The following is a 72089-nucleotide window of genomic DNA, read 5'->3' as shown; positions in this document are numbered from 1 at the left end:
TCTCAAGTGAAACTGTAAACAATCTTCATCAGTAAGTTCCGCCTGGTGGGCGGGGCCTACTCAGAGAAGAATAAATAGCTGCATTCTCAGACAAATCCGCAGATTGAGAATAACTGTTGGATGAGTCGAAACATCTTATTTTTATTTAAAAAACAAAAAACTGTCCAGATGACGAGCTCATTTATCGTAAAACATGAACATTAGCAGGTGTTTCACATGAAAACGCATGCATCTGAAAAAGCTAAGGCTTTTCAACAGTGTGGACTCTCATGTGTCTTATTAGGGTGTTTGAGTGGGAAAATGCCTTCTCACAAACATCACAGCTGTAAGGTTTCTCTCCAGTGTGGATTCTGGTGTGTCTTTTGAGATCACAAGCTTGAGAAAAACTGTTTCCACACTGATCACACTCGTATGGTTTTCCTCCAGTGTGGACTCTCATGTGTCTTATTAAGTTGTTTGACTCGGAAAATACCTTCTTACAAACATCACAGGTGTAAGGTTTCTCTCCAGTGTGGACTCTCATGTGTGATATTAAGGTGCTTGACATGGAAAATGCCTTCTCACAAACATCACAGCTGTAAGGCTTTTCTCCAGTGTGGATTCTGGTGTGGGTCTTGAGAGAACTTGATTTAGAAAAACTGTTTCCACACTGGTCACACTTGTGTGGTTTCTCTCCAGTGTGGATTTTGGTGTGGGTCTTGAGAGTACTTGTCATGGAATGAGACACATTTCTCATTGGTCAGCTTCACATCAAAGCACTTGTCTTTTACAACAGCTTGTATTTTCCGTAGAGATAAAGCCTGGTGAATGTTTTTCTAACTCCCCTGGGCTGTTGCACCCCCTCATTGGGGCAAACATTCACCTGCCCATCTTTACGAAACCTTCACAAATACTGTGTCACATGCTATTTTTCTCTTAGACTAATGAAGCCTGCGTAAATTCACCTGGAAGACCTGACTAAAATCGGCGTCGGCCACCATGGAAGGACCCCTCTCCCCAGCGCCATCATCGCACTCAAGCGGGGTCCGCCTGTCCGTCTGTGAGAGTTAGATCCCTCACTTCACCATGGACTCTTCCAGGTTTCTGCGCTTATCCCAAGAGGTTATGCAGTTTTTCCCGGCCAAGAAGGAGGGTGAAAGGACAGGGGGAGTCGCATCATGGCCCTCGCACCTGCTCCTCATCCCCAATCAACGCTCTCAAGTGACTCCTCCCCGCTCCAATCAGTGCCCAGGCGGTCGCATTTAAGCCCTCAGGCAGATGGCTCGGCTACTCACACCGTACTGCGACTGATATTATGTCAGATTTCAAATCAGATGACCCTCCGTTTTCCTCTCACGGGGGCTCCGGCTCCTCCCGCGGTCCTCCAGCTTCGAAAGAGCGCATCCACCTGACCCGGTGATGAGCTGAGCAGCTCGCCGCGCGTTCTCTCATTACGAGAACTCCTCACTTTCGCTCAAAATGCTTCCATCCACCAGCCGCGTGCCCCGCGGCAGGAACCAGGAAATCATCAGCCGCTCCAGCGCACGCCGCTCCTGCGCATGCCGCTCGCCGCTCCAGCCGCTCCAGCGCACGCCGCGGCACCGCCTCTCCTCCGCATCGAGCGTCGGGACGTCTCCTTTGCGTGGCTCCTCCCGCGCCGCGGCGTCTCTCCGCCGGATCGCGCTGATGCCCGGGTCCGGCTGCGTCGCTCGGCGGCTCCGGGGCACGTTCCTCTCCGCGTCAGGCTCCAACACGCCGTCACCGCTCTCATCCTCTACTCCATGAGGATGGCCCCAGGTTTCGCTGCCAGCCATGCGGGCCCCCAAGCCGGACGCCCGGTGACGCCCCCTGTCGAAATTAAGTATTCTTAAATGTTTTTCTGAGTATATTGCACAAACCACAATCGTGGTTATATTTTCGAGTCTCAACCACGTCGTTTCCCCAATACACGAACAGAGTCGTAGAGTCGTGTAAAGGTTTGAACCGTGTTTTCACGTTTGCGGTGCACGTTCTCCTTCCTCCCCTCACGAGCACGGAGCGCACACCTGACGGAGCGCACACCTGACGGAGCGCACACCTGACGGAGCGCACACGAGCACGGAGCGCACACGAGCACGGAGCGCACACCTGACGGAGCGCACACCTGACGGAGCGCACACCTGACGGAGCGCACACCTGACGGAGCGCACACCTGACGGAGCGCACACCTGACGGAGCGCACACGAGCACGGAGCGCACACGAGCACGGAGCGCACACCTGACGGAGCGCACACGAGCACGGAGCGCACACCTGACGGAGCGCACACGAGCACGGAGCGCACACCTGACGGAGCGCACACCTGACAGAGCGCACACGCGCACGGACCGCACACCTGACGGAGCGCACACAAGCACGGAGCGCACACCTGACGGAGCGCACACCTGACGGAGCGCACACGAGCACGGAGCGCACACCTGACAGAGCGCACACGCGCACGGACCGCACACCTGACGGAGCGCACACAAGCACGGAGCGCACACCTGACGGAGCGCACACCTGACGGAGCGCACACGAGCACGGAGCGCACACCTGACGGAGCGCACACCTGACAGAGCGCACACGCGCACGGACCGCACACCTGACGGAGCGCACACAAGCACGGAGCGCACACCTGACGGAGCGCACACAAGCACGGAGCGCACACCTGACGGAGCGCACACCTGACGGAGCGCACACCTGACGGAGCGCACACCTGACGGAGCGCACACGCACGAGAAGGGGCACTCACAGCATATGGGTTCTCTCGTCAGCTCCATGATGTCTCATGGCTTAGCGCCCCGCGGAGCGACACCGCAAAACACAAGTCCATGCATTCAATTCAACTCCCCGGCCAAGCGGCGACACCCCCGCTGCAGCTCGCCTTCCCCACTGCCCATTCCCGCTGTCCCGCTCCCGTTCATGTCCCACATCTCTCATGCATCCCTCCGTCCGCCTCCCGTCTGCGGCCCATGTCCCACAGGCACCCCTCTGTCCGCCTCCCGTCTGTGGCCCATGTCCCACAGGCACCCCTCTGTCCGCCTCCCGTCCGTGGCCCATGTCCTACGGCACCCCCCTGTCCAGGTTCAGGTCCAGGGTCAGATCCAGGGTCAGGTCCAGAGACAGGTCAAGGTTCAGATCAAGGGCCAGATCCGACACGGCACACCTCCGTCCGTTCCCGTCCGTGTAAAGGAGAAAGTAAGAGAGAAAAGGAGAGAAGAGGGAAAAGAGAAGAAGCGGTCCTGCCGCCTCAATTGGAACGTTTTTCTTTTTTTCTTTTTTTTTCTCTCCCCATGCCAATTCATTCAGTCTCCCGACTCCCTGTGCTTCAACTCGGACGCTCTGCGTCCTCTGTTTTTTTGGGGGGTCATGGTATGTCTATTATATCTAAGACTCAAGTCTCTAAAGATAAAAGCCCCGCAATGTCAAAGCAGGCAGTGTAGCCCGCACCCCACTTTCCGAACAGTCTAGGGCATCAACGTTTTCACGCAATCTGCCCCCGTCCTACCCCCGGCCTCGTTCAGAACTGCTTCCAATCTCTGCAGCCCACGTCCCCTGCACCTCGGCGCTGTCTCGCCTCGTCTCACAAATACTGGTGGTGGTCTAGATTTCTTCATTAATGTCCCCTCGCACCTCCAGTCCTACGCTCTGCCGTCTGCCGGCACCTCCAGTTCTACGCTATGCTGTTTGCCGGCACCTCAAATCCTACGCTCTGCCGTTTGCCAGCACTTCCCCATCGACGCCGTTTGCCGGCACTTCCCCATCAACGCCGTTTGCCGGCACTTCCCCATCAACGCCATTAGCCGGCACTTCCCCATCAACGCCGTCTTCCGGCACCTACAGTCCTACGCTCTCTGCCGTCACCTACAGTCCTATGCTCTGCCGTCTGCCGGCACCTACAGTCCTACGCTCTGCCGTCTGCCGGCACCTACAGTCCTACGCTCTGCTGTCTGCCGGCACCTACAGTCCTACGCTCTGCCGTCTGCCGGCACCTACAGTTCTACGCTCCACCGTGGCACCTACAGTCCTACGCTCCGCTGTCTGCCGGCACTTCCAATCCTACGCTCCGCCGTCTGCCGGCACTTCCAGTCCTGCGCTCTGCGTCTGCCGGCACTTCCACTCCTGCGCGCCGCCGTCTGCCGGCACTTCCACTCCTACGCGCCGCCGTCTGCCGGCACTTCCACTCCTACGCGCCGCTGTCTGCCGGCACTTCCAGTCCTATGCTCTGCTGTCTGCCCGGCATCTGCAATAACCATGCCGGGTTTTTGGGGGAGACATCTAATTCAATCAGATTATGGAGTGCCCATGATCACTGTCTTCCACCGGGGTCTGAGCGCCAAATAACCTCCGTAATAAAGCTCGCTAATCATTCTCTTCTGTGTCCTGTGTCTGAGTCTCTCCAGGGTGAAATGATGCAGATAATATATCACTATTATGCAGATAAAATACATCACAGAAATATAATCATATATTCACATTTTATCACAGTACTTGCTCCAGAAAAACTGTTTCCACACTGGTCACACTCATATGGCTTTTCTCCTGTGTGGATTCTCATGTGTTTTTGGAGTGCAGAAGCAGAACTGCATGTCTTTCCACACTGGTCACAGGTGAACCCCATTCTTCAGATAGACTTTTCGATCTGCCGTGAACACAGAAAAAGAAGACGTCAAGTAATAATAGTGGCAAATACAGAACTTGTACTTTTGTCAGTTGCTTATCACTGTTGAGAGTGGTGTTACTGAAAAAATAAGTAATTTCAAGGTTCAGAATAAGCGGTATCGCATTGCAAAATGTGACGCAATTTCTCTCATGCGATGCGTTTGTCAGAAAGAAGTGTCTTTGTATCGCAGCTTTTGCGATACAAAAATGTGTGTTCAATTGTGTAACCAAAGCGCCTAAAATTCTGATCATTCGTCAATCGATCATCAACAACGGCATGACACAATGTAGGACGCTGTGTTGACATGATGAGTCCCGCTGCTGTCTCAGATCGCGAATTTGAAAGCGGGCGGAGCCACGTGCGGTAAAGTTAGCATCAGATTCACAGTAATAAAAAAATCTTCACTTAAACATAAGCCCAAGATAAGCCCAAGATAAGTGGTCGGTTCACATATTCACTATCTGCGTCTGGTGAGACATTAAAGGAACACTACACCTCTCCTTTAACATGCTCTGATACCTCTCCTTTAACATGCTCTGATAGCAGTGGTCAAAGATTCAGACATGAATTTATATATTCTCATTTGTGCCCTGTTAATCTTCTTGGACGAGATCTCATGTGTCATTTGGGTCTTTGTCTCATCTCCACTTCAGATGGATTAACGGTGACTACTATTAAAGAATTAAATTATGATTCAAATTTCCTTATGGAGCTCACAGCTCCCAAATCTGATTTTCACTGGAAATTGACCTCTAAATCCTCAATTGAACTGATTTGTTTAGCTCAGAACAAAGTGAAGCAAACTGATGACACTGACTTTAGAGATGTAGGAGAGCTGCAACACATTCCTTGTTTGTCCACAGACATAGAACTGAATGATGCTGTGCAATGGTGTGAATGTGGGGAAGATGTACTGATGACTGACTTCTTTTATTGGGATAATTGGATCTCTGTGCCACTCCAAGACTATCTCGAAAATTTAAATTTGTCTAATACACATATGTATCTAGCATTATCAAAACCAATTAAGGCTAACTGGGGGGGAAACTCAAGATTTTGTTAAAAAATGTTCTGTGGTGGAGGACTGGGTTGAAATTCCTGATTCTGATTCGTTGTTTTCACATTCCACAAAGTCTTGGAGAAAGCGTTTGTCTCTTTTCATACTGTTTGTTGTGTTTCCAAAGACATAGATAAGAGCCACTCTGCTGCAGGAGGAGGTTGTTTTTTTCAAACATTTACATGCAGAAGGCCACAAAGCGAGCCTTTCTAAATCACAATTTGATAAAGAGGAAGTTATCTTCCTGGGTCGTGTGATATCTAAAAATGGCAAAAGCATTTCCACAAAGCGTGTTGCAGCAATACAGAATATTCCAAAACCAATAACTAAGAAACAATTGATGTCATGTGTTCATATTGTCGACAAATTAATTCCAAATTATTCTGTAATGGAGTCTCCTTTAAGTGCACTCATTCATAGTAAAGGCCTTAGGACTAATGACAAACTGACATGGACAGAGAAAGCAGACACCACTTTCTGTGAGTTGAAAATGGCCTTAAAGAAGCTGCCAACTCTGACCTGACCCAACTAGACCTTTTCACACAGACTGTTGACGAACGAAACGGCTACATGACGTCCGTCCTTTTGACCACGGGGGCTCCCTACGACCTGTCGCTTATTTCTCTGCTAAACTGAAAATCAGTTTTTAAAAAACGCTGTTTGGGCATCTTGAGATGCAGAACCATCTAGAAAAAAATATATATCAGGGTTAGTGAGTGGCTCCTCCCTCAGGTCCGGTCAGTGGAAACACAACAATGAGATAGAAAGTTGAGAAGACAGCATGTAGCACCAACAGTGTTAGCTCAGCATAGCCCACCAGATCACGTGAGGCTAGGACAGCTTTTTCAGCAGCCGCAACCGCACGTAAAAATCGTGGCAAAACAGCTGCGGATCCAAATGTGTCTGACCGTGGCTAAACCAGTTACATGTCTACCCGGAGACATTTTGAGTTATTCGCGGATTCTGAAAGTGTGAATTCAAAGCTTTCCAATGCTGTCTCACTCATGTAGATCTGATAATATTTGAATAAGTTGTGGTCATTTGAATGTATACAACTCTCAAACGGGGCTCAAAGTTTCTCACCGGAGTGAGCCCAGAGTCACAGGGGGGCTCATTTGCATCTCATTGAGATAAGCCCTCCCCCCTGTCACACTGACACCACCTTCCCCTACAGCTGTCACTGAAGACTCAAGAGGAGTGTTGTTATTGATGGTAACTGGACTTGAATCAGAATTAGAAGTTATGGAAATACTTGGATTACAAAAGGCCCTGAATAGAATCAGAATAGGGTTCATTGCATTTGTCGATAAACATAATTCACAGGTGATTCAGTGCACCAACAATGGTGCAATGAATGATTCAACACAAACAACTAAAGATAAGATAAGATAGCCTTTAATGTTACAACGCAGTAGATACAGGGGGAAAGGACAGTAACTTATAGGAAGTTTAAAAAACACTCTTAATAGAAGAACTCTTATAAACAGATGCCAGGGACAGGTATACGAACTGCAACGGGTCCATGGCTTTGAATATATGAGATATGAGATAATAGATATGATATGTACACCACCAGAGTCTAATTACATCAGAGATCACATCCTCATCCTCTTCTTCGTCTGTGCACTCTTCTGTGCTGTGACTCTCGGCTCTTGGCATCAAAGCTGTAAGCAAATATGTGGTATCGTATGTGGTAGAACATTGAGTGTTTTTCTGCAATATGTTTAGACTGGTTTTATGCATACGTGGCACCTGTTGTGCCTTAATAAGCTGAACTCAATCTTTGCTCTGGTCAGACCAGGAGGGAAAGAAAGGCAAATGTCAGGGAGAGCAATTTTGTCTGTGCATGACTAAAATAAAGAACCACTTTTGAACGAGACAACTTGTTTATATTTCGCCTCATTTTCTCTGTCATTTGTTACAGTATAGTTTTTCCACAACACAAGTGACTACAACCTCGTTTTTAACAATCAGATGCATATTTTGGGCGCAGCGAATTACACTGATCCGAATGTGCAGCTTGAGCCGAGTACTTAGGGACCGTCATCAAATTAGTAACCTTTATTTTTCAATCAGAAGCTTAATACATGTTTTTGGGGAGTGTAAAGACAATTAATATGTAAATGAGACTCCTGCAAATAGTCATCTGATTGATGATAATATGGAAGAGAGTTGTAAATGGGGCCATCTGACTTGGTGTTGATCAATTTGTTAACCCTAACTAATTTTAAGTTTTCTGTTTTATTCAGAATTTTTTTTTTTAAATTGTTTAAAAGGGAATTTGTTAGGAGTTTATTTTTAACAGATTGTTTACAAATACATTTGAAATAAATAATCTTGTTATATCAATAGAAAATATTGATTGTTGTCACTTTCGTGTTTTGCTATGCAATTATCAAATTGCTATACAAATTTGAAAAAATTAACGGATTGTTTAGCAGCTGCTGCTGTACAAGAGAAAATCCTTCATCTGAGCCCTGCCTTTTCACAAGCTTCAGTGAGTTATGAAATGAACAGGACTTTACTGTTTCTATAAGAATGTGGACAGTGTAACAGGCTCTGTCTTTGGGTGAGGACCGACAGCATCAAACCAGTCTGACCCAGAGCTCTGTCACTTAAACATGTTTACATTCAATATTGTGGCAAAGGATTTGGCAAAAAGATGTTGAACATCAGTGAACTTACAGTGACACAATTAAATGTGTTTGTGTGAATGTGTGTAAAGTGGGAGAGTCATGTTTGATCCTTTGTATTTTACAATCTGAGAACTTTTCATTCCAAAGGATTTTTTGGCCTGTAGGCTGTGACAGGACAGTGCAGCGTGAAATGGGAATGAGACTGGGGAACGACATGCAGCAAACAGGTGAAAGCCGGACTCAAACTCATGAGGCCGCAGCCCGCCCCACACAGCAGGCGTCTCTCAATGCTCGGGGTTTGAGAGACTCGACTAAAACAAAAGAACATTGTTTTCTTCTTCAAGAGACACACAACAAAAACACTGATGAAAAATGTTAGGGAGACAAAATATGTTTTAGTCATGGCACAAATGGGTCAGCAGGGGTTGTAATGCGAAGCCGCACATTTTGCCAAGAATTCAAAATAAAATTGCTTTTTGAATGGTAAAACAAAGGGTGGAAGATGCGACAGCATCACAGATTCAGCAGTAGATGTAATAAAAGGACAATTGGGGCGCGTTAGCGCCCACTCCTCTTGCGGTGTAGCGGCGGCGTGGCGAGGGCCGATCATTGCCGCTTGCGGCTATATTTTTATTATCATTATTGCTTCAGCTTGAACTGATCTCCAAGTAAACATATGCGCAGATAATCTAAAATATAAAGAATAGAAGTGAACACAAAAACCTGCCATTTTTTGGGCGCAATATCAACAATCAATATTTTGAAACAACAATCATTACCTTTCGATACCTCAGGCGGGATCAATCGATATTGGGATACTCAATATATTTAATTAAAGTGAATAAATCGGGAATCAGAGTCACAAACCATCAGCTTCACAAAGAGCCCAGATGTTTGTTTACGCTTCGAAACCGTCAGAAACAGTTTTAGTCGGACGTTTTTTTGGGAAAAATTCGCCATTAGCTCCGTGAGACCTTCTGATTGTTCGCACGATTGTTGTTGCATCTTCCTTTGAATTCAGTCCAGATGTTCAGTCCTTGTTGATGTTTTTTTCCCATCTTCGCATGACAGTTCAGATTACCCCTTTCGCGTCACAAATCTATAAACCACAATAACAACAACACAATCCATATCTGTGTCTAATGTGCGTCAGGATTTCGCTGCCACCTCTTAGCATTTTTGGCGCCCGTGCGCTTCCGGATGACGCCCCGCTTCGAGATAATGGCGCTGTGTAATTGCGAGGCTTGCCGGCATCTCACGCTGTTCATCGCCGAGATAATTCATTCAGTCAATGGAAATGGAAACGAGCGCAGATGTATGGAATGCGAAGATAACTGGAGGAGTGAATGCTGTTGGAACGTGCGGGATCCTGCAGAGCTAAACGGCGTCGTGCGACAGGAACATGTGCAATTAGCAAAGTGTTGCGCAATTAGGAGGAGCATTTTTCTGCTGTCGTTGGGTGTCTTGTGTTTCTGTTGTCTCTGTTGTCTCTGCTATTCACTAGCAAGGACCACGCCACAACAATGGAATACGAAAGAATGTTTATTGATAATAGTGTTGATGGATCAATGATGGATAGATGATGGAGCGATGATGGAGCGATGATGGAGCGATGATGACCTTCTGACCTTTGACCTCGGAGCAAAATGGCCGATACACTCCTGAAATGTTGAGAAGCAGATAAATGCTGTGGTTAAATCTAGTTATTCAGGTTTTATCTATACTCAAAGGGGTTTTATTTTGCTTATCCGTGCTTTTATCTCTACACCTCTTGACTTCTGTTATGCACTGTACACTGGGATCAGCCAAGCTAAGCTGTCACGCTTACAGTTAGTTCAAAATTGCAGCACGTCTTTTAACTGGACACGTCATAGAGAACATATTACAACATATTATTTTATCCTCACTGCACTGGCTCCTCATTCATTTTAGAGTAGATTTGAAAATGTTATTGTTTGTTTTTAAAGCGCTTCACAGACTGCTCCCGCATATGTTTCAGACCTCATTGTTCCTTACACTCCTGCGCTCGCTGAGGTCTAAGGGCCAGTTCCACCTTCAGTCGGTCACAAAACCCGGGGCGACCAGGTCTTTCCTGTAGTCGGCCCCAAACTTTGGAACGCTCTTGCTGCCACATAAACACTGCCTCTTCAGTTGATGCTTTCAAGTCTTGATTAAGAATTGTCAAATTGTCGTCATTTATTTCCTTTTGTCTGATAAAAGACAATATAATAAAAGAGTAAAGGTAAAACATGAAAAAAAAAAAAAGTAAGCTATTACCCATTTATTTTGAGTTGAAATTTAACATTCTGGGAACCCACAAATAAGAAGAAAAAAGCTACACAAAAAATAAGCCTTAAATAAAAAAAAAAATATATATATATATATATATATATATATATTATTGATAATTTGGTCTAAACATTTTTCTTTATTTTGAGTCCAATTTATATTTATCAGCAGGTCTAAAGCAAGTCTAAAGCAGGTCTAAAGCAAGACTAAACCAGTTCTAAACCAGGTCTAAACCAGTTCTAAACCAGGTCTAAACCAGGTCTAAACCAGTTCTAAACCAGGTCTAAACCAGGTCCAAACCAGTCCTAAACCAGATCTAAACAAGTCCTAAACCAGGTCCAAAGGTTTTATCAGAACGTCCATATTGCACGCTTTCATTCATACCTGATATGACCCATTGATATTCTGCTCCAGTGCTTTTCATCTCCAGTGCAGCTCCATCTTTCTCCCAATAAATCCATTCATCCCTGGGCTTCGCTCTCACTTGGCTGGGTCATATGTTCACTGGGACTAGCGCGCTCTGATGGGATTTTCTGCTACACGAGTCTCAGTCCCTCACTCACTTCTGCCAATGTAACACCAGCTTTAGTTATAATATATCATGAACACACATCAAATAAATAAGGATCATCATTAGCAAAAGCTTTATTTATTATTATTTAATATAATTAATATTGTACTTAAACGTTTAGATTTGTTATTTATCTTTATTTATTTTTCTGATATTCTTGTACATTTTCCCATTGTAGAACAAATAAAGGTTCTGTTATTTATATAGTGATTCTACATTGCAATTTAACAGAAGCAATTAATAAGCAAATAATAACTACACAATAAAAAGTTTGTAACACGAATAATAGTTGTAATTTCTCTTAAATTCATAACCTTAAGAGAAGTAAATACATAAATAATTACAATATTTTCTTTTGTTATGTGAGATTATCAACTATACAAAAGGCTCATTCAGCAGTTTTATCCATGGAAACAGCCACTTTGAACTTTCACCTTCTTCTTTTATCTCATTATGAAGTCTTGACATTTGGATTTATGTTTTTAATTGTTTTGGTGACAAAAGGCAAATTTCAACATCTGTGGGTAATACGTCTTTGTATTTATATTGGTATTGGTTAAAAGCTTCATCTGAATAATGTTATTAAAAAACAAGACATTTCGACTTCCATCAAAAGTAAATTTCCGTGTGAAGACTTGATTATCAACTAGAACCTAGATTATTGTATGTTTTAGACACAGTCATATGTGACAATACAAATGAATGTGCCTCCAAATCTGAAGACGAAACAAGGGCTATTATATGCTATAATGCTTTCAATGCAAAAATATGACTGAATACCTAACATTTCAATTAAAGGGCTTGTATTTATCAGAGGAACAGGAGAGCAGCTCATACCGGCGTCAGCAGGTGTAAGTCGTCCCTCACTGCCTCCTGAGGATCCATGTGAGTGGCAGCGCTGGCTCTTTAGAACAAGTGTGAATGTTCTTCAGTGACACATCTGCCAGTTGAGCCCCTCCCAGAGGCATTCAACAAGTAACATTATTTCTTGTCTCACTAAAACATTCTAGTTTTAGACCATTGTTTCCAAAATGTTTCACACTATGAACAGAGTGGTCTTAAAGGGGTCTATAGTCTAATTCAGGTCTAATCATGAGACTTTATTGTGGCACACTGGTCGTAATTATGCATAGGAAGGTTCTGAAATGTGATCCTTTTCAACAGTTCATATGTCAGTCTTCTTCCAACTGTTGGACGTGTTTTAAATCTGTACTTTGAACAGAATTCAACATTTAAAACATACATCGTAAATCTAATCTCAATGTTAGTCAGGAAAATCACAGTTCAATATTTCTCCACAGTCATTCTATAATAAAATCGAAATGATATGACACTAAAGTACAGACACGTGTTTCCACAGACCAAACACGACTGCTTTGTATGATATAGTTTTAGCTTGTCTCTTTTGGTGCTAAAAATACACCATTGTGTCTATTTTAAGACTGTGAGGTCTGGACGAGTTCATTCATAAACAGACGGATGCACAGCGCCCCCGGGTGGTCAGCAGAGGCGCTACTCCACAAACCCAAACGCTTTGTTTGTCCCTCGCGACGCTCCGTCACAGCAGACATGGCGGCTGTCTCGTGGGTGAGTTCACCTTGTTTTGGAACTCTAAAATGAATATTGTTGTTGATGCGATTATGGAATTGTCATAGTTTATTAAGTTTATTATGATCAGGGGTGTCCAAACTATGGTCCGGGGGCCAAATGCAGCCTTCAGACAAATGTTTGGTCAGGCTATGGTGACCAGAACTGGGAATAATAATGAAATAGTAAAAAAATAAGTACATTTTGATGCACTAAATCTGTTCGTGGACCTCTGTCACGGCTCAGTTTATCATCCAAAGAGAGCTTTTTTCAGTGAAAGTGGAAGAACACAGAAACCCAGAGAGAAAACAACTCTCCAAGGCAGGGCCGGCCCAAGCCTTCAGGGGGCCCTAAGCGAAAACATTTTTGGGGGCCCCTCACCACGTCATCAGAATCAGTTTTATTGCCATTGTCAGTAAACAATTCACATATGGGAACTTTCTTCAACGCAAACAAAGCACCAAAACTCCAGGGCATCCGTTTGCCAGTTAGTTTATTCTCAACACCTCACAAGCTCAAATATTGCTAACTTGAATCCCACAATGCAACTTGGTATTCCGCTGACATCACCTCTACTCCCTGTACAAATAACACACGTCCCAGATATGTTTTTGGGCGTATTTGTGGGCGTTAAGGGTCGACAGCCACATTAGCAGTTTAAATTAATAAACAGGGGGGTCTGGGGGCCCTCCCCCAGAGATTTTCAGACCTTTTTGGGTCTTCTGCTGCATTTTAATGTGGTCCAGCCGGCTAAAGTAAGAGTAAAATGTTGAGGTTGTAATGCTATAAAATGATGATGTGATGAAACTGCGCCAGGAGAAAATGACTAAAGCCAGTTATTAATACATTAGTGTACTTAATTACTCAATACAATATTGGCTATGAAAAATAATTATGGTCAAATTGATTCATTTTAACTGAAAATGTAAAAGTAATAGTTATCCTTACTAATTTATCTTTTACAGCTCCCAACTGTTCCTTCTTGCCAAAGTGACAAAACAAGTTATATTAAATTAAACAAATGGCATAAGCATTGCTTGATTAACAATTAACACTGATAAAACAGTGCAAACATGTTATTCCCAGAGAATGAACAGAACTAGAAGTGAAGGTCCAAACCTAGCTATAGTGAAGAGACTGCATTTCTGCAGCTTTGCCACTTTTGTATAAAAATATATAGTATTATTCTATAACAGACGCAATCATAATATGTCTGGTTATTTTTCACTATCAATTTATTATAATTTATAACAAATAGTCTAATGATGCTTTTTAAATAAATTGAAATGTTGTATTGCTCTATTAAAAGTTAATTACAATATAAATGTTTGTTCTGATCAGAACACCACACTGGACTCCTGCACCTTTATGTTCCTCTTATTGCACGTTAAGAAGTCAAAGTAAAACAGACATCACGAGTCACGATTGATCTCACACATGGTGATGTGAGAGAGAGGGACGCAAACTCAAACCGCTCATCTCTAACTGAGGCTGCACAGGGGCCCGGGACAGGGGCCCGGGACAGGGGCCGCACACTGTTCACTCCAAAGTCTCACATCAGAGGTTCTGGACGAGACGGCGCTCGTCCGGACCGGATCTCCGCCTCTTAGTGACCGGGGCACAGACGCCCCTCACCGGCCTCACCTGCAGCTGACACGGGCTGGTGTCAATGTTAAGCTTATTATCTTTCATTCAGACACATTATTGTGCGCGGGGCAGAGCTCTCGTCGCCTCCAGCCTGAGCGAACTAATGTGACAGAATCGTGTTGTTTCAAACAGCAGCATTAACCGTCTCTTTGTAAGAGAAGTTCAATACCTGGAAAGTGTTGTTGAGTTTGCAGTTTCTTTACATCGTCAAGAAGTTTCTTCTTTCGTTTTTCGGCATCGGGGGGATATATTCCTCTGGACATGAGGACCACGCAGGGACCACGTTCTGTTGTGTTTATGTTTTGCTCTCGTTCTGCTCGCGCACAATGAAGTTGCCCAATCAGCGCAGGTTTGGTGTCTCGGTTGCCAGATTGTCATTACAAATAAATGCGGTTTGTGCGTTATATGTTACCGCTGTGTGCGCCGCCGCGCCAGCAGCGCTACTACACTAGTGGTGCACGCTGCGCTTGCGCTTCTCATAAGACGGGTTGCCAGATTGGGGGCCCTATTAACGCCTCGGGGCCCTACGCGGCTGCATGGTTCGCTTATAGGCTGGGCCGGCCCTGCTCCAAGGTCCAAATTCCGACCTGCGATTTTGGTAAAACATTGAGCAGTGGATTACAGTTTAAGTGCATTAACGAGTCAAAACGAGTATTACAAACAAGGGAAGTGCTCAACTCAGTCAAAATGCAGGTCCAATTTTGTTAATTCATCAACCCGGACTGTGTTATTACGTGTACAGTTTATTAAGCACATGTCGGGGTGACGTGTTGTATTGTTGACGTTAGCTTACATGTTGACATTAGCAACATTAGCATCACAGAACATTTAAAACTGCCGCGGCAGGAGCAGATTCACATTCAGTGGGAGAAACTAAAGATGAATAATTAGATAGTACAAGAACTATCCATATTTTTATCTTTCGGATGTTAAACTATATTCAAATTTTGGGCGCAGCCAAGTTGGATCGTTTAACTCAAATAAACTCAAATAAACTCAAATAAACTCAGATAAACTCCGGGGTTCTCAAATTTTTCCCGAGTTAGCTTGAATTTACAATCCAAAGACAACTGTAACGCAGCATAAAATATGAATGATGAAAATGTTTTATTATATTTATTTATTTATTATTAAAAACCCCAAACAAAACACAACACTCAATGCAAATTTCAATATTTTATTTAATTCAATACAGAATAATGGTAAGTTTTCCATGTTTACCTTATTTTATACATACCTTATATTTGACCATATTTTGCTATTTTTGACTATTCTTATTCATTGTTGTATGTTTTCTTCTGTTACTGAAGAATGTTCTTAGTTTGGCAGGTTTATTTTACAAGCTCAAGAATATCGCAAAACTGTTAATCTGTCTATTTTTTTTCCAGTTTCACTTTTATAAGATAAGATATTCCTTTATTGTCCACACATGGGGGAATGTCATTGTTGCAACGCAGGTAGATACAGAGGAAAGTACAGATAACTTGTAGGAATCTTAATAGAAGAACTCTTATAAACAAAAACTCCTATAGACAAAACCTCATTTCCTAATAAGGAATGGAGGGGAAAAATTAATAAAGATAAAAATAAAATATAATATAAAATAAAAACAGCTTAGCGTAAGACAAGAAAATCCATACTCGCACTGTCTATTTTTTCATCGCCCACATCAGTCTCACATCTGTCTCTGTCTACAGGCGCTGTCCCGGCGCTGCGCACGTCCCGCTCTTCTTGCTCGCCTGCTGAGCTCGAACGCCGTGACCAAACCTCCGCTCCGCTCGCGCCTCCTGCTGTACCTCACCAAGCGCTTCTACGATGTGGAGGCGCTGGTCACCTGGATGTCCAAGTTCAAAAGAAGGGGCCTTCTCAAGAAAAACGCGTAAGGAATAAGTCTGCACAATTTTACAATAGGAAACACCGAGATGTGATGGAGAATAGTTTTAACACTTTGCGCCAAAATGACTAATATGGATTGGACGAGACATTAGGCCTGTAATAAAATTTACTATAACGACGTAGTGTTCAATAAATGATCAATCAGTCACTATAACTACAATTCTTGGGGCTAATGTGTTATTAAGATTTGAGCTGCAAAGTGTTGAATTAGTAACTTCTTTCGACTATTTATCGCTTCGTTCATATTTTCAGACTGAGATGAGATTTTTGCATAATGTTAAGGGAGTGTCTGCAGTGCCGCGGCGCACGGCCGAAAAAGCCATGTTATTTTTGTGCCGGCCGCACGCCGCGGCTCCTGAAACTGCGCCGCTATTTGACCGCGTTTTAGCGCCGTTTTAGACCGCGTCGCGTTAAGGTTAGGGTTAAGGTTAAGGTTAGGGTTAGGGTTAGCCATGAGGATGTAACGGGCTATAAGGGAAATGCCGCGGTCCCTGAAACTGCGCGGCAATTTGACCGTGCCGCAGCTCTCCAGCCACGGCCTAATAATAAATGTGTTGAGCAGTTCAGTTTATACATTTGTCCTCAGAATTTGTATTATTTTATTGTATTTTTGGGCTTTTTTCATGACTTCTCAAAATGAAACTCGCCCCAAAGAAATCCCACCTATCCGGCACATTCTACACATGTTCACAATCTTTGTTCCATCACTCACCGTTACGTATTGTATGAAATGGTCACGTACGTGTAAAAAATGTTTCTCAAAGACTTGAATTTCACAGCACAGATGTAGCACTACTTGTATTTACTCATCAGAAAATGTCTGAATCAAAATAAATCCAGTTTTGGTCACAACTATTGGTCACTGAATATCATTATTGCAGTGAATTTGCTTTATTGCCAAAGAGGCTCATAAAGTGTCTGCAGTTTCTAAGGCAACAGGAGCAAAGTATTGCATCGCCGTCGTGATTGAATATTGTCTCTTCGTTTCATCATTTGCAGTGATATTACCTGTGCTATTTTAAGCCACCTCTGCCCTTCTCTGACATTTTCTCGTTGCCTTTTGCAGTTACTTTGGCTTCACTGAAAACCTTTACGGAAAACATGTTGCGGCGGCATATTTTACCCTCAATCTAAAAGGAGGATTTAGGTAAGTAACAATGTTTGATTGGCTAATTCAAAATGTACTAATGCTTTTGTTTTGAAGTTAAATGACCATAAATATATCTCTGGTCCATTTTACAAAAGAGTCAATTTCCTACTTTCTTTAGGGATCTATTATTGGGGTAAATGTTTGAGAAAATAATAATAAACTTAAATCTGGGTTTGATTTGGGACAAAAACTAAAAAACATCTTTGTAATCTGTTGCATTTTCTTTAATTTCACTGTTGTATTACACTCTTGAGCAGGTTTCAAGGCCAATCTGACTGGTTTCGTGCAGAGAAGTTTTCCTGGGACTTTCTGAACCACAAAGACTGCCTCCTAGAGGAGATAGACTTGAGCTACACGCTGATCAACTTCGAAGGACTTGATAACTTTGGTACCACACATTTATCTACTAATGTAGTTTTGCACTGAATGTATCGACATAACTTTGCCGTTCTGTGATTTAATAGTTTTTCTCTTTTGACAGTGGAGCAGAAATCATTGCGGACTCTGTCGTTAAAGGCCTGCCCTGAAGTGGACGGCTGGTTTCTGTCCAAACTTTATATGTTTCAAGATTCTTTGGAAGAGTTGGACATCTCTCACTGTCCAAAGATCACAGCAGGAGACTTGGCTGCGCTCCGGCATCTCAAGTATGACAACTGTTCACTTTGAATACTAGTTTTATTATCTTTGGTAGAGAAATTTTTGTGTTTTGAAAATGCACTCTTCAATGGCAACATCACAAAATCCACTTATGCAGAGAAAACTATGGAACTCGTTGCTGATTACCAAACTCTTAATTAACTGCACCATTTGTCACAGTTAAAATGTTAACAACTATTATTATTTTATTATGACTAAAGTTCCTCCGTTCACCCCCACATTTTATTATATATTATTAGTTGAAATTATATGTTTGTGAACTTGGACTATACATAACTAACTGAACTGTAACTGAAATAAAGCATGTAATAAGGCTTCCTTTTAAAGTTGTTTGTAGTCTTTTACTTGTACTATTGAGCATATTTCTTAGTACAAAACCATTACAGTTGGTGACGTCGTGAGTCTTGTGTTTTTGTATGTTTTCAGGGGATTGAAGCGGTTGAACGTGTCTTCACTTCCTGCTATTTCTAACCCAGGGCTGATAGTCATTCTGCTCGAGGAGATGCTCCCAAAGTGCCACATAATCGCAGATGGATATGCATTTGATTTACCGCAAAAAGAGGACAATGGACAAAGAGTGGAGATGCAGTAGATGGGGAAAATACAGAAAACGACAAATTAAGATGACAAACCTTATGTCAAAATCTTTAAAGACAATTGACACACCAAATAAGATAAGATAATCCTTTATTGTCCACACATGGGGCAGAAACAACAAACATCCAGATTACCACTGAAATAAAGATAAAGGGAATGGATAACACAGTGTAATTAAAAGCAGTATGTCAGAATCAGAATAAAGTTTATTGCCATTTATCAATGAACAGAATTCACTGATATAGGAACTTGTCCTGGCGGCTCGGTGCAACACAAACATCAAACTGAACAATAAATACAAAAACAATGGACAATAAATAACTACCGGGTATTAAAAATGGGTAAGTAGGGTTAAAAATAGACATGATATGTACATAAAATAAAATATTTAGTGCAATAAAAAGTGAACAGTGCAGCGAGTGCAAAGTGCTTAGGAAGTGTTCATTAGTACAACGGCAGAGGGAAAGAAACTGTTCTTGTGACAGGAGGTTCTGGTCCGGATGGACCGTAACCTCCCGTCACAAGTCTGATAGATTAACATTGTTGAACAGAGCTTTATTTTCCTGTGTATTTAAGGTATGTTTTAAATGTAAATATGATATCAGCTGTGATATACTAAACACAACTGTAAATAAATTATGTTTTCAAAGTTCTGTTTTTGTTGATACCATACACTAACTGACTATGTAATCTGTAATCTTGGAGAGTGAAATCTTCTTTGAGCCATAATCCAGTGTGAGCCTTGTGCTGTTGCTGTGTTAGACTACTTCTGCCTTGGTATGTATCTCATTACATATTTAAATATGTCTGTTTATGTTTTAGAACAAATCCAAATACAATTAATTATATCCAAGGTATATTATATATTTTTAATCGGTTCTATGGCGAGAGATTGTACAACAGCATGATTTTTTTTTTGACACATAAGATAAACAAGTAAACCTTTGTAATATTACGTAAAAATGTAAAGGTAATTATTAGTATGTCTCTCTTAGTAGCTTTATTAATAGCATCACAATTTATTGTACATTTTTGGGGACCGTAATAAAGTAAAATAAGACATAGGAACCATTGTGGGAACTGGATCACCCGGCGGAGCCTTTTCTCTGACGGACCACAACAACAGGATCAGCTGAGCGCTTGCCGATTTCTTTTAATATAAATAATCCTTGGAAAAAATCGTTATCGTCCTTCTGACTCTTGTTATCTGAGGGTCCTCTAGACGGATAATAAATGTCTGATGCACAAGGTAAAATTGTTGTCCCGTTTAAATTTGGAGTAAATTCCTTCATATCATTTCCGTAGCGCTGTCATGTTAGCCTCGCTGCTAATCAAAGTTTTTCTGAAATACTTTCCACTATTAAACGTTAAATGTTCAATTTTGCATTTGTAGAACCTCCTAAAAGCAAAGTAGACGAGGAGGAGGACCCACCACAAGCAGAGGTAAGTGAATTTAAAAAGTAACCATATTGTATTGTCATTTTGAGACAGCTTTTGGAGTGGGCGTGGGTTTGTTGGCCTTTTAAACAGGTCTGGAGAGGGGATGAGCAGCACGAAAGGCCTTTTTATTGAGTCACTGTCATTGATTCCAATGGGAATTAAATCTGAATAACAAAAGTATTTTCAAGTAGTAGTTTTAAGATATTATACTTTTACATGTTTACTTTATTTGAAGTAACTTGATTAAGAGTTGTAGTTACTCTTCCTACTGTAAATCTGCAAATGAAAAATGGTTTATGTTGACAATGTTAAAGTATTTGAATATTTGTATTTCTTACATTGCTCCTTCAGATATGTTTTTATTTATTTTAAGTGATCAATAACAAATCAAATGCAATTTCTATCTAAAATTTTATTCTGAAGTTTACCAAATTACTTGAGTAATTATTTGAGTCTCTACTTTTAACTTCTACTTGAATAGTATGATTTTAAGCTTTCTTGAGTACACATTTTGGCTACTCTACACACCTGTCTGTGTCACAAATGAACATATTAATCCTTACCTAAATTACACAAACAGCTACAAAACAAATACTTTTGACAGCCGTTCCTTGTTTTTGCAGGAAGACTCGGAGGACGACAGCAGTGAAGAAGAAGCACCTGGAGAAAGTTAGTTGCAAAATACGATACACTTATTAACTGCTGCGTTTGTTTTGTGTTAGAGTATAATCATCTGACTTGTTCTTTCAGTGGACTTTCTTCGTAACCTCTTCTCCAGCGCCTTGGGTCTTGGCTCGGGCTCTGGAGAGAAAGTCCTGGATGAGTTAACTCTGGACGGAGTAGCAAAGTACATGCTGAGTGGAAAATGTGAGCTTTCATTAACAGTACAGGTCTTACTTTTACATTTTGATATTTCAAATGCGTATTTTCATCCCATTATGGTTTAGGTAAGAATATAATTTGCATGGTCGGAGCAGGAATTTCCACCTGTGAGTACGACTTTTCTTTTTTAACCAAAATTGGTATGAATAATTTCTCACACTGTTGTTATCTCTCTGTTAACAGCGGCTGGGATTCCTGATTTTCGCTCTCCAGAAACCGGCTTGTACGCCAATCTGCAGAAATACAACCTGCCTTACCCAGAAGCGATTTTCCAGATTGATTATTTTAAGGTTTACCTGAAGTGTCTGATGGTTTTAAAATGGCAATTGTTTTCTTTTTTTATATTAACTCGACACTTGTTCTTTTAGCAACATCCAGAGCCATTTTTCGCCTTGGCCAAAGAGCTCTATCCTGGACAGTTTAAGGTACAACAAACATTTTTTACTCGATTATTACCAATTACTGTAAACAATTATGGCAAATAAATATTCTGACTTTGCTTTGTTCACCCACTGATCATAGCCAACCATTTGCCACTATTTCATGAAGCTACTTAAGGACAAAGGACTTTTAAAGCGCTGCTACACACAGGTAACTTTCCCCAGTCTTCCCTATACCTTATACAGTTACATGGTATTTTCTGACATTTTTATCTACATTATGTGTTGTTTCTCTTCCAGAACATCGACACGTTGGAGCGTGTGGTCGGTCTGGAGGGAGACGACCTGATCGAGGCCCACGGCACTTTCTACACTTCGCACTGCGTGAGCTCCAGGTGCCGGAAACAGTACAATCTCGACTGGATGAAAGGTTGGATTTAGAACTCACAGGTTTTACGCCGGTGTAGTTAGTTAATTATTACGCAGTTTACATTTTGTTATTGTTCTTGCAGAGAAAATATTTTCCGATGACATTCCCAAATGTGATAAGTGCAGCAATTTAGTTAAGCCAGGTTAGTATTATGCTCATTTATTATTTGTATTTTTTTAATATATATATATATATATATATATATATATATATATATATATATATATATATATATATATATATATATATATATATATATATAAATTTTGTTATCTATTAAACTATGAACAAAGGCTTAATTTCTTCTAATAGTTTAAGACTGATTCATGTTTAATAACTACTTAATTAATACCCTTACTCCTAACCTGTTAATTAAGTAGCTACTAAAATGGAATATTTCTTATTAAACAATGTGTTCATTATATTTTCAAATTTGTTTAATGCTTTATTTAGGCTATTTAAAGGCGGTATGGACGATCTTTCGTCGATTTGAGAACGCAGGCGGAAGTGCGCATGCGCACTCCCCCGTGCGGACTGATACAACACACACGTGCGTTTGTTTATTAGCGCGACGGATCGCATCGCATCTCTCGTCTCCCGTAGATTTCTGTCCACTTCTGCGTCAGCTCGAACAGTCTTTCTCCGTCTTCATTTTGCCCCGTACACTGAGGGAACTATATTATGATAGATCCATGCGCTTAGGCACGCGGAAATGTGGGGACGAGCCTGACGCGGCAGCAGGTGAGCTGTAGGTGCGTTTTATGATTGATACGTGGCAGGACTAATGATTTATCCACGCCACGAGGAAATATGATAAAAAAAATTGCTGAAAAAAATCGTCCATACCACCTTTAAGGCAAAGTTATTTACACAATGATTGTCTGATTTATTTTATTTAATTTTTTCTAGATATTGTCTTCTTTGGAGAGAGTTTGCCCGTCCGGTTTTTCACTACTATGAAAATGGTAGACCCTTTCATTTCGTTTGAAGTTATATCTTGGTTTAGTCTTAATAACTTAATTCATTACTTTTTTCCCCTCAGGACTTTCCTCGCTGTGATCTTTTAATCGTCATGGGAACATCTCTACAAGTGCAACCATTCGCAAGTCTAGTCAGCAAGTAATACTACATTCGTATCTGTGTTGTATTTGTAGTCGGTTCTTTACTTGTTTACTCCTTTAACTTTCCCGTTTCCAGAGTTTCGAGGAATTGTCCCAGATTGCTTATTAACATGGAGAAAACTGGCCAGGTAAACAGAGCCGAGCGTAGTCTTTATCACCTCTCGTTATTTATCACGTTATGAGCATCGAAAGTTTGTAATAAAAGATCTGATTTCTGTTGCAGGCGGATCCCATGTTAGGAATGCTTGGTTTTGGAGGAGGAGGGATGGATTTCGACTCCGATAAAGCTTACAGGTGAAACGGCAAAAATAATACTGTATTTTCCAAAGTATAAGTCGCACCAGCCAAAAAATGCATAATATAGAAGAAAAAACATAGTCACACTGGAGGATAAGTCGCATTTTTGGGAGAAATTAATTTGATAAAATCCAAGACCAAGAACAGACAATTCATCTTGAAATGCAATTTAAAATAATAACAGATGAGAGAACATGGTGAATAGGTGTGCGTATGCTAACGCTAACACCTTCAGCTACATGAGGCACAGACAGAACTGTGGTAAGTGTCTGGTATGTTAACGTAACATATTAACAGTTATTCAGATAACTATAGCATAAAGAACATGCTAACAAGTTTACCAAAGCATCAGTATTACCCCAAATCACTAAATCCATTGAATTCTTCTTCCTCTGTGTCACTTCTAAACAACTCCAGAGGTAGAGGAAGTGCAGATTCTTCTTTAGCGTCGCTTAGAGCCTAGAGCGCCCTCTTGTGGTTGTTGGTGTGAAAATAAACAACCTGTGAAATGCGCCAGGTTGCCAGTGTGAAAATAGCGAATAATATCACATATAAGTCGCCCCTTTTTTCATAGTTTGGCTGGGGTGCGACTTATAGTCCGGAAAATACAGTATATTACATTCTGTTTTATATTTTACCGGTAGAACATTGTCAGCATTCTTTTTCAATCCGAGACAGGTCACGATAATCACTACAATCGACTTCAATAAATAAAAGCTGGAACAATATTTTTCCGGGCTCAAAATGTATCTCGTGCAGTGCTGCGCCCCCTGGTGGTTAAAGAGGCAAAAAGCTGAAGCCTGTTTTTTTCCTCCAGAGACGTGGCTCACGTCAGCACCTGCGACGAAGGCTGTCTGGCCCTGGCGGATCTGCTCGGGTGGAAGGTGAGTCTTACCAGTCTTTTAAAGTCTTCATTTGAGCTGTAAACAAAGTCGCATCCGCCTCAGTATATCGAAACGGTCTGTCCTCCGACCTTTGTAGAAGAGAAGGAGGCAAAATATAGATATACTGTAGACAAAAGTTCCATTATACACGATTTAAAGTTTCACATTTTTATATCTTATGTTGGCAAGAACAGTAGAATTATTACTTTTTCTTTGACGTAATGTTGAAATGCTGCTTTTTCAACCCTTATACTATATTCTTGATAGTGCTGCTTGATTATGATGATTATGATTATTTTACTTCCAATTGAAATCACTATTTCAAACTATTACTTCTATACTGTCTATAATGCTGACAATTTTATATAGATTAGACGCCTATATAGATTAGAAAAGTGGCTTTGCTCCAGGTTCAAATGCACTTATTCTGAACAAAGGGTAATTAACTGTATTTTCAATAACATTATTTTTGTAATCGATTGAAATCACAATTTGGAATGACATTTTAACGTCTTATTACTTTGTTCTTTCAGGCCGAATTGGAGGAGCTGGTGAAGAAGGAGCACGCTCGGATTGACAGTGAAGACAAAACAAACAAGGCGAGTGAGTGCAAAGGAGCCGGTGCAAAGGCGAGCGCAGCACAGGAAACTAACAAGGAAGAATAATGTCTTTTAATGAAAAATTATGCTACTTTTATGTGGGGATTTTAACCTGTTTGGAGAATCTTCTGGAGACATGCATTAAATATTGGGCATACATCGTGTTAACGCTGGGTTTGTCCATATGAGCACTTTAATTTAGCGACTCATTTGCATTAGACTAAACTGTACGGTTTACTCTGATCTTTTAATACTTTTCTACATTTATTTATCACCTACATTACTGTGCATTAGTACAGTCATAGTATTGTCATTTTCTGTTCACAGTGGCCCTTCAAAAGTTAAAAAAAATGCGGAAAGTATAAAATTGCAAATGCATCTACTTAATTTATTATTTTCTAACCGTAAAACCATTAACTTTAAAGGTTTTTCTTTCTTATTCTTTATTGCTTTTGGCTGTGGAGGTAACAGAGCTAAAAGGCTGTGCAAGAAATAAATCACTGTGTTTACAAAAGCAAAACAGACTAATGTTCATGACTCATGCAATAAATGTGTTTTTCAAGCTGATAATCCACTGTTTGTTTTTCATTGTCATAATTAGGATTGAAACATCAGAAACAGTATTAGAAGTGTTTGATATTTAAACCACTGCTTCTTCCTCGGACACATTTGACCTCCAGACGAGTAACAAGCCACAAGAGTTGCACCATCAAGGTAAAAGTACTATTTGAAATGGAAATAAGATGAAAAGGCAAAGAACTAAATAAACATTTACTTGGGGAAATTACTTAAACACAGTAGCTCACACATTACAATATAATAATGATAAATTAAAGTAAATGGTAATACAATTATAAATAATTAAAATAGCAATTATAGCCCAATAATATATATACATTTTTTGAATAAAATAAACTAATACATCTAGGGCTGTAATTGGTGATTTGACATACATCAAGGTTAGTTCTTCTACGGTTGTATATATTATAAACTGAATTATGCTCATACTTCCTGAACCTCGTGGTGGGCGCTCACCGTTGAACTCCATAAATGGTTTGAACGTAGAGCAAACATAATGCCAGATAAGTACAACTTGTTCCCTGTACTGACTGTACTTCTATCTCTGCTCAAAGTATGCACTTTAACCTGAAACATTTCTTTCACTTTCTTTAGAGAACAGTGAAACCTTTGTCTGCGGCAGCTCAGTGACTTTTGCTGCTGGTGTAAGATGACCACCTGTTCCCACCTTCAGTGAGAACAGGTGGTTTCCGTTTAAGGTCTGGCAGTCCAAACATGTAGGAAATGCAGAGACCATTATTTGTATTTGATGCATTGATCTAAGCTCACACAGCTTAATATTGACGAATTAGGAGTCACATTTGGGAAATATTTAATCCTGCTTTAGTTATTTTGTTATTGTCAGTGTGATCCTTATACGCCCAGGAGTGTTCCATTGTAGAAAAAGACTCAGCCATATTATCTGGACTCGAGATGTTTCGACTCTCATCCAAGAGTCATTCTCAATCTGCAGATCGAGTCTGAGAACTCAGGTATTTAGCCTACTCTGGGCTGTATAAGCTCTGCCCACCGGGCGGAGCCCCCTGATTCTTACTGTTTTTAAGTTTCCCCTGAAACCAATCTTCTTCGTTACCCTAACAGCCCTGTAATGGACCATAGAAACCCTATTGTTAGCTGGCTGCAGCTTCTCATCACTGATGAGGACCTGATCAGCATCTGAAATGCCCGGGTTTATGCTGCTGTAGATTGAACCTTAAACCCCATTTCTGTTTCTGTTTTTTTTTTAAATGTCCTCCTTAAATGTCCTCCTTAAATGTCATCTTTTAACCCCTCTCTTCTCCTGCTCAGAATCTTCACCTCGCTGTCCTCAAAAGAGTTTTTTGTGGCTTAAAGCTGAAGATGCACGGCGCTCTGTGGTCTTGAACTTAAGTGTCTTCTGTGTTGCAGTGTTTAGTCTCACCTGCACTGCTCTTTATAGCTTTCCTCACTGCACTGGACAGAATACACTATTGCTCTGTTGTTTTGCATCTTGTCCTTAAGACGAACAGTTTTTGTGCCCGGTGAAAATAAACAGGGATTTCATGTTGTCAAAAAATGTAAAGCAGCAAAGGAAGGAGTGACTACTGTAATACAGGTACTTAAAATGTGTATTCTGAATAGTATTTTCAGAATACACACCCGTGAGATGCACTTTCTGACTTTCTTGTTGCAGAGACAGAGACACAGAGTTAACCACAGCCGCTTTGAGGGGCGGAGGAGGCACCAGAGAAGAAGACGATGCAGAGGGTCTACTCCGAGAACCGAAAGCGCCTTAAATGTCACTAGGAGACGAGCGAGGACCGGTGCCGTTTTGCACCGTCTCTAATGACTAACTTCACTGACTTCTATTACAGTTGGTTTGAGGAAACTGCTCGGACGTGCTGAATGGGAGCTTCCTATTTCAGCCCAGTTTGTATTTAAAGCGTTTTGCAGTTACGTTACATGGGGAAACATACTGTTCGAGAGGACAGAAGAGGCTGACGTGGAATATGTGAGTTTAATACTTTGTTTCATACTTACAATATGTGAGTTTAATACAGTGTTTCATACTTACAAAATGTGAGTTTAATATATTGTTTCATACTTACAATATGTGAGTTTAATACAGTGTTTCATACTTACAATATGTGAGTTTAATACAGTGTTTCATACTTACAAAATGTGAGTTTAATACTTTGTTTCATACTTACAAAATGTGAGTTTAATATATTGTTTCATACTTACAATATGTGAGTTTAATATATTGTTTCATACTTACAATATGTGAGTTTAATACTTTGTTTCATACTTACAAAATGTGAGTTTAATACTTTGTTTCATACTTACAAAATGTGAGTTTAATATATTGTTTCATACTTACAATATGTGAGTTTAATACAGTGTTTCATACTTACAATATGTGAGTTTAATACAGTGTTTCATACTTACAATATGTGAGTTTAATATATTGTTTCATACTTACAATATGTGAGTTTAATACATTGTTTCATACTTACAATATGTGAGTTTAATACAGTGTTTCATACTTACAATATGTGAGTTTAATATATTGTTTCATACTTACAATCCATCCATCCATCCATCTTCTGCCGCTTTATCCGGGGCCGGGTCGCGGGGGCAGCAGTCTGAGCAGGGACTCCCAGACTTCCTTCTCCCCAGACACTTCCTCTAACTCCTCCGGGGGGATCCCGAGGCGTTCCCAGGCCAGCCGAGAGACATAGTCTCTCCAGCGTGTCCTGGGTCTTCCCCGGGGCCTCTTCCCGGTGGGACATGCCCGGAACACCTCCCCAGGGAGGCGCCCAGGAGGCATCCGGAACAGATGCCCGAGCCACCTCAGCTGGCTCCTCTCGACGTGGAGGAGCAGCGGCTCTACTCCGAGCTCCCCCCGTGTGGCCGAGCTCCTCACCTTATCTCTAAGGGAGCGCCCAGCCACCCGGCGGAGGAAACTCATTTCGACCGCTTGTATCCGCGATCTTGTTCTTTCGGTCACTACCCAAAGCTCATGACCATAGGTGAGGGTAGGAACGTAGACCGACCGGTAAATAGAGAGCTTTGCCTTTCGGCTCAGCTCCCTCTTTACCACAACGGTCCGATGCAGCGACTGCATCACTGCAGCCGCTGCACCGATCCGCCTGTCGATCTCACGCTCCATCCTTCCCTCACTCGTGAACAAGACCCCGAGATACTTGAACTCCTCCACTTGGGGCAAGGACACCCCACCCACCTGGAGAGGGCAAGCCACCTTTTTCCGGTCGAGAACCATGGCCTCGGATTTGGAGGTGCTGATTCTCATCCCAGCCGCTTCACACTCGGCTGCAAACCGTCCCAGTGCATGTTGCAGGTCCGGGTTTGATGGAGCCATCAGGACAACATCGTCTGCAAACAGCAGAGATGAGATCCTGTGGTCCCCAAACCGGACCCCCTCCGACCCCTGACTGCGCCTAGAAATTCTGTCCATAAAAATTATGAACAGAACCGGTGACACAGGGCAGCCCTGGCGGAGTCCAACATGCACTGGGAACAGGTCTGACTTACTGCCGGCAATGCGAACACAGCTCCTGCTCCGGTCATACAGGGACCGGACAGCCCTGAGCAAAGGGCCCCGGACCCCGTACTCCCGGAGCACCCCCCAAAGGACACCCCGAGGGACACGGTCAAAAGCCTTCTCCAGATCCACAAAGCACATGTGGACTGGTTGGGCAAACTCCCATGAACCCTCGAGCACCCGATGGAGGGTATAGAGCTGGTCCAGTGTTCCACGACCGGGACGAAAACCACTCTGCTCCTCCTGAATCCGAGGTTCGACTATCGGTCGGATTCTCCTCTCCAGTACCTTGGAATAGACCTTACCCGGGAGGCTGAGGAGTGTGATCCCTCTGTAGTTGGAACACACCCTCCGGTCCCCCTTCTTGAACAGAGGGACCACCACCCCGGTCTGCCAGTCCAGAGGCACGGTCCCCGAACGCCACGCGATGTTGCAGAGACGTGTCAACCAAGACAGTCCTACAACATCCAGATACTTTAGGTACTCAGGGCGGATCTCATCCACCCCCGGAGCCCTGCCACCGAGGAGTTTGCGAACAACCTCAGTGACTTCAGCTTGGGTGATGGATGAGCCAGCCTCCGAGTCCCCGGTCTCTACTTCCTCTTCAGAAGACGTGACTGAGGGATTAAGGAGATCCTCAAAGTATTCCTTCCACCGTCCGACGACATCCCCAGTCGAGGTCAGCAGGCCTCCACCCGCACCGTAAACGGTGTTTGTGAGACACTGCTTCCCCTTCCTGAGGCGCCGGACGGTTTGCCAGAATTTCTTTGGTGCCGACCGATAGTCCTCCTCCATGGCCTCCCCGAACTCCTCCCAGGCCCGGGTTTTTGCCTCTGCGACAGCACGAGCCGCGGCTCGCTTGGCCTGCCGATACCCGTCGATGACCTCCGGAGACCTACAAGCCAGAGTGGCCTGATAGGCCTCCTTCTTTAGTCTGACGGCATCCCTTACTTCCGGTGTCCACCACCGGGTTCGGGGGTTGCCGCCACGACAGGCACCGGAGACCTTGCGACCACAGCTCCGAGCAGCCGCATCAACAATGGAGGCGGAGAACATGGTCCACTCGGACTCAATGTCCCCAGCCTCCCCCGGGACATGGGAGAAGCTCTCCCGGAGGTGCGAGTTGAATACCCTACTGACAGAGGGCTCCACTAGACGTTCCCAACAGACCCTCACAATGCGCTTGGGTCTGCCAAGTCTGTCCGGCTTCCTCCTCCGCCAGCGGATCCAACTCACCACCAGGTGGTGATCGGTTGACAACTCTGCCCCTCTCTTCACCCGAGTGTCCAAGACACGCGGCCGGAGGTCTGATGACACGACAACTAAGTCGATCATTGACCTCCGGCCTAGGGTGTCCTGGTGCCACGTGCACTGATGGACACCCTTGTGCTTGAACATGGTGTTCGTTATGGACAATCCGTGGCTAGCACAGAAGTCCAATAACTGAACACCGCTCGGGTTCAGATCGGGGAAGCCGTTCTTCCCGATCACCCCTCTCCAGGTGTCACTGTCATTGCCCACGTGGGCGTTGAAGTCCCCCAGTAGAACAACGGAGTCCCCGGTCGGTGCACTGTCCAGTACCCCTCCCAAGGACTCCAAGAAGGCCGGGTACTCTGCACTGCTGTTCGGCCCGTAGGCCGCCACAACAGTGAGAGACCTGTCCCCCACCCGAAGGCGGAGGGACGCGACCCTCTCGTTCACCGGGGTAAACTCCAACACGTGGCGGCTGAGCTGAGGGGCTATCAGCAAGCCCACACCAGCCCGCCGCCTCTCCCCGCGGGCAACACCAGAGAAGTGGAGCGTCCAGCCCCTCTCGAGGAGATGGGTTCCAGAGCCCAAACTGTGCGTGGAGGTGAGGCCGACTATATCTAGTCGGTATCGCTCAACCTCCCGCACAAGCTCAGGCTCTTTCCCCCCCAGCGAGGTGACATTCCATGTCCCCAGAGTTAGTCTCTGTGTCCGGAGATCTGGTCGCCGAGGCCCCTGCCGTCGACTGCCGCCCAGATCTCTCTGCACCGGCCCCCTATGGATCCTCCTGCGGGTGGTGGGCCCACGGGAGGGCGGCCCCACGTCGCTCTTTCGGGCTGTGCCCGGCCGGGCCCCGTGGGGTAAGACCCGGCCACCAGGCGCTCGCCATGGAGCACCCATCCCAGGCCTGGCTCCAGGATGGGGCCCCGGTGACGCCGATCCGGGCGACGTGAACTGCCTTGATTGTGTCGTCGTCATAAGAGGCTTCTGAACCGATCTTTGTCTGACCCGTCACCTAGGACCTGTTTGCCTTGGGAGACCCTACCAGGGGCATGAAGCCCCCGACAACATAGCTCCCGGGATCATTCGGGCACTCAAACCCCTCCACCACGTTAAGGTGTCGGCTCAAGGAGGAGCCACATACTTACAATATGTGAGTTTAATACATTGTTTCATACTTACAATATGTGAGTTTAATACAGTGTTTCATACTTACAATATGTGAGTTTAATATATTGTTTCATACTTACAATATGTGAGTTTAATACAGTGTTTCATACATACAATATGTGAGTTTAATATATTGTTTCATACTTACAATATGTGAGTTTAATACAGTGTTTCATACTTACAATATGTGAGTTTAATACAGTGTTTCATACTTACAATATGTGAGTTTAATACAGTGTTTCATACTTACAATATGTGAGTTTAATACAGTGTTTCATACTTACAATATGTGAGTTTAATACAGTGTTTCATACTTACAATATGTGAGTTTAATACTTTGTTTCATACTTACAATATGTGAGTTTAATACAGTGTTTCATACTTACAATATGTGAGTTTAATATATTGTTTCATACTTACAATATGTGAGTTTAATACAGTGTTTCATACTTACAATATGTGAGTTTAATATATTGTTTCATACTTACAAAATGTGAGTTTAATACAGTGTTTCATACTTACAATATGTGAGTTTAATACTTTGTTTCATACTTACAAAATGTGAGTTTAATATATTGTTTCATACTTACAATATGTGAGTTTAATACTTTGTTTCATACTTACAAAATGTGAGTTTAATACTTTGTTTCATACTTACAAAATGTGAGTTTAATACTTTGTTTCATACTTACAATATGTGAGTTTAATACTTTGTTTCATACTTACAATATGTGAGTTTAATACAGTGTTTCATACTTACAATATGTGAGTTTAATATATTGTTTCATACTTACAATATGTGAGTTTAATACTTTGTTTCATACTTACAAAATGTGAGTTTAATACAGTGTTTCATACTTACAATATGTGAGTTTAATATAGTGTTTCATACTTACAATATGTGAGTTTAATATAGTGTTTCATACTTACAATATGTGAGTTTAATACAGTGTTTCATACTTACAATATGTGAGTTTAATACAGTGTTTCATACTTACAATATGTGAGTTTAATACTTTGTTTCATACTTACAAAATGTGAGTTTAATATATTGTTTCATACTTACAATATGTGAGTTTAATATATTGTTTCATACTTACAATATGTGAGTTTAATACAGTGTTTCATACTTACAATATGTGAGTTTAATACAGTGTTTCATACTTACAATATGTGAGTTTAATACAGTGTTTCATACTTACAATATGTGAGTTTAATACAGTGTTTCATACTTACAATATGTGAGTTTAATATATTGTTTCATACTTACAATATGTGAGTTTAATATATTGTTTCATACTTACAATATGTGAGTTTAATACAGTGTTTCATACTTACAATATGTGAGTTTAATATATTGTTTCATACTTACAATATGTGAGTTTAATACAGTGTTTCATACTTACAATATGTGAGTTTAATACTTTGTTTCATACTTACAATATGTGAGTTTAATACTTTGTTTCATACTTACAATATGTGAGTTTAATATATTGTTTCATACTTACAATAAGTGAGTTTAATATATTGTTTCATACTTACAATATGTGAGTTTAATATATTGTTTCATACTTACAATATGTGAGTTTAATACAGTGTTTCATACTTACAATATGTGAGTTTAATACAGTGTTTCATACTTACAATATGTGAGTTTAATATATTGTTTCATACTTACAATATGTGAGTTTAATATATTGTTTCATACTTACAATATGTGAGTTTGATATATTGTTTCATACTTACAATATGTGAGTTTAATACTTTGTTTCATACTTACAATATGTGAGTTTAATATATTGTTTCATACTTACAATATGTGAGTTTAATATATTGTTTCATACTTACAATATGTGAGTTTAATATATTGTTTCATACTTACAATATGTGAGTTTAATATATTGTTTCATACTTACAATATGTGAGTTTAATACAGTGTTTCATACTTACAATATGTGAGTTTAATATATTGTTTCATACTTACAATATGTGAGTTTAATATATTGTTTCATACTTACAATATGTGAGTTTAATACTTTGTTTCATACTTACAATATGTGAGTTTAATATATTGTTTCATACTTACAATATGTGAGTTTAATACTTTGTTTCATACTTACAATATGTGAGTTTAATACTTTGTTTCATACTTACAATATGTGAGTTTAATATATTGTTTCATACTTACAATAAGTGAGTTTAATATATTGTTTCATACTTACAATATGTGAGTTTAATATATTGTTTCATACTTACAATATGTGAGTTTAATACAGTGTTTCATACTTACAATATGTGAGTTTAATATATTGTTTCATACTTACAATATGTGAGTTTAATACTTTGTTTCATACTTACAATATGTGAGTTTAATATATTGTTTCATACTTACAATATGTGAGTTTAATATATTGTTTCATACTTACAATATGTGAGTTTAATATATTGTTTCATACTTACAATATGTGAGTTTAATACTTTGTTTCATACTTACAATATGTGAGTTTAATATATTGTTTCATACTTACAATATGTGAGTTTAATACAGTGTTTCATACTTACAATATGTGAGTTTAATATATTGTTTCATACTTACAATATGTGAGTTTAATACTTTGTTTCATACTTACAATATGTGAGTTTAATATATTGTTTCATACTTACAATATGTGAGTTTAATATATTGTTTCATACTTACAATATGTGAGTTTAATATATTGTTTCATACTTACAATATGTGAGTTTAATACAGTGTTTCATACTTACAATATGTGAGTTTAATATATTGTTTCATACTTACAATATGTGAGTTTAATATATTGTTTCATACTTACAATATGTGAGTTTAATACTTTGTTTCATACTTACAATATGTGAGTTTAATACTTTGTTTCATACTTACAATATGTGAGTTTAATATATTGTTTCATACTTACAATATGTGAGTTTAATATATTGTTTCATACTTACAATATGTGAGTTTAATACAGTGTTTCATACTTACAATAAGTGAGTTTAATACAGTGTTTCATACTTACAATATGTGAGTTTAATATATTGTTTCATACTTACAATATGTGAGTTTAATACTTTGTTTCATACTTACAATATGTGAGTTTAATATATTGTTTCATACTTACAATATGTGAGTTTAATATATTGTTTCATACTTACAATATGTGAGTTTAATATATTGTTTCATACTTACAATATGTGAGTTTAATATATTGTTTCATACTTACAATATGTGAGTTTAATATATTGTTTCATACTTACAATATGTGAGTTTAATATATTGTTTCATACTTACAATATGTGAGTTTAATACAGTGTTTCATACTTACAATATGTGAGTTTAATATATTGTTTCATACTTACAATATGTGAGTTTAATATAGTGTTTCATACTTACAATATGTGAGTTTAATATAGTGTTTCATACTTACAATATGTGAGTTTAATATATTGTTTCATACTTACAATATGTGAGTTTAATACAGTGTTTCATACTTACAATATGTGAGTTTAATATATTGTTTCATACTTACAATATGTGAGTTTAATACTTTGTTTCATACTTACAATATGTGAGTTTAATATATTGTTTCATACTTACAATATGTGAGTTTAATACTTTGTTTCATACTTACAATATGTGAGTTTAATATATTGTTTCATACTTACAATATGTGAGTTTAATACTTTGTTTCATACTTACAATATGTGAGTTTAATACAGTGTTTCATACTTACAATATGTGAGTTTAATACAGTGTTTCATACTTACAATATGTGAGTTTAATATATTGTTTCATACTTACAATATGTGAGTTTAATATATTGTTTCATACTTACAATATGTGAGTTTAATATATTGTTTCATACTTACAATATGTGAGTTTAATACAGTGTTTCATACTTACAATATGTGAGTTTAATATAGTGTTTCATACTTACAATATGTGAGTTTAATATATTGTTTCATACTTACAATATGTGAGTTTAATATATTGTTTCATACTTACAATATGTGAGTTTAATATATTGTTTCATACTTACAATATGTGAGTTTAATATATTGTTTCATACTTACAATATGTGAGTTTAATATATTGTTTCATACTTACAATATGTGAGTTTAATACAGTGTTTCATACTTACAATATGTGAGTTTAATACAGTGTTTCATACTTACAATATGTGAGTTTAATACAGTGTTTCATACTTACAATATGTGAGTTTAATACAGTGTTTCATACTTACAATATGTGAGTTTAATACAGTGTTTCATACTTACAATATGTGAGTTTAATACTTTGTTTCATACTTACAATATGTGAGTTTAATATATTGTTTCATACTCACAATATGTGAGTTTAATACTTTGTTTCATACTTACAATATGTGAGTTTAATATATTGTTTCATACTTACAATATGTGAGTTTAATACTTTGTTTCATACTTACAATATGTGAGTTTAATATATTGTTTCATACTTACAATATGTGAGTTTAATACAGTGTTTCATACTTACAATATGTGAGTTTAATACAGTGTTTCATACTTACAATATGTGAGTTTAATATATTGTTTCATACTTACAATATGTGAGTTTAATATATTGTTTCATACTTACAATATGTGAGTTTAATATATTGTTTCATACTTACAATATGTGAGTTTAATACAGTGTTTCATACTTACAATATGTGAGTTTAATATAGTGTTTCATACTTACAATATGTGAGTTTAATATATTGTTTCATACTTACAATATGTGAGTTTAATATATTGTTTCATACTTACAATATGTGAGTTTAATATATTGTTTCATACTTACAATATGTGAGTTTAATATATTGTTTCATACTTACAATATGTGAGTTTAATATATTGTTTCATACTTACAATATGTGAGTTTAATACAGTGTTTCATACTTACAATATGTGAGTTTAATACATTGTTTCATACTTACAATATGTGAGTTTAATATATTGTTTCATACTTACAATATGTGAGTTTAATATATTGTTTCATACTTACAATATGTGAGTTTAATACAGTGTTTCATACTTACAATATGTGAGTTTAATACTTTGTTTCATACTTACAATATGTGAGTTTAATACAGTGTTTCATACTTACAATATGTGAGTTTAATACAGTGTTTCATACTTACAATATGTGAGTTTAATATATTGTTTCATACTTACAATATGTGAGTTTAATACTTTGTTTCATACTTACAATATGTGAGTTTAATATATTGTTTCATACTTACAATATGTGAGTTTAATACAGTGTTTCATACTTACAATATGTGAGTTTAATACAGTGTTTCATACTTACAATATGTGAGTTTAATACTTTGTTTCATACTTACAATATGTGAGTTTAATATATTGTTTCATACTTACAATATGTGAGTTTAATACTTTGTTTCATACTTACAATATGTGAGTTTAATATATTGTTTCATACTTACAATATGTGAGTTTAATATATTGTTTCATACTTACAATATGTGAGTTTAATATAGTGTTTCATACTTACAATATGTGAGTTTAATATATTGTTTCATACTTACAATATGTGAGTTTAATATATTGTTTCATACTTACAATATGTGAGTTTAATATATTGTTTCATACTTACAATATGTGAGTTTAATATAGTGTTTCATACTTACAATATGTGAGTTTAATATATTGTTTCATACTTACAATATGTGAGTTTAATATATTGTTTCATACTTACAATATGTGAGTTTAATACAGTGTTTCATACTTACAATATGTGAGTTTAATATATTGTTTCATACTTACAATATGTGAGTTTAATATATTGTTTCATACTTACAATATGTGAGTTTAATACAGTGTTTCATACTTACAATAAGTGAGTTTAATACAGTGTTTCATACTTACAATATGTGAGTTTAATATATTGTTTCATACTTACAATATGTGAGTTTAATACTTTGTTTCATACTTACAATATGTGAGTTTAATATATTGTTTCATACTTACAATATGTGAGTTTAATATATTGTTTCATACTTACAATATGTGAGTTTAATATATTGTTTCATACTTACAATATGTGAGTTTAATATATTGTTTCATACTTACAATATGTGAGTTTAATATATTGTTTCATACTTACAATATGTGAGTTTAATATATTGTTTCATACTTACAATATGTGAGTTTAATACAGTGTTTCATACTTACAATATGTGAGTTTAATATATTGTTTCATACTTACAATATGTGAGTTTAATATAGTGTTTCATACTTACAATATGTGAGTTTAATATAGTGTTTCATACTTACAATATGTGAGTTTAATATATTGTTTCATACTTACAATATGTGAGTTTAATACAGTGTTTCATACTTACAATATGTGAGTTTAATATATTGTTTCATACTTACAATATGTGAGTTTAATACTTTGTTTCATACTTACAATATGTGAGTTTAATATATTGTTTCATACTTACAATATGTGAGTTTAATACTTTGTTTCATACTTACAATATGTGAGTTTAATATATTGTTTCATACTTACAATATGTGAGTTTAATACTTTGTTTCATACTTACAATATGTGAGTTTAATACAGTGTTTCATACTTACAATATGTGAGTTTAATACAGTGTTTCATACTTACAATATGTGAGTTTAATATATTGTTTCATACTTACAATATGTGAGTTTAATATATTGTTTCATACTTACAATATGTGAGTTTAATATATTGTTTCATACTTACAATATGTGAGTTTAATACAGTGTTTCATACTTACAATATGTGAGTTTAATATAGTGTTTCATACTTACAATATGTGAGTTTAATATATTGTTTCATACTTACAATATGTGAGTTTAATATATTGTTTCATACTTACAATATGTGAGTTTAATATATTGTTTCATACTTACAATATGTGAGTTTAATATATTGTTTCATACTTACAATATGTGAGTTTAATATATTGTTTCATACTTACAATATGTGAGTTTAATACAGTGTTTCATACTTACAATATGTGAGTTTAATACAGTGTTTCATACTTACAATATGTGAGTTTAATACAGTGTTTCATACTTACAATATGTGAGTTTAATACAGTGTTTCATACTTACAATATGTGAGTTTAATACAGTGTTTCATACTTACAATATGTGAGTTTAATACTTTGTTTCATACTTACAATATGTGAGTTTAATATATTGTTTCATACTCACAATATGTGAGTTTAATACTTTGTTTCATACTTACAATATGTGAGTTTAATATATTGTTTCATACTTACAATATGTGAGTTTAATACTTTGTTTCATACTTACAATATGTGAGTTTAATATATTGTTTCATACTTACAATATGTGAGTTTAATACAGTGTTTCATACTTACAATATGTGAGTTTAATACAGTGTTTCATACTTACAATATGTGAGTTTAATATATTGTTTCATACTTACAATATGTGAGTTTAATATATTGTTTCATACTTACAATATGTGAGTTTAATATATTGTTTCATACTTACAATATGTGAGTTTAATACAGTGTTTCATACTTACAATATGTGAGTTTAATATAGTGTTTCATACTTACAATATGTGAGTTTAATATATTGTTTCATACTTACAATATGTGAGTTTAATATATTGTTTCATACTTACAATATGTGAGTTTAATATATTGTTTCATACTTACAATATGTGAGTTTAATATATTGTTTCATACTTACAATATGTGAGTTTAATATATTGTTTCATACTTACAATATGTGAGTTTAATACAGTGTTTCATACTTACAATATGTGAGTTTAATACATTGTTTCATACTTACAATATGTGAGTTTAATATATTGTTTCATACTTACAATATGTGAGTTTAATATATTGTTTCATACTTACAATATGTGAGTTTAATACAGTGTTTCATACTTACAATATGTGAGTTTAATACTTTGTTTCATACTTACAATATGTGAGTTTAATACAGTGTTTCATACTTACAATATGTGAGTTTAATACAGTGTTTCATACTTACAATATGTGAGTTTAATATATTGTTTCATACTTACAATATGTGAGTTTAATACTTTGTTTCATACTTACAATATGTGAGTTTAATATATTGTTTCATACTTACAATATGTGAGTTTAATACAGTGTTTCATACTTACAATATGTGAGTTTAATACAGTGTTTCATACTTACAATATGTGAGTTTAATACTTTGTTTCATACTTACAATATGTGAGTTTAATATATTGTTTCATACTTACAATATGTGAGTTTAATACTTTGTTTCATACTTACAATATGTGAGTTTAATATATTGTTTCATACTTACAATATGTGAGTTTAATATATTGTTTCATACTTACAATATGTGAGTTTAATATAGTGTTTCATACTTACAATATGTGAGTTTAATATATTGTTTCATACTTACAATATGTGAGTTTAATATATTGTTTCATACTTACAATATGTGAGTTTAATATATTGTTTCATACTTACAATATGTGAGTTTAATATAGTGTTTCATACTTACAATATGTGAGTTTAATATATTGTTTCATACTTACAATATGTGAGTTTAATATATTGTTTCATACTTACAATATGTGAGTTTAATACAGTGTTTCATACTTACAATATGTGAGTTTAATATATTGTTTCATACTTACAATATGTGAGTTTAATACAGTGTTTCATACTTACAATATGTGAGTTTAATATAGTGTTTCATACTTACAATATGTGAGTTTAATACAGTGTTTCATACTTACAATATGTGAGTTTAATATATTGTTTCATACTTACAATATGTGAGTTTAATATATTGTTTCATACTTACAATATGTGAGTTTAATATAGTGTTTCATACTTACAATATGTGAGTTTAATACAGTGTTTCATACTTACAATATGTGAGTTTAATATATTGTTTCATACTTACAATATGTGAGTTTAATACAGTGTTTCATACTTACAATATGTGAGTTTAATATATTGTTTCATACTTACAATATGTGAGTTTAATATATTGTTTCATACTTACAATATGTGAGTTTAATATATTGTTTCATACTTACAATATGTGAGTTTAATATAGTGTTTCATACTTACAATAATCACGTAAAGTTTGTTCTGATCAACCTGCAAGTTTAGCTACAGTTTTTTTCGGAGATTTAGACCACACTTGTCTTCTCACTTACATCTTTTGCTGGACCTTTGATTGAAACCAACCACTGCAAACAGGGGCCACTGCAAACAGGGGCCACTGCAAACAGGGGCCCTGCAAACAGGGGCCACTGCAAATAGGGGCCCTGCAAACAGGGGCCACTGCAAACAGGGGCTACTGCAAACAGGGGCCACTTCAAATAGGGGCCACTGCAAACAGGGGCTACTGCAAACAGGGGCTACTGCAAACAGGGGCCACTGCAAATAGGGGCCCTGCAAACAGGGGCTACTGCAAACAGGGGCCACACGGTCTTGTTGATGCTCTGACAAAGTTGTCTTGCAAAGTGTTTCTCAAGGCGTCCTGTATTTATTTCCCCCATGTGGGTTGGTCCAGGTTAAGAGCTACACGAGTCATGCTGCAGTCCTTTTTTCAGACCTGCTTTTGTTAGAGCTGCTATAGTCTTGTTTCAGACCTGCTTTTGTTAGAGCTGCTATAGTCTTGTTTCAGACCTGCTTTTGACCTAAGTTAGAGCTGCTATAGTCTTGTTTCAGACCTGCTTTTGACCTAAGTTAGAGCTGCTATAGTCTTGTTTCAGACCTGCTTTTGACCTAAGTTAGAGCTGCTATAGTCTTGTTTCAGACCTGCTTTTGACCTAAGTTAGAGCTGCTATAGTCTTGTTTCAGACCTGCTTTTGACCTAAGTTAGAGCTGCTATAGTCTTGTTTCAGACCTGCTTTTGACCTAAGTTAGAGCTGCTATAGTCTTGTTTCAGACCTGCTTTTGACCTAAGTTAGAGCTGCTATAGTCTTGTTTCAGACCTGCTTTTGACCTAAGTTAGAGCTGCTATAGTCTTGTTTCAGACCTGCTTTTGACCTAAGTTAGAGCTGCTATAGTCTTGTTTCAGACCTGCTTTTGACCTAAGTTAGAGCTGCTATAGTCTTGTTTCAGACCTGATTTTGACCTAAGTTAGAGCTGCTATAGTCTTGTTTCAGACCTGCTTTTGACCTAAGTTAGAGCTGCTATAGTCTTGTTTCAGACCTGCTTTTGACCTAAGTTAGAGCTGCTATAGTCTTGTTTCAGACCTGGTTCACATCTGGTGATACTCATAGACTAGTCTTGGTCTTGTCATCACATATTGGCCAATGTCTAGCGCTGTAGTCTTCAGTTGGATTATTTATTCGACTGATTATTCTATTATGATCACAAGGATTTAGCAGAGAGAAAAACCTATAGCTGGAGTTTTGGAAGTGCCACCACAGCCTTTGAAGATGCTGCTGCCTCGTTTGTTTTTGTGCACGATCGTCATCATGTTGAGAGTTTTTAATCGATGCTGAGGGCGTGAGCAGGACAGGGCCTGGTTAGTACTTGGATGGGAGTCTGCTGGAACACCACGTGCCACAGGGAGCACTAGAGGAGACATCATTGTGTCCTTAGGCAAGACACTTCACTATATAAATACACTGTAATAATAATAATCGCAAACAGAAACAGAATCAGAAAGGGTTTTTCGCCATTGTCAATGAACAAAATTCACAAACATAGGAACTTTCGGTGGAACATAAAACAATAAACAATCAATAAATCAAAAGAAATGTGTATAGTTCGCACGAAAGGAGATGTTGTCTGTCCTTTGACGTAGAACAGGAAACGACTGGAAAACGTTTTATACAGAGTGAAAAGAAATTAATGCTATTAATAAATAAATTAAAAATGAAAGGATGATTGAAACTGTGGAAGGAGAGAAAGTGTCTGCGCGTGAAAGGAAGATGAGGAGGTGAACGTGGATGATAAGGGTTTGTCTGTGTGTACCACCATGTAAACATGTGTAAATGTGCGTTTTTCACCCTTTAATGTTGCACCTTCCTGTTTTTTGTTGTTTTATTGTTGCTTTATGTTCAAAACATGCTTATAATATATTGAATGTGTTGCGTGGATGTGTCCAGGGCGGTTCACGGTGCAGTAAACGGGACCACGGCGATCCCCTGGAGGACCAGCAGGAAAAAGCTGACCCTCTTGGGAAAGCTGAGGGCCTGCGAGGAGGCCTGGTGTCCCAGAGGAGCCTGGGGCAAAGAGGAGGCACGGACGGCTATCAGCGGGACACCAGCAGGGGTACGATCACACCTCGAGCCGTACGACCTGAGATGTACTGCGTGTAGACAATTTATACAGTCTGGCCTTAATAAGAGGATGAAACCGTCCAAACACCACACCAGAGTCAGTATGAAAGGCTCAAGACGTGTTTATGTTCAGAATAAGAAGAAAATAGAGTCAATGAGAAGTCTGCAGAGCATTTTAAAATAATATTACTCAATTTGAAGTGCAAAGTAGTGGTCCAAGTGAAAGTAAAAAAGTATTTTGAATTAAATGTGCTGTTTCCAATTTAAAGGATACGAAAATCTGAAGAAAACGCTCTTAAAACCTTCCTTGAAAAACAGGTCTTGATATCAATAGTTCTTACCTGGTAAAAGCTAATTAAAAAAGATAATGATATAATTAAATAAATAAATGAAATAAATGAAATGAATGAAATGAATGAAATGAATGAAATGAATGAAATGAATGAAATGAATGAAATGAAGAAAATAAAATTACACAAAGCTTTCGTGCTCATAGTTGGAAAACGAACCAAGACCAAAATGACTTGAGGATATACAATTTAATTTCAAAAAGTGAATAGTTAATAAAAACAGCATGCATACATACAAGTTAGTTATTTACTTATATTAAAACATTTTTGACTGTAAAACCTACACTTTAATTAGCTTTAATAAAGTTTGAACAAAGAATAAAATAGCTTATTCATCAGTCTTTGTTCATGCTTTTTAAAGTCTATTAAAAGTGTAATTATTATAAACGTAACTTGTAAATGTTTTATTTATATTTTGTCAATACACTTTCATGTTTGTGCAACTTCATCTTCAAATTCACCATTGTGCGCGCCTCCAAACGCTTTGTAAATGTTGCAAAAGCATTAAAACAAAACTAAAAGGACCGTGTTGTCAGGGCACGGCCTGTTGCACATCGGAGTTGCGTGAATCGGCGTAGTTCCTTTTTATTGGTCATTTCTTTAGATGGGGCCACGATATCTCAGACGCTAAATACAGAAGTAGTTTTCATCTCGAGTCGACAACAGCCGGCTCGACCCGCTCTGAGCACAGACCGTGAGCAGAAGAACCAGACTCACTGGCATTTCAAACATTAGTCTGAGAAGTCTTGACAGGCACAAGTGAGCGACGCCGTTTAAAACAGGTTAGTTTGTTTAAGATTCTTCTAAACGTTTCATGATCCTCCACTCGACCTGTTGCCACGGTTACTCGTCATACATTCACATCACACTTTGGACGCCTTTGGAACAGTTTACCTCTCCTTACGTCTGGTGCGAGACGTTTGCCCTGTGTCTGTCGTTGTTTTAAATTGCAGTAAAGTCATGTCAATGATGTAAATGTATATTATGCTTTTTGCAACTAATACATATTGCACTTGTGTTTGCTGCACTTCTGCTCTGCACAGGCTTTAAAGGTGCGATGTCATTGCTTTGCCTGAAATGTTACGCAATATGGCATTTTAAAGTGCCCCCTACAGGTCGGACGACTCATTGAACTAAAATGCAGTTGAGATAAATATATTTTGAATTTCGCTAAAAATTATAAAATTGTTATGACAGAATAGCAATTTCACCTGTTTGTAATTGATGACATCACACTAGGAAATCACTTTTTATTTTATTTGACAAATTAAAATATATGAGAGTGACTTTATTTTTGTTGAATTAATGTTTAGAGCATCAAAAAAGTTGTTTCTTTATGTAAATTCTGCCTAAAATTTGACATATTTTTTTACGTTTTTTTTCAACGTTTTCTCCACAAATACCTGCTCGATTGGTGTAAAACTATAATTTATATCTACAACAGGTATAAATACACCAAATTAAAGGCGCAATGGACGATTTTTCGGTGATTTGAGAACTCAGGCGGAAGTGCACATGCGCACTCCCCCGTGCGGAGCGATACAACACACACGTGCGTTTGTTTATTAGCGCGACGAATCGCATCGCATCTCTCGTCTCCCGTAGATTTCCGTCCACTTCTGAGTCAGCTCGAACTGTTTTTCTCCGTCTTCATTTTGCCCCGTACACTGAGGGAACTATATGTTAGATATGATATTATATTATTATTATGATAGATCTATGCGCTTAGACACGCGGAAACGTGGGGACGAACCGCACGCGGCTGCAGGTGAGCGGTAGGTGCGTTTTATGATTGATAAGTGGCAGGACACATGATTTATCCACGCCACGAGGAAATAAGATAAAAAATTTGCTGAAAAAAATCGTCCATTCCATCTTTAAGTCATAAAAACCTGTCATACGGACTTTAACTCTTTTATATACATCGCAATCTCTTATCATAATCATCATCATTTATTGCTAAACATAAATGGCCTTGCTTGAGTGAGTCGCCTCACCTCGCCACAGATCTGACCTGTAACCTGGCCTTGTGTTGACGCCTCCTCGTCCCCGTGGCGACAGACAAGCGTAATGCCATGCTGCGGAACATTTACAGCAAAGAAACAACATCTCCACGAAACAATAATGTGGCCTAACGAGTCTCAAAAAAGAAAAGTACATTTTGTTGTCATTTCTTGCTAGACATTTGAAGTGAACTTCAGTCGGTTGTTTCTAAAATAGCTTGAATATAATAAGTAGTGGCTTGAGGTATTTTGTGGGGCAGAATATAGCTGTATGCAGTGTATTCGTGTGCCACGTGTTCAGCCTGGAGTTGCAGAGCTGTTGTAGAGTGTGAATATTTCGCGTCTCTTTTCTTTGTCGCGGTTTGACGAGCCACTTCCTGTGGCAGTGAATAAAAGCTCTCGGTTCAGCTCCTGTGATGTCGCTCTGAGAACAAGCCTCTGTGTTCTGTCTCTGCTGCTCAACTTCACACTATTTCTGCTCCAAACCTTAACAAAATAGTTGTAAAGTAAATACAAAAGTGGCATTTATTACTGATTAATTTATTAAGAGTGTGCGTGGCTGGGTTTTGTTCGCAGTGGAATGAAATAAAATAGATAGTAATTTACTCAATTTAGGGTAATGTATTATTTATGCTGGATTATATTGAAATTGTTGCTGATAGATCAGAATATTGTCTATGTAGAGTGAAAAGCAAACAAAAGGACAAACAAAACTGATCAGAACTGTGATATTTTTGCTCTTTTCAGGTTAATTCCCTACAGTCTATTTACTTTTTGTGCAATACTAGACGTAGATGTGTGCACATTTCTGACTAAGTGCATAAAATATGATGTGAGAATAGCTCTAATTCCCAAAACAAAAATCAAAAAGAAATGTTTGTTTGTTTGTTTGTTTCCTCCATCATTGCATTAGTAGTTTTTGCTTTTTCTCAAGCTGAATCACTCATTTCCACAGACGTTGGTGCAGAAAACACATAAGCTCTTCCTCTATTAGCGCATTAATATCTCACGCTCTGCAAATCGCACTCTAAATAATTTGTTGCCAGTAACACACACACAGAGCAGGGCAGTTCCTCAAAAACAGAAGGAAATGAAATGGAAATCTGTAGGAAGTACTTAATCTCTTTAACAAGACATTGTTTAAATATTTCCAGTAACTTGCACACTACTTATGTCAAACAGTTACATCTAGATTATTTGATTATATTTAGTCTTATTCAGCAAGTTATGTAATGGTGACTGTTTCTTCTAGCATTAGCGTGTTAGCATTAGAGGGTTTAAATTCACCAATGTATTTAGAAAGCAGTAAAACCTGGTAAAAAATATATTCTTTCTTGGTCAGCGAAGAAAAAAAGGTCAAAACAAGTTGAACGTTTTGTAATTGTTTGCTTAATTTTGTGGCAAAACTTTATAAAAATGACACTTTTATTGGCCTTGATGAAGCACGAACAAAGAGTTAAATCCCAATGAACGATTACAGATGAATTATAAACGATTCTGGCTTAGTTACTACTTAAGTTATGCCTTATCCCTTTAAATAAGTTGTGACTAAGCCTGAAACCATGTAATGAACTATGTCTTTGTTCATGCGGCTGTTAAAAGAGTAGTGATTATAAAGTGTCACAGATGCTTTTTCGAGCAATAAAAACTCCTGTAACTGACTACAAAACAATGCTAGACAGATAAGTTGGACAACAAAGTATTAAGTTTATCTATTGGTTCACAGTTTTAAGTAGACAACTTAATAAATGTCTTAAGTCTTCTCCATAAATACAAATATTTCCTGCTTGTATGTGTCTCCACGGCGAGTGCTTCTGGAGTACTTAACCTGCTTCCTTCTGGTCGGTCCGGCCTCTCTCTCTTTCACTGAAATGACTCACGCGTTTCTCTGCAGAGTTTCCTGGTTGTACGAGACCCTTCCACGTGCGAGCCCCGCCTCCTCTGCGTGTCCCCCTCAGAGCAGCATGAGCCCGTCGCTGAGCGGGACGTCCACCGCACGGGCAACGGTACGAGCCGCGCCCGCCGCTGACGGGCCTAACTTCACCTCCAAATGCACGCAGCGAAATACCAAGATCAGACTGCAAATAGATGTTACTTTATGTTACTTTTACGTATATTATATATATCTAATTTCAGCTCTTTAAAGGTGCACCGTCCTGCTTGAGATGTTACTGCTTTCCCTAGTATGACATGAAACCCGTCTGTCTTTCATTTCTCCAATTTAAGCAGTTTTTAATGCTTAAATATAGCTTGGAAACATCCATTCGGGTTGCCGCTCTCCACAGATCTGACCTGTAACTTCGGCCCTGGTGGTGTCAGGTTTAATGTCATGTTCTTCTTATTATTATTATTATTATCATCATCATCATCATTATCATCTTTATTATCATCAATATTATCATCATTATTATTATCATTATTATCATCATTATTATCATCATTATCATCATCATTATTATTATCATTATCATCATTATTATCATCATTATTATTATCATTATTATCATCATTATTATAATCATTATTATTATCATTATTATTATCATTATTATCATCATTATTATTATCATTATTATCATCATTATTATCATCATCATTATTATCATCATTATTATCATCATTATTATCATTATCATCATTATTATCATCATTATTATTATCATCATTATTATCATTATTATCATCATTAGGCCCGAGCGCCACAAGCTGGCGAGAGGCCTATTAATCTCGTAAGGCCGTGCGAAGCACGGCTGCGAAAGTGCGCACTCGCCCACTTCCAAACACTCACTAACGCACTCCTCCACTCATGCACGCCCCGTGCATACTAATTAGTAGTAGGAAAATGGAACATTACCGTTGTAAACGGGCGAAGCCCGTGCAAAAGTGCGCACTAAACGAGTGCTTTATATGGGGATGACGACCGCTTCGCGGTCGTCATCCCCATATAAAGCACTCATTTGCGCTAAGTACCTCACAAATACGTTCCCCATCTCTTGCATGTTCCGTGCATATAAGCATGTAATGCAAAAAATGAACATTATTACTGTATAGAGGGCCAAAAACACAAAGTGGGCGGAGCCCACTCAAAATTAACGAAAGTACCCGTCAGTGACCAGGGACCCACACCATGAGGTAGGAAAGCGCAAGCGCTTTCCGAAAATGTATAGTTTATGATATTTGGAAAATGGGAAACATTGTTTTCGTATCGGAATATTTAGGCCCGAGCCCCAGCAGGGCGGAGGGCCTATTGCTCCCGCAACTGTCTGACCAAACATGCGGGCGCAGCCCGCATGTTTGGTGCCCCGTCGCCCCTGGCAAGTACAGTGAACTAGCCCATGCCGAAGGCATGGATCATGCATACTTACTCCTGCTATGACAGAAATAGTCAACAATTAGACTGCTGTTGTCAACAATTAGTGAATGGGCTACGCCCATTCACTAATTGTTGACAACAGCAGCGCGAAGCGCTGCATTCCTCCAAAAACCCTCCTGGCATCGTCCCGTACGCGAGAATCCATGCCGCAGGCATGGGCCATGCTTGTATCTGCTCAAATCAATGGAAGTCTATGGGGAGTGGGCGGGGCATCCCGACGGAATAGGGAGTGACGAGCGCGTAAGCGCTCGTAATGATGATTCCACCCCATGGCGGCATCGGGAAGGCTTAGAGCTTTCAAACGATGTATAATTTGTTGTTATAGTGGAAACGGCTATATTGTTTTTGCTAAAAATATTATTATTTTTAGGCCCGAGCCCCAGCAGGGCGGAGGGCCTATTGCTCCCGCAACGCTGCCGAAGGCAGCGTTGCAACTGTCTGACCAAACATGCGGGCGCAGCCCGCATGTTTGGTACCCCGTCGCCCCTGGCAAGTACAGTGAACTAGCCCATGCCGAAGGCATGGATCATGCATACTTACTCCTGCTATGACAGAAATAGTCAACAATTAGTGAATGGGCGTAGCCCATTCACTAATTGTTGACAACAGCAGCGCGAAGCGCTGCATTCCTCCAAAAACCCTCCTGGCATCGTCCCGTACGCGAGAATCCATGCCGCAGGCATGGGCCATGCTTGTATCTGCTCAAATCAATGGAAGTCTATGGGGAGTGGGCGGGGCATCCCGACGGAATAGGGAGTGACGAGCGCGTAAGCGCTCGTAATGATGATTCCACCCCATGGCGGCATCGGGAAGGCTTAGAGCGTTCAAACGATGTATAATTTGTTGTTATAGTGGAAACGGCTATATTGTTTTTGCTAAAAATATTATTATTTTTATTATTTTTCTTGTTCTTCTTCAGCGCTTTGATCTCTAATTTGACCCCCTGAACATGCTCAAAAACTCACCAAACTTTGCCCAAAATTCAGAATCGGCGAAAAATTTAGTTTTTTCTGGGCCATTTTTTTTTGCGTTAAAAAATGGCGCGACAGTGCCACCGACAAAAGTCAAAATACATTGCGCCTATGGAAGACGCCCCGAGGTCAACTTTGTCGTAGAGCTACGAAATTCGGGACACGCATTCCTCTTGTGAGGACAAAAAAAAAATATTATTGTGGCCACGCCCCCAGACTTACCCTATGGCCACCATCTTCCTTTGAAAATGAAAACACGCTGTGTTAGCCATTTTGTTCACGTCAAACTTTGACGAACTCCTCCTAGGGCGTTTTGCCCACCGACTTCAAAATCGGCGTACGTCCTCTGGACAAGTGGGGCATCTAAAGTTATTCAATTTTTTGAGATACCTTTTACGGTCTGTGTGCGGCGCAGCCGCAAAGTTGGACAACTTATTTTGGAATATTGCAGGTCTAAAAATTGCTCCCATTTGATCAAAACCAGTCCGATTAGGACCAAATTTGAATCAGTTGTTAAACTTTCTAGTTTGGACCAGTTTAGGCTGACAAAATTGAAATGGCAGTGATAGCGCCCCCTACAGAGTGACCTTTAAATTAACATTGAAGGTCAAAAATTAGTTTTACCAAAATTGTCTAAACTTTACCCAAAATTCTATTTTGCCGTCCCGATCACAAAAGCCAATCACAAAAATGCCTAAATTTTTACGGCGTAGTCGTAGCGATGACAGAAACCTCCCATGTTATCCCTATGGGAAAACCGCAAAATCTCTCAAATTACCACATTTTTATGTTTTACACTTTAACGAAGTCCTCCTAGTGCGTTTTGCCCACCAACCTCAAAATCGGTGTACGTCCTCTAGACAAGTGGTGTATCTAAAGTTATCCAAATTTTAAGGATAACTTTTACGGTCTTTGTGCGACGGAGCCGCAAACGTTTCCCAGAATTCTGACTATTTGGCCTTCAGAGTGGCCTATAAACAATAGGGTTTTTCCAAATGACATGATATTTTGAACAAAATTCTAATTTGCCATCCTGATCATAAAAGTATGAGAGCCAAAGTCATATTTTGTACGGCGTAACCGTAGCGTTGACAGAAACATCCCATGTTATCCTTATGGGAAAATCGTAGAATCGCTCAAATCACCACATTTTTACGCTTCACACTTTAACAAACTCCTCCTAGTGCGATTGCCCGATCAAGCTCATATTTGGGGAAAATCATCTACACAAGCGGGGCATCAAAAGTTTGTCATATTTTGATTTTAAGTGGTACGGTCTCTGTGCCGTGGAGCTGCAAATATACTGTCACAAATGGGAAAACACCAAATCTTTGAAATGTTAAAATTTATGCTTCACACTTTAACAAACTCCTCCGTGGGCAATAGCCCGATCAAGCTTTACTTTGGGAAATATCATCTACACAAGCGGGGCATCAAAAGTTATCCATATTTATATTCTAAGTGCTACGGTCTCTGTGCGGCGGCGCAGCAAATTTGACTGACACTTGTGTTCATTTGCACTGGATTGGCCATGTCCAATGTGTCCCCGTCTGTCAAGTTCTTTTTTAATTCAACACACAAATAAGGGCGCCATCTTTATCAAGTCGAAAGCGCAGAGTCGGAAGGCCGGCGGCCCGCGAGGGCCGTTGGATGCCGCTTGCGGCTTTAATTTATTATTATTTTTCTTGTTCTTCTTCAGCGCTTTGATCTCTAATTTGACCCCCTGAACATGCTCAAAAACTCACCAAACTTTGCCCAAAATTCAGAATCGGCGAAAAATTAGATTTTTTCTGGGCCATTTTTTTTTTTCGTTAAAAAATGGCGCGACAGCGCCACCGACAAAAGTCAAAATACATTGCGCCTATGGGAGACGCCCCGAGGTCAACTTTGGCGTAAAGCTACGAAATTCGGGACACGCATTCCTCTCGTGAGGACAAAGAAAAAAAATCATTGTGGCCACGCCCCCAGACTTACCCTATGGCCGCCATCTTCCTTTGAAAATGAAAACACGCTGTGTTAGCCATTTTGTTCACGTCAAACTTTGACGAACTCCTCCTAGGGCGTTTTGCCCACCAACTTCAAAATTGGCGTAGGTCCTCTGGACAAGTGGGGCATCTAAAGTTATCCAATTTTTGGAGATACCTTTTACGGTCTGTTTGCGGCGCAGCCGCAAAGTTGGACAACTTATTTTGGAATATTGCAGGTCTAAAAATTGCTCCCATTTGATCAAAACCAGTCCGATTATGACCAAATTTGAATCAGTTGTTCAACTTTCTAGTTTGGACCAGTTTATGATGACAAAATTTAAATGGGCGCGATAGCGCCCCCTACAGAGTGACCTTTAAATTAACATTGAAGGTCAAAAATTAGTTTGACCAAAATGTTCTAAACTTTACCCAAAATTCTATTTTGGCGTCCCGATCAAAAAAGCCAATCAGACAAATGCCTTAATTTTTACGGCTTAGTCGTAGCGATGACATAAACTTCCCATGTTATCCCTATGGGAATACCGCTAAATCTCTCGAATATCAACATTTTTCTGTTTCACACTTTAACGAACTCCTCCTAGTGCGTTTTGCCCACCAACCCCAAAATCGGTGTACGTCCTCTAGACAAGTGGGGCATCTAAAGTTATCCACATTTTAAGGATAGCTTTTACGGTCTCTGTGCGACGGAGCCGCAAACGTTTCCCAGAATTCTGACTATTTGGCCTTCAGAGTGGCCTATAAGCAATAGAGTTTTTCCAAATGTCATGATATTTTGAACAAAATTCTAATTTGCCATCCTGATCATGAAAGTATGAGAGCCAAAGTCATATTTTGTACGGCGTAACCGTAGCGATGACAGAAACATCCCATGTTATCCTTATGGGAAAATCGTTGAATCGCTCAAATCACCACATTTTTACGCTTCACACTTTAACGAACTCCTCCTAGGGCGATTGTCCGATCAAGTTCATATTTGGAGAATATCATCTACACAAGCGGGGCATCAAAACGTATCCATATTTTGATTCTAAGTGCTACGGTCTCTGTGTGGCGGACCCGCAAATATATGTCAGAAATGGGAAAACAGCAAAATCTCTAAAATGACCACATTTTTACGCTTCACACTTTAACGAACTCCTCCCAGGGCGATTGCCCGATCAAGCTCATATTTGGGGAAAATCATCTACACAAGTGGGGCATCAAAGGTTATCCATATTTTGATTTTAAGTGGTACGGTCTCTGTGCCATGGAGCTGCAAATATACTGTCACAAATGGGAAAAACGCCAAATCCTTGAAATGTTCACATTTACGCTTCACACTTTAAACAACTCCTCCTAGTGCGTTTGGCCCACCGATCTCAAAATCGGTGTACGTCCTCTAGACAAGTGGGGCATCAAAAGTTATTCAAGTTTTATGGATAACATTTACGGTCTCTGTGCAGCTGAGCCGCAAACTTTTCGCAGAATTTGGACTATTTGGCCTTCAGAGTGGCCTATAAACAAGAGTTTTTCCAAATGACATGACATTTTGCACACAATTCTCATTTGCCATCCCCAAAATAAAAGTATGGCAGCCAAAGTCATATTTGGTAAAGCGTAGCCGTAGCGATGACAGAAACATCCCATGTTATCCCTATGGGGAAACCGCAAAATCTCTAAAATGACCACATTTTTACACTTCACACTTTAACAAACTCCTCCTAGGGCGATTATCCGATCAAGTTCATATTTGGGGAGAATCATCTACACAAGCGGGGCATCAAAAGTTATCCATATTTTTATTCCAAGTGTCACGGTCTCTGTGCGCTGGAGCTGCACATTTGACCGATATTTGTCTTCATTTGCACTGGTTAAGCACAGCATTGTACATGTCCAATGTGTCACTGTCTTAGTTCTTAGACAATTGCGTTAGCGCCATCTCTGTAAAATGCAGAGAGCAGAGTCGGAAGGCCGGCGGCCCGCGAGGGCCGTTGGATGCCGCTTGCGGCTTTAATTTTTATTGTTCTTCTTCAGCGCTTTGAACTCTAATTTGACCCCCTGAACATGCTCAAAAACTCACCAAACTTTGCCCAAAATTCAGAATCGGCGAAAAATTTTGTTTTTTCTGGGCCATTTTTTTTTTCGGTAAAAAATGGCGCAACAGCGCCACCGACAAAAGTCAAAATACATTGCGCCTATGGGAGACGCCCCGAGGTCAACTTTGTCGTAAAGCTACGAAATTCGGGACACGCATTCCTCTCGTGAGGACAAAAAAAAAAAATCATTGTGGCCACGCCCCCAGACTTACCCTATGGCCGCCATCTTCCTTTGAAAATGAAAACACGCTGTGTTAGCCATTTTGTTCACGTCAAACTTTGACGAACTCCTCCTAGGGCGTTTTGCCCACCGACTTCAAAATCGGCGGACGTCCTCTGGACAAGTGGGGCATCTAAAGTTATCCAATTTTTTGAGATACCTTTTACGGTCTGTGTGTGGCGCAGCCGCAAAGTTGGACAACTTATTTTGGAATATTGCAGATCTAAAAATTGCTCCCATTTGATCAAAACGAGTCCGATTAGGACCAAATTTAAAACAGTTGTTAAACTTTCTAGTTTGGACCAGTTTATGATGACAAAATTGAAATGGGCGCGATAGCGCCCCCTACAGAGTGACTTTTAAATTAACATTGAAGGTCAAAAATTAGTTTTACCAAAATGTTCTAAACTTTACCCAAAATTCTATTTTGGCGTCCCGATCAAAAAAGCCAATCAGACAAATGCCTTATTTTTTACGGCGTAGTCGTAGCGATGACAGAAACCTCCCATGTTATCCCTATGGGAAAACCGCAACATCGCTCAAATCACCACATTTTTACGCTTCACACTTTAACAAACTCCTCCTAGGGCGATTGTCCGATCAAACTCATATTTGGGGAAAATCATCTACACAAGCGGGGCATCAAAAGTTATCCATATTTTGATTCTAAGTGCTACGGTCTCTGTGTGGCGGACCCGCAAATATATGTCACAAATGGGAAAACAGCGAAATCTCTAAAATGACCACGTTTTCACGCTTCACACTTTAACCAACTCCTCCCAGGGCGATTGCCCGATCAAGCTCATATTTGGGGAAATCATCTACACAAATGGGGCATCAAAAGTTATCCATATTTTGATTTTAAGTGCTACGGTCTCTGTGTGGCGGACCCGCAAATATATGTCACAAATGGGAAAAACGCCAAATCCTTGAAATGTTCACATCTATGCTTCACACTTTAATGAACTCCTCTGTGGGCAATAGCTCGATCAAGCTCATATTTGGGGAAAATAATCTACACAAGCGGAGCATAAAAGTTATCCATATTTTTATTCCAAGTGTCACGGTCTCTGTGCGCTGGAGCTGCACATTTGACCGACATTTGTGTTCATTTGCACTGGTTAAGCACAGCTTTGTACATGTCCAATGTGTCGTTGTCTTAGTTCTTAGACAATTGCGTTAGCGCCAACTCTGTAAAATGCAGAGAGCAGAGTCGGAAGGCCGGCGGCCCGCGAGGGCCGTTGGATGCCGCTTGCGGCTTTAATATTCTTTCTTTCTTCTTCTTCTCGGGACCAACCCCCCTATTTTTCACCCAGTGAACATTGACGAAAAGTCACAAAAATTTGCACACCTCTAAAAATCGTGCCTCTCTACATTCTGGCTATTTCCCTTTTCTAAAACAAAAAAAATTGGCGCGTCAGCGCCCCCAAATGTACCAAAAATGCATTGAGAGATGGGAAATGACCCAAAAAAAATTTGATCGTAGAATCATGAAATTTGGCGCAGCGGTAGATGGTGACAAGAGAAGTAAAAAATATTATTACGGCAACGCCGTCCGCCCAACCAAATGTCGGCCATATTGCTTCAAAAATGGCTAAACATGACTTCGGAGTTTTTCCAAACGTCGTACTTTTACGAACTCCTCCCAGGGCGTTGGCCCTAAAAAGCTGAAATTTGGTGAAAATGCTACTGAGGAGTGGGACATCAAAAGTTATCCAAATTACATTGATACCTGTCACGGTCTCTGTGCGGCAAAGCCGCAAACTGTAGCAAGAATTTCAGAAATCTCCCAAATTTAACATTTCTGCCGTTTGCGCAGATAAAGTCCGAATTGCGTCAAATTAGAATCAGTTGTTAAACTCTTTGCCCTAAACCTACTTGAAGTGAAATAAATTAATTTGGAGCCACAGCGCCCCCTACAGATTTTATATGGAGGTTAAATATTTAGTTTTGCGAAATTATATGAAATTTGACACACAACTCAATTTTGGCCCCATCAAAAAAGTCAATGAGACCCATGTCATAATTGTTATGGCTTTGCCGTAACGATGACCGAAACCTTCCATGTTATTCCAATGGGGAAATCGCCAGAACATGTTTACACTTTAGACTTTCACAAAATCCTCTTAGGGCGTCAGCCCTATTAACCTGAAATTTGGTGAGACTCATCTTCAGGGGTGGACCATCAAAAGTTATCCACATTTTTATTCAAAGAGTCACGGTGTCTGTGCGGCAAAGCCGCACATTTTGCCAAGAATTCAAATTAAAATAGCTTTTTGATGGTAAAACAAAGGGGAGAAGATGTGACAGCGTCACAGATTCAGCAGTAGGCGTAATAAAAGGACAATTGGGGCGCGTTAGCGCCCCCTCCTCTTGCGGCGTGGCGGCGGCGTAGCGAGGGCCGATCATTGCCGCTTGCGGCTATATTTATTATCATTATTATCATCATTATTAGCATCATCATTATTATCATTATTATCATCATCATTATTATCATTATTATCATCATTATTATCATCATTATTATCATCAATATCATCATTATTATCATCATTATTATCATTATTATCATCAATATTATCATTATTATCATCATTATTTTCGTCATCATTATCATTATTATTATTATCATCATCATTATTATCATCATTATCATTATTATTATTATCATCATCATCATTATTATCATCATTATTATTATTATTTATTTAATGTTTTTGATTCAGAATGGGCTTTGTGGTGGAATACTTACCGTAATTTATTGGTGTCTCGTTCTTTTGTATTTCTTTATCTAAAGTACATTTACAATACATCAGAATGGGTTATTTTTTGCATAAGTCAGTATAGTGTGGGGTGCGTGTTATAGCCACAGAATTGGAAATCTCCCTTCGATAAGTGGGAAGGTGTCATTAAAAAAAAAAAACGCATTGTTTTACGGTAATACAAACCCACTGGTAAACAATAGCGGCTGATAATAGATAACGCGACACCAGCTACACTCAGACTGAAAATACCAGTTTATGGAAGCGCTGCTACTGAGGTAAAACAGAGGTTCCACTGTTCAGCCCGTGCGCCGCAGCCGTGCTCCAAACCTCTCCATTCAAGTTTAGTTTTGCAATAAGAACGCATCAAATCAGAACTCTTCTTTCTCTTTCAGTTTTTCACTTGTCTGGATCTCGTCTGTCGTTCTCTGACCTGACACAGTTGGTGCTCTTCTACTCGTTTACCAGGTAAGAAAAGCTTTTATCATTATATATCTTTACGGCATTCGTCATCCACCCGCTCTCCAAATCATCAGATATTTATGTTTTACTGTTGTTGTTTTTTATTGTGTTGTTTTTATGGCTTTTTCTGTCAAAGTACATTCTAAGATTCTAGTTAGATTTAAGGTTTTTTGCGCTATTATTTATTCTTGAACTTTGCTTATTTCTCTATTATGGGGCAAATTAAGTTTATCTTTTTTTCCATTTTAAATTGTCTAACCAAAGGACTGACTAAAACAAAACCATTTTGCATGCTTCATTGTATTGTTTTTATCACTTTTTCTAGCATCGTACATTCTAAAATTCTAATTAGATTTAAGGTTATTTGGTCTATTATTTCTTCTTGAACTTTGCATATTTCTCCTTAATATGGGACAAATGAAGTTTTTTAGTTCTGAGTTTTACATTTTAAATTGTCTAACCAAAGGACTGACTAAAACAAAACCATGTTGTTGTTGTTGTTTTTCGTGTTCATTTTGCCTGGTTTTATTGCATTAATAGAGTGTTTTTACGGTGAGTGGGGCTTGCGTCTCCACAAACTGTACTCTTACTCGACCTGGAGGTGGAAATATGGCTCCTTTAGATGCACAATATGGCATAAAAACATATCGATCTGCACGGGAAATAGTACGGTTAGAACTTTCTATCACTATGGACTCGTGCAGGTGACTCTCCGACTCCAGAAAGTTACCTTCAGCGTTTGATTTGAAGGTTGTAACTCTTCTTGATGTTATCACTTTGCTTAAAACGTTCCACTGCATGACATTTAGCATTATTATCTATTTTGCATTTATTCAAGTGTTTTTATTGCTCAAAAATACCTTAAAAACACGAGCTAGAGAGAAGCGGGTGGTTACAAATACAGTCAGTGCACATTTAAACCCAGATTACTGCTGAGAAAACAAGAATTATTATTGCATTTTTGCCATTGGAAAATGAGCAATGTTTCTTATTCTGTTGTTTCTTTTAGTCAATTCAAGAGCTAATACTGGTCAAAAATAGAGGTAGTGCTTTGCTCGGTATCTTGTTTTTACGTCAATGACTTTAGCAGTTATTTTTTTCAGAGATGTGCTTACCGTTTGTCTGCGTTTGCCTCAATGGCTCTACAATGTAACCGAGAACAAGGATTACCCCTCACAGCTCGATCCCAGTAGGTTTTATTGACTGTTTTTTACTCTTATGTTTTATTTTAATGGACTGTTTTGGATGATCGTTTCCCTTTTTCCAGAAATGTGGCTCAGCGCTTCCTCTGAACAGCAGTCGGAGGAAGGAGAGGGCGGCAAAGGCCTGAACGCTGTAATGTGCACTATACAGGTCCTTTAAACGTTTCAATCAAATACTCTGAGCCGGTATTTACATGTTTTATACTTTGTGTCAAACGTACAACATTATTTTAAAGTTGTGTATAGATTTTGGGGGGGAAAAACAAAAAAAACACTTCCATTTATGTTGTAATGACCAAAACAACTTATGGGATTTTTTTTTAATTAATAAGCATTGAAATCTTAAATCATAAAGTTTTTCTTTTCATTTTTTTGATTTTTTTTAATCAAATCAATGCAACTAACGATTATTTTAATAGTTCACAAATGAGCAACCCATTTTTTTTTTATTAATTAGACAAAAATGTTGTGGAATATTTAGTTAGACCTCTTAAAACTTTTTTTTTGTGTTTTAATCAATCTTTACTTTTTGAGCATTTTTATTTATATTTATTTATATTTTTTTATTTTTCAACCAAAGGGCTGCAACTAATGATTATTTTAATAGTTGACTAATCAGCAACACATTTTTGATGAGTTAAACGTTTTGATTAATTAGTCATTGCTTTAGTCATTGATACTTTTTTAAATACATTAACAGCCAAATAAAGGTTGAAATATGGTGACTGAAGCTTTTTAAATAGAGAATATGTATAAAAGCGTACTATTGATGAAAATAAGAAATTGTTTATGATTTTTTCACTTTTTGATTTAATATAATTAGTTAAAATTGTGTGCTTTATAAGTGTTTGTCTTTCTCGGCTGCAGCTCACGTCGTCCGATGGCGCTCTGTGTGTGATAAACCCGCTTTACCTCCACGAACACGGCGACGAGTGGTTGACACAGACGACGACGCGGGTTCAGAGCAGCGGCGTCCCGCCCACTTACAGGAGAGACCGCCGGCGCCTCAGCACCAACAGGGCGTGGTCGGGGGCGGGACTGCATTCCAAAAGAGCCGTGTCCCTCGAGCAAGAACCTGCTGCTCTCATTCATGAAGACGCAGGTGTGTTTAAGTAGCAGACAGTAAATCTCCTCTTCCATAAATCCAAGTATTAATTACAACAATATATAACAATAACAATACATAACAATCTTAAAGCGCCCCCTACAGGTACGACTCATTGAGCTAAAATGCAGTTAGGTTTTATATATTTAAAATTCAGCTAAAAGTTATACAAATTTTATCCCAGAATAGTATTTTTCTTTTAGGTTTTTAATTTCACTTCCTGTTAATAGTTGATGACATCACACTAGGAAATTTACCCAGCAAACACTGAGAAAAAAACTCATCTTATTTCACAATTTTTTTAATTTGACAAATGAAGATATGAGAGCAACTTTATTGTGTTGAATTAATGTTTAGACGGTCAAAGAAGTTGTTTCTTTGTGTAATTTATGCATAAACTTTGACTGGAATGAGTGTCCCTAGTGTGATGTCACTTCCTGTCATTTTCTACAGATTATTTGACGTTTTCTCCATAAATACCTGCTCGATTGGTACAATAGGTATAAATAAACCAAATATAGTCAAAATTAGAAAATCGTAAAAACCTGCTGATTGGAGGAGGGGGTTGGACAAAACTCGACTTCTATCCCCATATCGTCCGGCCCGGGTTCACGTTATTCTCCGTTTCGCTCTAAGCTGGTCTTTGTCCTCTTACAGGTCTTGTCCGAGCCCGATCTGCAGATTCCTCGAAGAACCCGGTCGCACCCGCAGCAGCAGCAGCGCCCTCTTCTGGCATCGTCCTCCGTCGCCCGAGCAGAGCTTCGCCCCTAAACTCTTCAGCCGGCGACCTCCGCGGCTCCCCCGTGCCTCAGTCTCCTCACCGGGTGTCCTGGATTGAGGGCGGCGTTTGGCTCCCTCCCCCCAGACCTTCCTCGCAACTCCTCCCGCCGTCGCTGGAGCTGGACTCCCTGTCAATCAGCAGCATCGAGGAGGAGCAAGAACCTCTGACCCCGACGTCCGGTCCGCACACTTCCTCCGGGAAGCACCGCTTGGCCGACAAAGTCAAAAACCGCCTGTCCGCGGTGGGACAGGCGCTGGGGGGGCTGGTCTGCCAGAAGAAGAAGTTCAACCACCGAGTGCAGGAGCTGAGCGAGAGACGGGGGGCCGGGTTTGCGGAGAGCGTGGGCGTTTTCGTGGAGGGCTTTTTGCGGAAGGGTCCGGAGAAAGACGGGCTGACCGAGTTCCTGCAGGAGGTGAGGTCCTCGCTGACGTCGCTACGGGAGACGCTGCTGGACAACGCGGAGGTGCAGGCGCTTCTGGACAGCATGGCGGACATGAGCGACGCAGAGATGGGTGAGTCCAGTCGCAGCGTCCAGATGGTACTGACCGAGATGGGACGATATACTGAGCCGATTGTGGGCCATTTTTACTGTATTGTTATCGGCCTCGAATCCCCATCAAAGGCTGAGATTTGACTTGGGCCAACACGCTGCCTAAAGGAGACAAAATATGACTATACTGCTTTCTCTGTCCAGTTTGTAGTCTTTTTTAAATTAAATATGCCCTACATATTAGCCCAAAAATATTTGCTGATCTTATCAGTTATCAGTTGTTATCAGTTAACAGTTATTATCAGTTAACAGTTATTATCAGTTATCAGTTATTATCAGTTATTATCAGTTAACAGTTTTTATCAGTTATTATCAGTTAACAGTTATTATCAGTTAACTGTTATTATCAGTTATCAGTTATTATCAGTTAACAGTTATTATCAGTTATCAGTTATTATCAGTTATCAGTTATTATCAGTTATCAGTTATTATCAGTTATTATCAGTTAACAGTTTTTATCAGTTATTATCAGTTAACAGTTATTATCAGTTAACTGTTATTATCAGTTAACAGTTATTATCAGTTATTATCAGTTAACAGTTATTATCAGTTATCAGTTATTATCAGTTATCAGTTATTATCAGTTAACAGTTTTTATCAGTTATTATCAGTTAACGGTTATTATCAGTTAACTGTTATTATCAGTTAACAGTTATTATCAGTTATCAGTTATTATCAGTTAACAGTTATTATCAGTTATCAGTTATTATCAGTTATCAGTTATTATCAGTTATTATCAGTTAACAGTTTTTATCAGTTATTATCAGTTAACAGTTATTATCAGTTAACTGTTATTATCAGTTAACAGTTATTATCAGTTATTATCAGTTAACAGTTATTATCAGTTATCAGTTATTATCAGTTATCAGTTATTATCAGTTAACAGTTTTTATCAGTTATTATCAGTTAACGGTTATTATCAGTTAACTGTTATTATCAGTTAACAGTTATTATCAGTTATCAGTTATTATCAGTTAACAGTTATTATCAGTTATCAGTTATTATCAGTTATCAGTTATTATCAGTTATTATCAGTTAACAGTTTTTATCAGTTATTATCAGTTAACAGTTATTATCAGTTAACTGTCAGTTAACAGTTATTATCAGTTAACAGTTTTTATCAGTTATTATCAGTTAACAGTTTTTATCAGTTATTATCAGTTAACAATTATTATCAGTTATCAGTTATTATCAGTTATCAGTTATTATCAGTTAACAGTTTTTATCAGTTATTATCAGTTAACGGTTATTATCAGTTAACTGTTATTATCAGTTAACAGTTATTATCAGTTAACAATTATTATCAGTTATCAGTTATTATCAGTTATCAGTTATTATCAGTTAACAGTTTTTATCAGTTATTATCAGTTAACGGTTATTATCAGTTAACTGTTATTATCAGTTAACAGTTATTATCAGTTATTATCAGTTATTATCAGTTAACAGTTTTTATCAGTTATTATCAGTTAACAGTTATTATCAGTTAACTGTTATTATCAGTTAACAGTTATTATCAGTTATTATCAGTTAACAGTTATTATCAGTTATCAGTTATTATCAGTTATCAGTTATTATCAGTTAACAGTTTTTATCAGTTATTATCAGTTAACGGTTATTATCAGTTAACTGTTATTATCAGTTAACAGTTATTATCAGTTATCAGTTATCAGTTAACAGTTATTATCAGTTATCAGTTATTATCAGTTATCAGTTATTATCAGTTATTATCAGTTAACAGTTTTTATCAGTTATTATCAGTTAACAGTTATTATCAGTTAACTGTTATTATCAGTTAACAGTTATTATCAGTTAACAGTTTTTATCAGTTATTATCAGTTAACAGTCTTTATCAGTTATTATCAGTTAACAATTATTATCAGTTATTATCAGTTATTATCAGTTAACAGTTTTTATCAGTTATTATCAGTTAACAATTATTATCAGTTAACTGTTATTATCAGTTAACTGTTATTATCAGTTAACAGTTATTATCAGTTAACTGTTATTATCAGTTAACAGTTATTATCAGTTATCAGTTATTATCAGTTATTATCAGTTAACAGTTTTTATCAGTTATTATCAGTTAACAATTATTATCAGTTATTATCAGTTATTATCAGTTAACAGTTTTTATCAGTTATTATCAGTTAACAATTATTATCAGTTAACTGTTATTATCAGTTAACAGTTATTATCAGTTAACTGTTATTATCAGTTAACAGTTATTATCAGTTATCAGTCGATCTCTACTCAATACATTCTCTAAACTGTCAAATAAGATGATAAACACTATAATAGACAAGTTTATGAGGTTATGATATTTTTTCCACTTGGCGTGGATTAAAGGGTCCATGTGAATTACACCTCTAAACAAGCTGTGGTTCAAAAAAGCAGTGTTGCCATGACAGCAAAAATATCAAGATAAAATACATTCAAATGTGGCTTCAAAACAGCCTTAACAATTATTTATATATATATTATGTCAAAATGTTGTCTTCTCTCCTCTCTCTTCACTCTTCACTCCTCTCTCTTCACTCTTCTCTCTCTTCTCTTCTCTCTCCTCTCTCTTCACTCTTCTCTCCTCTCTCCTCTCTCCTCTCTCCTCTCTCTTCACTCTTCTCTCTCTTCTCTTCTCTCTCCTCTCTCCTCTTTCCTCTCTCTTCACTCTTCTCTCCTCTCTCTTCACTCTTCTCTCCTCTCTCCTCTCTCCTCTCTCTTCACTTTTCTCTCTCTTCACTCTTCTCTCCTCTCTCTCTTCACTCTTCTCTCCTCTCTCCTCTCTCCTCTCTCTTCACTTTTCTCTCTCTTCTCTCCTCTCTCCTCTCTCCTCTCTCTTCACTCTTCTCTTCTCTCTCCTCTCCCCTCTCTCCTCTCTCCTCTCTCTTCACTCTCCTCTCTCTTCACTCTTCTCTCCTCTCTCCTCTCTCTTCACTCTTCTCTCTTCTCTCCTCTCTCCTCTCTCTTCACTTTTCTCTCTCTTCTCTCCTCTCTCCTCTCTCCTCTCTCTTCACTCTTCTCTTCTCTCTCCTCTCTCCTCTCCCCTCTCTCCTCTCTCCTCTCTCTTCACTCTCTTCTCTTCTCTCTCCTCTCTCTTCACTCTTCTCTCCTCTCTCCTCTCTCTTCTCTCTTCTCTCTTCTCTCCTCTCTCCTCTCTCTTCACTTTTCTCTCTCTTCTCTCCTCTCTCCTCTCTCCTCTCTCTTCACTCTTCTCTTCTCTCTCCTCTCCCCTCTCTCCTCTCTCCTCTCTCTTCACTCTCTTCTCTTCTCTCTCCTCTCTCCTCTCTCTTCACTCTTCACTCTTCACTCTTCACTCTTCACTCTCCTCTCTCCTCTCTCCTCTCTCCTCTCTCCTCTCCCCTCTCCCCTCTCCCCTCTCTCCTCTCTCCTCTCTCCTCTCCTCTCTCCTCTCTCCTCTCTCCTCTCTCCTCTCTCTTCCCTTCTCTCCTCTCTCCTCTCTCTTCCCTTCTCTCCTCTCTCCTCTCTCTTCCCTTCTCTCCTCTCTCCTCTCTCTTCCCTTCTCTCCTCTCTCTTCACTCTTCTCTCTTCTCTCCTCTCTCCTCTCTCTTCACTCTCTTCTCTCTCCTCTCTCTTCACTCTCCTCTCTCTTCACTCTTCTCTCCTCTCTCCTCTCTCTTCACTCTTCACTCTTCACTCTTCACTCTTCACTCTTCACTCTCCTCTCTCCTCTCTCCTCCCTCCTCTCTCCTCTCTCCTCTCTCCTCTCCCCTCTCCCCTCTCCCCTCTCCCCTCTCTCCTCTCTCCTCTCTCCTCTCTCTTCCCTTCTCTCCTCTCTCCTCTCTCTTCCCTTCTCTCCTCTCTCCTCTCTCTTCCCTTCTCTCCTCTCTCCTCTCTCTTCCCTTCTCTCCTCTCTCCTCTCTCCTCTCTCTTCCCTTCTCTAGACATATTTGTGGAACAGTCCATTCACAAAGTGGCTCTCAAACCTGTCTCCTCACACCTTTACGGCTGCATCCAAACGTCGCGCTCTGGCGACGGCACCCTGGACCGTCTCCAGAGCAACCAGCCCCGCCTCCGGCCCGGCGGCGTGGAGCAGCTCGGGGGCTCGGCCGGCGTCGGCGTCCCGGACTCGGCCACTCTGGAGCGGATCAGGCAGAAGTGGGACGTCATGCACAGGGCCTACTCCCCGAACGTGAAGGTCCAGATCCTGCTGAAAGTCTGCAAGAGCATCTACCACAGCATGAGCGCCTCCAGCAGCAGCGGTGAGACGTTCACACGGGCAGATACAAGGTTTTAGAAGTATTTTTACAGTAAAACATCTGATTTTAGAAGTCAAAAAACGTACTCATTTCTTTTAACATTTTGTGATATTTTGTTCATCTTGAGAAACAAAACATTTTGGTTTTAGTGATGACTGTGAGACTAATTGTCCTTGGGTTGTTATATTTGTCCTTGATAACTAGAGTGCTGTGTGACCATCTTTAATGCTTGAATGGAGGAGCTAACAGTGGTTGTGTCCCGTTCAGGCGCGGCGTTCGGGGCGGATGACTTCCTGCCCTGCCTGACGTGGGTGCTGCTCCAGAGTGACGTCCTCACGTTGCAGGTGGACACGGACTACATGATGGAGCTGCTGGATCCTACGCAGCTGCAGGGAGAAGGTCCGCCAGTCTTTATGTGTCGTCATGTGTCGTCATGTGTCGTCATGTGTCGTCATGTGTCGTCATGTGTCGTCATGTGTCGTCATGTGTCGTCATGTGTCGTGTCGTCATGTGTGTCGTTATGTCTTGTTAGGTGTCGTTATGTGTCGTCATGTGTCGTCATGTGTCGTCATGTGTCGTCATGTGTCGTCATGAGTGTCGTTATGTCTTGTTAGATGTCGTCATGTGTCGTCATGTGTCGTCATGTGTCGTGTCGTCATGTGTGTCGTTATGTCTTGTTAGGTGTCGTCATGTGTCGTCATGTGTCGTCATGTGTCGTCATGTGTCGTCATGTGTGTCGTTATGTCTTGTTAGATGTCGTCATGTGTCGTCATGTGTCGTCATGTGTCGTCATGTGTCGTTGTGTGTCGTTATGTCTTGTTAGGTGTCGTCATGTGTCGTTATGTGTCGTCATGTGTCGTTATGTGTCGTCATGTGTCGTCATGTGTCGTCATGTGTGTCGTTATGTCTTGTTAGGTGTCGTCATGTGTCGTTATGTGTCGTCATGTGTGTCGTTATGTCTTGTTAGGTGTCGTCATGTGTCGTTATGTGTCGTCATGTGTGTCGTTATGTCTTGTTAGGTGTCGTCATGTGTCGTTAGGTGTCGTCATGTGTCATCAGGTGTCGTCATGTGTGTCGTTATGTCTTGTTAGGTGTCGTCATGTGTCGTTATGTGTCGTTATGTCTCGTTATGTGTCGTTACGTGTCGTACACATGTTCTGGGTTCGATCCCGGGGCATGTGGCACTCACATTTACTTGAGTAACCCGTCGAATAAATTGCACTTTTTTCTGTTTTTTCTTTGGAAATACCAGAATCTGTTTTTTACCCTTACTCATTATTTGAGTCACTGCTTTTTGCCTCTTGAGTAATATTATTTTGAAGTTCTGTCACTCTTACTTGAGTATTTTTGGCAGTTCTACCTTTGGTTTGATAGTTTTGATTATTGTCTTATTATGAATTGTATTGATATTCTGACACCATTTAAACCATTTATCATTTACCCAATAACTACATTATATTATTATGTTACAGCTACCTCTAAATTTCCTTTGATCAATTCATTCAGCATTTACAAAAAGCCAGATTTAAATTATAAACTGATATGTAAAGGCCCATTGAGCTATATTTAGACAGTATCAGCACTGCACTTTTCTGGTGGACCTGCTTGTCTCCGTGGAGATGTTATTGTTTGGCCTGGAATGTTCCACAGTATGACATTTCAATTATCTATAATTATCTATCTCTGTGGAGACAACCTGGAGACGCATCTAGTCGGCCAGTTTACAGGACAGATCTATGGAGAGGTGAGGCTAAAATGTTGTGTTGTTGTGTTTTTGTTTTTTTCAAGAAAATGTCAAGAAAAGGGCAGATATTTATAAGATGCTCCTTTTCTATTGTGATGATAATTTATGTTAACGTGAATAACACACAATTGAAATAAAGAATAATAAATAAATCAATAAAATTCCATTATTTTGAAACACATTTGAACTGATCTGAACACACGGATATATATGAATGAACATGTTTACACCCTTTATCCTCTGTTATCATCATGTGTTTGCTTCTCTGCTATTTGGCCGTCCTAACGCTCGTCCCATGTCTCCAGGCGGTTACTACCTGACCACCCTTTACGCCTCGCTCTTCTACATCAGCAGCTACAAGCCCCGTGTGGCGGCGCGCCAGCTCAGCGTGGAGGCGCAGAACTCCCTGAACCAGTGGCACCGGCGACGCACGCTTCACAGCGACCGACCCAGGCGCAGCAAGCACCGGCGCACCATCCGCAGGCAGTCCCGCCGCAACAAGGCCGAGGGTGAGGGCGACGAGGAGGAGACCACAGAGGCGACCGAGGCGACCGAGGCGACCGAGGCGACAGAGGCGACAGAGGCGACCGAGGCGACCGAGGCGACCGAGGCGACCGAGGCGACCGAGGCGACCGAGGCGACCGAGGCGACCGAGGCGACCGAGGCGACAGAGGCGACCGAGGCGACCGAGGCGACCGAGGCGACCGAGGCGACCGAGGCGACCGAGGCGACCGAGGCGACCGAGGCGACAAGAGGCGACAGAGGCGACAGAGGCGACAGAGGCGACAGAGGCGACAGAGGCGACCGAGGCGACCGAGGCGACCGAGGCGACCGAGGCGACCGAGGCGACCGAGGCGACCGAGGCGACAGAGGCGACGCGAGATGCAGGGACACTGGAAAGAGAGGAGGAGGAGGAGGAGGAGGAGGAGGAGGAGGAGGAGGAGGAGGAGGAGACGGAGACGGAGAGAAGAAACGGAGTAAGTGATACAAAGTGATGACTCCAGACCAGGATTTAAGAGCAGATGATGAAACTGATGCCTCCGCTCACATACAAAGATAACAAGCTGACTTTTCTAAGTAATTTATTCCGATTTGACAGTCTTCTAAAATGTGTTATTCACAGTTTATGCATTCTATTTCTACTTCACAAGTGTAAACAATATAAAAGCTTATTTAATATTTAAACTTTTGATCATTGTATTTAATGTATCTTTTAAGTATTGTTGAATTACACAAAGCTTCAGTCTTTTAGTCGTTTGTAAGGATTGAAATGGACCACGGCTGAAAAGAGACAAGTTAGTGTGAGATTTTGGATTGAATTGTGAGTTTTACAAATAAATACGCGGTTTACTAGTCGTTATCTGAAAAAAATATTCATTATAGTGTAAACTTTGGGTCAGATACGTGGTCTGATAGTTGAGATACTTCATGTTTTTTTAGCTGTAGTGGAATGATTGATGCACGGCCATGTCTTTAGTCATCAGAGAGTGCATTTAGTCAACCAAAATGAGTTATTTAGTCTGAACTCACCTGTTGAGCGTGAAATGCGTTTTCAGCAAGACACCACTAGAAGGCAGTGCTGCACCCCATTTGAGAAGTAACTCGTACTGACAATATCCAATGAAATTAAGACATAATACATATGCAAAACAGTGTAGTAAATTTAATTCCACCGCATGTAACACAATATTATGACGTATAACTTTCAATAAAATGGCAAATAAGATCAAATTGACACTCAAAATGTTGTTTAAATTATTGGATGTTGAACAAATACTAATTTAAGAGAATCAATGTTTGCAAATTGTACGGCATTTGAAAAACCTGCAAGAAAATGTGAAAAAATATAAAAGTAACAAGCTCGGAAAAGTCCCACGTTTCTATAGATTTTCTGCAGTGCATTTCCAGCGTTGCACATGAAACGTAACGCAAACACCCAGTACACGTGTAAATACTTATACAGGGGCCTCTTATGTAAATGCCGGCGTGTCTTCACATATGGAAGCGTCTCTTCACTGCCTCCGAAATGACCGAGCCAATCACATTTGCCTAATGAGACATCTGGCGTCCTGCGTGTGGTGGACAACAGCTGGGCCCGTCTTCACACAACAGCCCAAACAAACCCAGTCTCACTCTTTTGTCAGAAGAGTGATGGGAAGGAAAAGAGGATTTACAGGTCGGTACGAGCGTCGTGAGGGGATTCTCTCCGGAATAGTGTTCGTGAGTTAAACCGGGCACAAATGTGGGAGAAAACACATCGGAGTTTGTAGAAAGTACATGGAAAACTCTGTGGCTGCTTGTTTTGTGCATTGAACGTAAGATATCAAGTTAAAATCAATAAAGACAATAATCAGATTCAAGACGTAACTCGCCTAAAGTAAATCCACCAACATTTTTAAGTCCTAATACTTACGGTATATAGATAAACACAGTATACATCTGTTTAGTCCAACCCCGATGTTTAATAAATCATCTTTATTATATACATTTTCTTAAGTTATAGCTTGCTTTATCATAACAAAATCAAGTGCAGCTCACATAGGCTCAAATAGGACCAAACAAGGCAAAAAAGCTGGAACAAACCAAGATCAGTCCAAGTTTAGAGTAGACTTCCATGTTTCAAAGGGCCAACTACAACACACTTAAAGGAGCACTAGGTTTTCTGTTTCTTATCTGTTTGTTTCTGTTACCTGTTTGTTTCATGATAAAAAATGTTATTGCTTTGCCAAAAAACATAACTTAAACGTAACTATTTGTGTGCGATTCCAGGAGTTATATTGGCCAAAAAAATACTTGTTCTGGATGAGTCAGCTGCTTGTCTCGCTGAAGATTGCAGTCATTTTGGGAGCGTACCATTCATAAAGAAAAGGGAAGTTCAGATCCTCCACCTGAAAACCACCATAATGCCTTTTTAAACCTGTCCCAGAGTGAAACGGGTCTAAGCCAGAACTAAAGCAGCAATGAACTAAAGCAAGACAAATGCAGGGCTTGAACTAGGACCAAACCAGGTCTAAGTCACTGTCCGGGACTAATGAATGGGACTCTAACTCTTAAACCAAAGAGTTATAAAAGTGGAGTGAAACCAGGCCAGATCTCAGAGGCTCAGCAGGGACGGGCCTGGTTAGTATTGGAGGGGAGACTGTCCGATGCCAGGTGCCATCGGGGGGCGGTAGTGCGCACTGTCGCTGAGTCCTTGGGCAAGACACTTGTCACACCCACTTTGTCTCCAGTGTGTGAATGAGAGCGTGTTTGGGACAGTGAATAATGGACAGAAATGAGCCCTTTAGCTTCTATGTCATGTATGTTCGTTAGCGCGCGCTGTCCAGACCTAATAATAATAATAATAATAAATATAGCCGCAAGCGGCAATGATCGGCCCTCGCCACGCCGCCGCCACGCCGCAAGAGGAGGGGGCGCTAACGCGCCCCAATTGTCCTTTTATTACGCCTACTGCTGAATCTGTGAAGCTGTCACATCTTCTCACTTTGTTTTACCATCAAAAAGCAATTTTATTTTGAATTCTTGGCAAAATGTGCGGCTTTGCCGCACAGACACCGTGACTCTTTGAATAAAAATGTGGATAACTTTTGATGGTCCACCCCTGAAGATGAGCCTCACCAAATTTCAGGTTAATAGGGCTAATGCCCTGAGGGGGAGGAGTTTGTGAAAGTCTAAAGTGTAAACATGTTCTGGCGATTTCCCCATTGGAATAACAAGGGAGGTTTTGGTCATTGCTACGGCAACGCCATAACAATTATGACATGGGTCTCATTGACATTTTTGATGGGGAGGCCAAAATTGAGTTGTGTGTCAAATTTCATAAAATTTCGCAAAACTAAACATTTAACCTCCATATAAAATCTGTAGGGGGCGCTGTGGCTCCAAATTAATTTATTTCACTTCAAGTAGGTTTAGGGCAAAGAGTTTAACAACTGATTCTAATTTGACGCAATTCGGACTTTATCTGCGCAAACGGCAGAAATTTTAAATATGGGAGATTTCTGAAATTCTAGCTACAGTTTGCGGCTTCGCCGCACAGAGACCGTGAGAGGTATCAATGTAATTTGGATAACTTTTGATGTCCCACTCCTCAGTAGCATTTTCACCAAATTTCAGCTTTTTAGGGCCAACGCCCTGGGAGGAGTTCGTAAAAGTACGACGTTTGGAAAAACTCCGAAGTCATGTTTAGCCATTTTTGAAGCAATATGGCCGACATTTGGTTGGGCGGACGGCGTTGCCGTAATAATATTTTTTACTTCTCTTGTCACCATCTACCTCTGCGCCAAATTTCATGATTCTACGATCAGATTTTTTTTGGGTCATTTCCCATCTCTCAATGCATTTTTGGTACATTTGGGGGCGCTGACGCGCCAATTTTTTTTATTTTAGAAAAGGGAAATAGCCAGAATGTAGAGAGGCACGATTTTTAGAGGTGTGCAAATTTTTGTGACTTTTCGTCAATGTTCACTGGGTGAAAAATAGGGGGGTTGGTCCCGAGAAGAAGAAAGAAAGAATTAAAGCCGCAAGCGGCATCCAACGGCCCTCGCGGGCCGCCGGCCTTCCGACTCTGCGCTTTCGACTTGATAAAGATGGCGCCCTTATTGTGTGTTGAATTAAAAAAGAACTTGACAGACGGGGACACATTGGACATGGCCAATCCAGTGCAAATCAACACAAGTGTCAGTCAAATTTGCTGCGCCGCCGCACAGAGACCTTAGCACTTGGAATAAAAATATGGATAACTTTTGATGCCGCGCTTGTGTAGATGATATTTCCCAAAGTAAAGCTTGATCGAGCTATTGCCCACGGAGGAGTTTGTTAAAGTGTGAAGCGTATATGTGAACATTTCAAGGATTTGGCGTTTTTCCCATTTGTGACAGTATATTTGCAGCTCCACGGCACAGAGACCGTACCACTTAAAATCAAAATATGACTAACTTTTGATGCCCCGTTTGTGTAGATGATTTTCCCCAAATATGAGCTTGATCGGGCAATCGCCCTAGGAGGAGTTCGTTGAAGTGTGAAGCGTAAAAATGTGGTCATTTTAGAGATTTCGCTGTTTTCCCATTTCTGACATATATTTGCGGGTCCGCCACACAGAGACCGTAGCACTTAGAATCAAAATATGGATAAGTTTTGATGCCCCGCTTGTGTAGATGATATTCTCCAAATATGAACTTGATCGGACAATCGCCCTAGGAGGAGTTCATTAAAGTGTGAAGCGTAAAAATGTGGTGATTTGAGCGATTCTACGATTTTCCCATAAGGATAACATGGGATGTTTCTGTCAACGCTACGGTTACGCCGTACAAAATATGACTTTGGCTCTCATACTTTTATGATCAGGATGGCAAATTAGAATTTTGTTCAAAATATCATGTCATTTGGAAAAACTCTATTGTTTATAGACCACTCTGAAGGCCAAATAGTCAGAATTCTGGGAAACGTTTGCGGCTCCGTCGCACAGAGACCGTAAAAGTTATCCTTAAAATTTGGATAACTTTAGATTCCCCACTTGTCTAGAGGACGTACACCAATTTTGAGGTTGGTGGGAAAAACGCACTAGGAGGACTTCGTTAAAGTGTAAAACATAAAAATGTGGTAATTTGAGAGATTTTGTGGTTTTCCCATAGGGATAACATGGGAGGTTTCTGTCATCGCT

The 72089-nt window shown here is 39.6% G+C and overlaps 3 protein-coding genes across 4 annotated transcripts; all 3 read left to right on the top strand.

The window, feature by feature from the left end:
* The first annotated feature begins 12750 nt into the window (after window positions 1-12750).
* On the top strand, window positions 12751-19397 carry dmac2 (distal membrane arm assembly component 2). The gene is made up of 6 exons (XM_072458056.1): window positions 12751-12798; window positions 16143-16324; window positions 17408-17488; window positions 17749-17879; window positions 17973-18135; window positions 18575-19397. The coding sequence occupies exons 1-6, from the start codon at window positions 12781-12783 to the stop codon at window positions 18738-18740; spliced, it is 741 nt and encodes a 246-aa protein (XP_072314157.1). The 5' UTR covers window positions 12751-12780; the 3' UTR covers window positions 18741-19397.
* A 109-nt stretch (window positions 19398-19506) lies between these two features.
* sirt2 (sirtuin 2 (silent mating type information regulation 2, homolog) 2 (S. cerevisiae)) lies at window positions 19507-25156 on the top strand. Of its 2 annotated transcripts, none has more exons than XM_072461983.1 (16): window positions 19507-19522; window positions 20139-20188; window positions 20809-20854; window positions 20936-21052; window positions 21133-21174; window positions 21251-21357; window positions 21436-21492; window positions 21590-21658; window positions 21748-21877; window positions 21960-22019; window positions 22787-22842; window positions 22920-22996; window positions 23075-23126; window positions 23222-23292; window positions 24113-24179; window positions 24713-25156. In XM_072461983.1, coding segments are annotated over exons 3-16 (1038 nt in total). In that variant the 5' UTR covers window positions 19507-19522; window positions 20139-20188; window positions 20809-20853; the 3' UTR covers window positions 24845-25156. The 2 variants fall into 2 exon arrangements, with proteins under 2 accessions (XP_072318084.1, XP_072318083.1); XM_072461982.1 differs by lacking the exon at window positions 19507-19522 and adding an exon at window positions 19836-19994.
* A 17072-nt stretch (window positions 25157-42228) lies between these two features.
* On the top strand, window positions 42229-67881 carry rinl (Ras and Rab interactor-like). The gene is made up of 12 exons (XM_072456569.1): window positions 42229-42284; window positions 42454-42619; window positions 46875-46986; window positions 56765-56837; window positions 57935-58020; window positions 58099-58184; window positions 58901-59135; window positions 59796-60431; window positions 64369-64686; window positions 64951-65082; window positions 66733-67299; window positions 67868-67881. The coding sequence occupies exons 1-12, from the start codon at window positions 42229-42231 to the stop codon at window positions 67879-67881; spliced, it is 2481 nt and encodes an 826-aa protein (XP_072312670.1).
* Window positions 67882-72089: the final 4208 nt, after the last annotated feature.

The sequence above is a fragment of the Eucyclogobius newberryi genome, unplaced genomic scaffold, assembly GCF_026437365.1.
Source record: "Eucyclogobius newberryi isolate DKJ021-1_F unplaced genomic scaffold, fEucNew1.0.hap1 SCAF_10, whole genome shotgun sequence".
Classification (NCBI taxonomy): Eukaryota; Metazoa; Chordata; class Actinopteri; order Gobiiformes; family Gobiidae; genus Eucyclogobius; species Eucyclogobius newberryi.
Note: the sequence above shows the minus strand (reverse complement) of the source record. Positions and strands in the feature narration are given on the sequence as shown.

What these genes read in the sequence shown, in the direction of transcription:
- dmac2 (XM_072458056.1), top strand. An exon ending in GGCCTTCTCAAGAAAAACGC is followed by an intron (nt 16,325 to 17,407) that starts GTAAGGAATAAG and finishes TGCCTTTTGCAG; the next exon opens with TTACTTTGGCTTCACTGAAA. An exon ending in GCTGCGCTCCGGCATCTCAA is followed by an intron (nt 18,136 to 18,574) that starts GTATGACAACTG and finishes GTATGTTTTCAG; the next exon opens with GGGATTGAAGCGGTTGAACG.
- sirt2 (XM_072461982.1), top strand. An exon ending in CGGAGCAGGAATTTCCACCT is followed by an intron (nt 21,175 to 21,250) that starts GTGAGTACGACT and finishes CTCTGTTAACAG; the next exon opens with CGGCTGGGATTCCTGATTTT. An exon ending in ACATGGAGAAAACTGGCCAG is followed by an intron (nt 23,127 to 23,221) that starts GTAAACAGAGCC and finishes TTTCTGTTGCAG; the next exon opens with GCGGATCCCATGTTAGGAAT.
- rinl (XM_072456569.1), top strand. Translation starts at nt 42,229, where the DNA reads ATGATTGAAACTGTGGAAGGAGAGAAAGTGTCTGCGCGTGAAAGGAAG. An exon ending in CGTCCACCGCACGGGCAACG is followed by an intron (nt 46,987 to 56,764) that starts GTACGAGCCGCG and finishes TTTCTCTTTCAG; the next exon opens with TTTTTCACTTGTCTGGATCT. An exon ending in CATGAGCGACGCAGAGATGG is followed by an intron (nt 60,432 to 64,368) that starts GTGAGTCCAGTC and finishes TCCCTTCTCTAG; the next exon opens with ACATATTTGTGGAACAGTCC.